At 42.7% G+C, this 72,089-nt stretch overlaps 1 pseudogene; it reads left to right on the top strand.

The window, feature by feature from the left end:
- The first annotated feature begins 30,243 nt into the window (after window positions 1-30,243).
- On the top strand, window positions 30,244-39,534 carry LOC142427491 (serine/threonine-protein kinase RIO3 pseudogene; annotated as a pseudogene).
- The last annotated feature ends 32,555 nt before the right edge of the window (window positions 39,535-72,089 follow it).

Genomic DNA, 72,089 nt, shown 5'->3' on the forward strand with positions numbered 1-72,089 from the left:
AACTATATTAAGTCTTCCAATCCAAGAGCGTGGGATATACTTCCATTTGTTGAGGTCGCTCTTGGTTTCTTGTAATAGTGTTCTATAGTTTTCCCTGTATAGATATTTTGTTTTTTCAGTCAGGTGTATCCCTAGATATTTCCATTTGTGTTTGGCTATTGTGAAGGGTACCATATTTTTTAATCTCTTCTTCTGGGGTCTTATCTGATGTGTATAAAAGTCCGATGGACTTCTGTTTGTTGATCTTGTATCCTGCCACTCTGCCAAACTCCTCTATTGCTTCCAGTATTTCCTTGTAGATCTTTTGGGATTTTCCATATATAAAATCATATCATCTGCAAATAACAATAATTCCAGCTCTTCCTTCCCCACACAAATAACTTTGACATCACATCTTTGCCTTATGCTATTAGCTAAAACGTCCAGCACGATATTAAATAGGAGTGGGGACAAAGGGCATCCTTGTCTGGTCCCCTTTTCAAATGGGATTGTGTTAGTCTTTTCTCCATTGACTACCACGTTGGCTGTTGCTTTTTCATATATAGCTTGTATTGTCTTGAGGAACTTTCCTTCCATTCCTATCTTCGCTAGTATGTTAAACAGGAATTGTTGTTGGATATTGTCGATTGCTTTTCCTGCGTCTATTGATATTATCATGTGGTTCTTAAAGTTTTCCATGTCAATGTGACGAATAATACTAATGGTCTTTCTTATGTTGAACCATCCCTGCATCCCTGGTATGAATCCCACTTGGTCATGGTGAATTATTTGTTTTATATACTTTTGTATTCTGTTGGCTAGTGATTTGTTAAGGATTTTTGCATTGATGTTCATTAGGGATATTGGTCTGTAGTTCTCTATTCTTGTGGGATCCTTTTCCGGTTTGGTTATCAGAGTTATACTAGCTTCATAGAAGGAGTTTGGGAGTTTGCCCTCATTTTCTATGTTCTGGAAAAGTTTGTGTATGATTGGTATTAGTTCTTCCCCAAATGCTTGATAGAATTCTCCAGTGTAGCCATCTGGTCCAGGGGATTTTTTTGTTGGTAATCCCTTGATAATGTTTCCATTTCGTCTATTGCTATGGGTCTGTTGAGATTCTTGCAGTCCACTGAGGATGGTCTAGGGAGGGATTGTTTTTCCAGGAATTTGTCCATGTCTTCCAAATTGTTGAATTCATTGGAGTACAATCCTTCATAGTACTGTGTAACTATCCTTTTGATTTCATTAGGCTCTGTTATAATGACCCCTCTTTCATCCCTTATTCTTGCTATTGAGATTTGTTCCCTCCTTTCTTTGGTTAGGTTTGCCAATGGTCTATTGATCCTGTTTATCCTCTCAAAGAACCAACTTTTAGCAATATTAATTTTTTTCCATAGTTTTCTTATTTTCCCTCTCCTGGATCTCAGTCTTGGTTCTTATAATTTCTTTTCTTTTGCTTAGTAGGATTGTCCTGCTGACTCTGCTCTAGTTTTTTAAATTTTTTGTCAGCGTATCAATCATGAGTCTCTCTTCCTTTCTCAGGTGTGCATGTATTGCTAAGAAACTTCCTCTGATGACTGCCTTTGCTGTATCCCATAAGTTTTAATATATCATGTGCTCATTTTCGTTGGTTTCTAGAATCTTCCCACTTCTCTGATCTGCACCAGTATGCACTCCTTTTGCAGTAGAGAGTTATTCATCCTATCCTCCAATTATTTGCTCTTATTTTCTTTGTCTTTCATTTGTTGCTTTCCAGTCTTATGGCACAGTGGTCAGAGAGAGGTCTATTATTTCAATGTGCTTAAATTTATGTACATTTGCTTTATGCACCAGCATGTGGTCTATCTTCGAATATGTGCCATGGGGACTTGAAAAACTGTGAAATTTTTATATTTGGATGAAATGCTCTGTAAATATCTATCGGGTCAAATTGTCAAATTGTGGAGTTTATCTCTCTAGTCTCCTTGTTGAGTTTCTTTCCCTGTGATCTATCTTTCTCAGTGAGTCGTGTGTTGAAGTCACCCACTGTAATTGTCAAGTCTGATTTCTTTCTTAATCTTTTGGAGTGTCTTGTTGACGTATTGAGCTGGTCTCTCATTCGGAGAATATATGTTTACAATGCTTAGTGGTTCTTTGTCTACCATTCCCTTGAGCATTATATAGTGTCCCTCCTTATCTCTTTTTATGGTTTGACCTTTGAGGTCAATTTTATCTGAGATTAGGATTGCAACCCCTGATTTTTTGTATTGCTGTTTGCTTTGTAGGTCCTTCTCCAGCCTGTGATTCTTGACCTATTTTCGTCTGTAGCCTTGAGATGTGTCTCCTCTAGGCAGCAGATTGATAGGTTGTGTTTTCTAAGCTATTCTGCTAGTCTCGGTCTTTTAATGCCTGAGTTCAGGCCATTGATATTCAGGAGCCATGGTGCGGAGGGCCTTAACATTTTGTTTAACTATGCCCAATTCATTAATATAACAATAGTCTTTATTTAGAAACATGCACGTTCCTCTTTTATCTGATGTGAATAAGTCAAGAACTTGTTGATTTTTTAGGTTGACTCATGCTAAGGATGTTAACTGCCTTTGGAGGGAGACGGGAGTTATCAGATCGGTGTTTTTTGCAATGGATGATGGCTTCTTTTGCTGGCAGCTGAAAAGCCTGTAAGAGATTAACTATTAAGTTGCCGCTTACTATGGGGGACCCTTTGGTAATCAGAAAATTCCTGCTCCTTCCAGATAGTGGCATGACAGTGAGATATAAGGAACGCATAATTAGAATCAGAATATATATTAGCCATTTCCCCCCTTGAGCTAGATGTAGAGCTCAAGTGAGAGCAACAATTTTCGCTTTTTGAGAAGTAGTTTTTATTGGGAGGCATGCAGCTTTCCTGAATTAGTTATGTGAGAGGGCAGCATACATAGCCTGACGTTGTCTCTGGGCATCAATGACAGAACTGCCATCAGCAAACAAAGTTAGATTTGGGTTAGGATACAGTTGATCAGAATCTGGGCAGTGTTAGTGCCTCAACTGCCAGGGGGCAGGAGTGACCACTAAGTTCCAGTGAGTCTAGGAGCTGAGGCAAGAGGGTTGCTGGGTTTAAAGAGGGAGCCTGGCGCAGAGTTATATTAAGGTTTTTGATAAACATGTGACAGATTTTCTACAAGTGGCTTGAAGACAGCAAAGACAGTGTCTGCTAAAAGTATGGACACCCTTCCCCTAGACTGTTTCCCAGAAATGGGCTAGTTCTGCAAGCAACTGTACCCTCCAAAATCACGGACCACCCATTTCATTGTTCCTAGAACCAGAACAGGCTGACCTGTTACAACAAGCAGTCATGTATGCCCCACTGAGCAAAACCGCACCTTATGTCAGTGGAAAGTGCCTAACTCTCCAGAAGCTTCAAAAGGGGGGAGGGGGGGTATAAAAAACCCCTCAAGAGCTCCCCAGGGTGCAGCTTCCACAGCTTCACTTTCCTGTAGGCTGTTGAACTGTCCACTTGTCTCCAATAAAGCCTGCTTTTTAAGCAGTCCTCAACGAGTATGGTCCATCTCTTCTCGTTTCATACCTCAGTTTACCTAACAGACAGGACTCAGTGTGAGAGAAGGTCCTGCAGCCTGTGGGGATAGGTTTTCCTTGGGTTAACTTAAGGGCTGTTTCGGTGACCCAGAGGCAGGTTTGCCAACCTCTGACTGTAATATTTAGATGCTTAGATAGACAAGTTATAGGGGATAGAGCGGGCCCCAGGGGTTGAGCCAGGACTGTTAAATCTTGGGTTTTTTTTTGCCTGTGTAGAGTAAAAAATGTTTGGCAGGGTTTGGTAGACGCAATGGTGGGGGTGAAGGTGGGTGCGTTGGAGTTTGTTGAACGCAGTTTTGACTAACTGGGGAAAGTTTAGGAGGCCAACAGAAGTGGCCTTGTTTTTCTGTCGCTTTTCCATGAGCTATCAGGTGAACTATCAGCTTGATGTCCTTTTACACTATAATCTTTCTTACCATGAACACATTCACTTCTTTTTTATTAACTTCTCTGCAAACAACTTTCTGTAACTTTTAAACTTCTTCACATTATGGCACAGCTAGACATTCTATCCAAACTCTTTTCCAATTATTTGTAACTTACTCTGACCTTATGAAATTTACTGTTTCCATCTAGATTTAAACATTCACTGAAATGAAAATTGTATTAACTAAGTGTCAGCAAAGGGTTAAGGGTCTGTTGGGAGTCGCTTCTGCTGCATTGCATAAAGGCTGCTGTGGCCACTCTGGGGGAGTTTGATGATTCAGTTATAAGGGAGAAATTGGGGACTTAATGTATAGTATTTGTTTACTTAAAGTCAGTGGTCTGAGGTTCTTTATGACTTAGTGTTTATTTAGAGTTAAACTCTGAGTGGTGGGGGTGGGGCACAGGCTTAAACAGATAGCAGCAGAAAGAGGTAAGTGTGTCTTGGGGGGAGAGAGAAGTTAAGGGAGTTGGGCTATGTCTGCTTTACAACTGTTTTAGGAGGGGGCTGCAGGTAAAGGCAAAAAATGTTGACAAGTTGGGTTAAGGGGGATGGGGAAATAGGTATAGTGGAAGGGGGAATGTGGGATAAAAGAGTATAGGGGTTGGAGCTACTGGTTTTTGGGGGATAACAGCTTGATTAATAAGGCGCAGTTCCTGGACCAAACAATAAGTACCATTTGGTTTTTTACTGGTAAGATTGGAGTGTTGTAGGGAGAGTAGGTAAGAGTAATGAAGTTGTGAGAAAGGAGGCACTGTATGATCATTTAACCCCAGGAAGCAATGAAGTCCGTAGGACCAGCCTTTCCAGGTTGGGTTAAAGAAGGGATCAGAGATGCTTTGGGTTAGGTAAACTGAGGCACGAAACGAGAAGAGACGGACCATACTCGCCAAGGACTGATTAAAAGGTGGTTAGGGTACATATTAGGTTGTGTTTTTTTTTGTTTTTTTTAGCTTAATTAGGATGGGCTCGTGGTGACTTGCCAGTGTGGGTGTACCAATATCCCAGACTTCAGGAGACACCTCGGGTAACAACTGTCTGATTGGGGGCAGGGATGAGGTTGTGGAGGTGGCCAGACTTACGAAAGTGACAAAGGGAGAGTGTTGCTGGAGAAGGAGATAGTAGCACGTAACTTGGTTAAAAATAACCTTTTCCAGCAATGGAACAGGGCAAGAGGGGATAACTAAAAAGGAGTGAGAAAATGGGAGTTGATTAAATTGACAAAAGAGAGGTTCTGTCTTCTGCGGAGTGGATGGGGAGGCCCATCTATTTCCATAACTGAGACCTGGGAAGGTGAAGTAGGGCCCGAGTGAGAGGGCAAAATGGAGAAGGTAGCCCCCGTAAGAAAGAGATGGATTTACCCACTACCTGGAGCATGACCCTGGGCTCGGCAAGGGTGACTGGAGTCGTGGAGCCAGAGCCACTTCAGTCGTCTATCAATCCCAGGAGCTCAAGTACCGGAAGGCCTGGACGATCCCAGGGCCCAGCTCCTCTGCATGAAGATGCTGAGGGCGGGGCCGAAGCCAGGCAATTTGATTTCCAGTGACCCGACTGCTTACATTGGGTGTAAGGTTGGGTTGGAAATCTTGGGTTAGGGCAGGAATTGGCCCAGTGGCCACTTTTTCCGCACTTGAAGTTGGCACCTGGTGGTGTTTGCTGACCCCTCTTAGGGGTCACTGTGATGGAGCCAAGCCACCTGTTAGCCTCAGGGCGGCCACCAAGGCTTGGGTCTGGAGGCTAGTCTTTTGCTGAAGTCTGACCTGGTGGGCAGCCTTAGCCATCTCCTCTCAAGCATTAAAAAATTTTAAAGCCATTTTTACCAGATCTTGGATGGGAATTTCAGGGCCGTCCTGGGCCCTTTTTTTACCTTTATTCTGATGTCAGGTGCTGATTGGTAAATGAAATGGGAAGCTATGACTGTGGCCCCATTTCAGGATCCTGGGTTTAGCCTGGTAAAACGAACCAGGGATTACTGTAACCTGTTCAGGAAGAGAGCAGGGTTTTCATCTGCCTTATTAGAAACTGCTTCCAATCCTCAGAGGAGATACCTGAGCATGAGGTTCCTGTGGGGAATCTTTGTGCCCTGCCCTATTTGATAGTTCCAGTTGAAGTCCTCCTTTGGGATGGCATGCTTTCCTAAGGAGACGGTATTATCTATAACAAGATCCCGGTTGGCCTGTTGCCTGCCTGCGTCCGTTACTCTGGCATGTTCATCCGGGGTTAATGTGGAAGCTAAAATGACCTGTACATCATGCCAGGTTAAATAAGGGTTAAGTATTGAAATTCTTTTATAAAGTGGGAGGATATAAGTGAGGGCTCTGGCAGAGGAGTTGGGGGAGGCTGTACGGGCACTGGGGAATGCAGGGGTGGCTTTACAGCAGGAAATGTAGCCAGAGGAGAATGATATGGGGGTGGAGGAGGCACAATGAAGAGTTCAGCTGGCTCTTGGAGAGCCAGGGTGGTTGGTACTGGTTTGGAGGTCAGTGCTAAGTGGATTTGGTGGGGGGAACAGTGGCTACAGAGCTCAGGGTGGGAATGCAAGTTCCAAAAAGCTTGCACATAGGGGATCACAGAATCCTTACCAGTACGCTGGCAAAATTGTCCAGGTCCTGAAGAACGGTGAAATTGAAAGTGCCAGTCGGGGGCCAATGTGACTGGTTCTTTAATTTGTACTGCGGCCAAGCAACTTGGGAGAGAAAAACAAGCTTTTTCTTTCGCAAGGTCTGAGTGTATTCCAGGCTAGAGAAATTTTTTAAGAGACAGCCCAGTGAAGTTAACGGGTCAATTTTAGACTGTCTTGTGCTCATGGTGAGGGTAGGAGGGAGGAGATGAGAAAGAGATTTAGTTTACAGACACTGTAGAAGTGTGAATAGGAAACACACAGCCAGGTAAAACAGACTTAGGCTGACCCTTTGTGGGCGAGTACAATCTGAGGGAGCAGCTGCCGCGAGGCCTATTGCCAACAGTCCCGTCAGCGGTAGGAACATCAGAAAAGGAATGCCAGCACAATAGGCAAAAGGTCACATGGAAAGAGGGAGAGGGAGTGAACAGAGACAAGGTTTCGGTTTCTGGATGAGCGGGACCAGGCAGGAGACACCCAGGCGTCCCCAAGTGAGTCCTGGCTTAGACGGCAGTGAAGGAGGGAAGTATTGGCAAGACGTCTCAAGAACAATCACTTCCCTAGAGCCCCTGGGGCCAATGGAAGTATTCCCAGTGCGACCACTTCTCAGGCACGAAGACTCCGGCAGAGCTCGAGAGACCGAAACCAAGCCCGGGGAGAGAGAGAGAGAGAGAGAGAGACTGACTCACCAGGGCAGCTGTAGATTGTTTTTTGAACAAGGCCGAGCACTGAAGGTAAGCGCCGTGTCAAAAGGTCCTGGAGATTTAGGGGAGAGAGGGGGCTCTCAGGGGACCCCCCAAAATAGGGGGGAGCCACATACACCCCTTCTGGGTTTCGGGACCAAATTGTTAGGTAAACTGAGGCACAAAACGAGAAGAGACGGACCATACTCGCCGAGGACTGATACAAAAACAGGCTTTATTGGGGAAATGCGGACGGGTTCAACAGCACACAGTAAAGTGAAGCTGTGGAAGCCACCACAGGGGAGCACTTGAGGGGGGTTTTATACCCCTCCCCCCGTTGAAGTTTCTGGAGAGTTGACGTAAGGTGCGGTTTTGCTCAGTGGGGTGTACATGACTGTTTGCTCATTGTACAAGGTCAGTCTGTTCTGGGTCTAGGAACAAAGATATGGTCGGTCAGTGCTTTTAGAGGGTACAGTTGTTCGCAGAACTAGCCCGTTTCTGGGAAACTCAGTTTGGGGGAAGGGTGTCCATGCTTTTACCAGACACTTTGAGACCAAAAGTAAGGAGGTCCATAACTCATTTAAAATGTTTCTTTCCAACAGAGGGACTGGGCACAAAGGGATTTTAAGGAGTAATGAGTAAACAGCTAGTACACCTTGGATAGGCGGGCTTGCCATCAATATTCATGACTGAGATTGAAAATGAGGGCAGGTCAGGCTTGGCGAGGGTGACAGGGGTTTAGTCGGGGTCTCCTCAGACTTCAGCCAATCCCAGCAGGGCCAACGGCAAGTCAGGAATTAGAAGGACAGTTCTCCCACGTGGAGACACAAAGGGTCTGTCACTTTTCCAAGGCCAGTCGGACTTCCAGTGTCTACTTTGATGCATGCTGGGCAGGGCTTGGTTGGAACTTTAGGCCTGGAGCACTTCAGTGACGAGTGCCCTTCTCTGTAACTGAAGCAGGCACCAGGTGGCGGTCATTATTCCCATACAACTTTGCCCCACCACTGCCCTTCTGGGGCCACGAGGGAATCGCCAGCCACAGGGCTGCTACTAAGGCTTGGGTTGAAAATTTACCTTCTGTTACAACCAGGCATGACGGACTGACTGCCTGTTCCTCACAGTTGTTAAAACCATAAATGCCATATTTGCTAAATCTCATACCAGGGTTTGAGGGCCTTCCGTTTTTTTTAAAAGTTTAACGTAAAGCATCAGTTAAGCAGCTTCAAAATGTGGCTGGATTCTCATCAGGCTTTTGAGTGATTTTAAGATGATCAAAATTGACTCCAATATGGGAAATGGCCTGAAGCCAAGTCAGGGCACACTGAAGCATTTTATTTCAGCAGGCATGTCTGTCCCCACCTGCGTGATTGTAAATTTGATCATTTTAACCAGGTTTTTGTCTGGAAACCACCTAGATCAGGGTTGATTAAGTGAACCTGGTTTGGGTGCTGCTGATCAGCGAGAAAAATGCATTCCCTCTTATCTGCAGTTAGGGTGGAGGAAAGGATGACAAAAATATCATGCCACAACAAATCATAAGCTTGGGTTAAATACTGAAACTCCTTAATATAGGTGGTGGGATCATTATAAAGGAGCCTAAACACTTTTCAACCCAAGATAAATCAGTGAAAGAAAAGGGAACATGAACTGGTCCGCACTCTCAGTCCTGGCCACTTCCCAGAGTGGACAAATGACAAGAGGGTTCTGTGAGCGCATGTGCTTGCTAACCAGGCAAAGCAAGTGCAGACTCAGGTTCCTCCAGCAAGACAGATAGATCAGAAGAAGAAGACGTGGGAGGCTCTGGGTGGCCAGAGTAGGGAGAAGGTACATAGGAGGGGAGACTAGGTGTTCAGGCAGGTCTGAAAAGGCAGACACCAGAGGGGGGTCCAGAAGCAGGAGAGGAGGAATTTTCTTTAGTCAAGAGGACTTGGGAAGGGGATCAGGAAATACAGAGAAAGGGACAGGAGCTCAGAGGAAAGGCGGCCTGGACGTACTGAATCTCGACTATTTTTTTGCTGCTGATCTCCGCCCTAAATGCCTGGTCTTTTTCTGTAACCAAGTTTGGCCTCAATGCCAATTGAAGAATAAGCTGTGCTAGCCAGAAAATAGTACTTTCAATTTTTAATGTTCCCCACAACTTCAACAATTTTTGTCAACAAACTCACAAATAATCAAAAGTTCCATATGTTCAGGTCTTTTTCTTTCTTCCCTCCCGTCCCTCTCTACTACCTGTTACCCTGCTCAAGATCTCTTAGCCAAACACTCTCTTAATCAGGCCCAGACAGTACTCCCCTTCCCTCTTTCTCCAACCCCACTGACTTCTTATCTGTGCCACCAGTAAGGCTTCCTCCATATTCTGGGTACCTCTCCCCATCATTCCTCCATTACCCCCTCAACTCCAAAAGGCTGAGGCACTGTGCCCACTACACCCGCCCCCACCCCTAGCCAGAACCCTCAGACTTCCTGGAGTCTCTCTCTCTCTCTTCCCTTCCCGGCTCCTTCCCCCGCTCAGCCTCCACTTAGCCAACACTTCAAGCCTCTGACAGACATTCCAGATAGGGAAGCAGAACACAAATCAATGGTTGCCACCCTGAAACTGGCAGGAGGGAGGGGTCAGAAAGCTCCGGGAAGTAACAACTTAAATCACTGCACTTTTGATTTCAATAGACTCTGAAATCTCGACAATTTCTGCCAGTAAACTCACAAATAGTCTCAGCAGCTATTTCTGTTTTTGCTCTCCCTTGTCCTCTCAGTTATGTCTGCTTCCTCCATGTCCTGGTCCTAGGTTCCGCTTTACAGTCACTATGAGGCAGAATTGACTCAACAGCAGTGAGTTTTGGTTCTGTACATTAATATATTTAAGTCACACATGTCCTTAAGGTCATCAATTTTTTGTTGTTTTATTTTATTTTCACAGTGACATAGAAATTTAATCAGTCATTTATCAGTTATCCTAGTACAGCAGCTCGCAACCTGTGGATTATGACCCTTTCAGGGGTCAAATGACCCTTTCAGAAGGTCACCTGAGACAATGGGAAACACATATTTTCGGTGGTCTTAGGAACTGAGACACTGCTCCTCTGCCCCCAGGTAGGTCCATCCACATGCAGATGCGTGCACATATGAGTACCCCAAGGTGAAGACTGTTACCATGATATATTTCACAATATATATTTCACAATATATAATTATATATTGTTTTGTGATTAATCACTATGCTTTAATTATGGTCAATTTGTACCAAGGAAAATACATACTGCATATTAGATAATTGCATTACAATTAACAGTATGATAATTATAATTATGACGTAGCAATGGAAATAATTTTATGGTTGGGGGTCACCACAACATGAGGAACTATATGAAAGTTCCATATATATATATATATATATATATATGGAACTTTCATATAAGAAACAGTTATATATATATATATATATATATAACTGTTTCTTTTTCAATTTGTTTGATTTTACTGTGTAGAACTATGTCTCAATGTTAGCCCCTCATTTTTAAATATTGTGTTTTAATTGTTCCTAGTACAAGGCAACATCCAGATGTATAGTTCTCAAACATAGTAAGATATCACTTATTTAAAAGAGGTGACCATTTTCTCTGCCCCACTGCATGGTAGTACTTACATTTTCTAACCTTTTATCGAGTCTTTTTGAGAGAAGGCTTGTTTTCTTCGCCATTTTATTATTCTTGGGTGCACTCCAGTGCATTCTGTTAGTGATGCCATGGGGCCTTAACCTTTCCTTATGATTTTTAGACTATAATCTATATGTGAACAGATTGTCACGTTATGGGACTCAACTGCTTTCATCTTACAGAGCTGCCAATCATTTAACCACCGGAGCAGTAGGGCTTCTTCACGGACTAATTGAGATTTGCCAAGCTGACATGTTTTGCATTATAGACATGCTGATTCTTTTTTTAAAAAAAATAATTATTATTATTTAAATCAGTTATTGGGGGCTCATACAACTCTTATTGTAATCCATATATACATCCATTGCATAAAGCACATTTTGTATATTTGGTGCCCTATCATTCTGACATGATGATTCTTAATGAGAATTATGTTTGTGTTTTTGTGCACAGAAATTTTTTGTTTTAGTTCATTCATTCATCAGTATATGAGGAGCTTCAATGCTATAGAAAACTATGGGACTCTAAATCCATGAATGTCCCCACAAAATGGGTGGAAACAAATTCCGTATTTTGGGGTCCTAATCTGAATAATTTTGCACTTTTGATCATGCTGTGTTTTCTTTAATCATGTTTAAAAGACCTGTTTTATTCATCAAGACAACTCTGTTGCTATTGTGTGCCCTTCTCTTCAGTTTGGCATTAGCGTTTTTCCGGATTATTCCACATTCATTGTCTTCCAGTCAGTACACACACATCTTCACTGTTTGAAAGGTGTTAACACCTGTTAAGGAACCTCCATAAAGCTGAAGATTATTTCTTGTGACATTGCTGTAGGACAGTAACATTTCCCCTATTACAAATGGTATATTCACAGCTAGGAGAGATAGGAACAGAATTATAAGACAAGTTCAGCACTTCTCTAAGGCAGCTGCTTTTCTAGGGTCTGTTTACAACCTAAGTGAGGTCACTCCCTTCAGACCTGCAGTTAACACCATCTTTTCTGGTCATCTATTTCTATACTTTCTCTTAAATGAAAACTGATTCTGACCAAAGTGAAGATTTTTGAAGGCAAATAGTTTACACATAAATTATTTTAACTTCTAAGTAGGCCTGATACTTGAATTCTTAAATCTCAGGGCTTTGGAACATAATAATACAAAGAGAGATGTTTTCTTGGGGCAAACTATGAAACTGAGAATTCCGAGACTACAACAGGAAAGCCACCCAGACAACACATCTCTACCTGCCTCAGAGCCTGGTTCTTTTGCTAACTTGATCATAAGCACCCCCTGTGCTTGAAGGCAAACAAGCAGCCATCTAGCTCAGAAGCAACAAAGCCCACATAGAAGAAGTACACAGCCTAAACTAATACAAGGTGTTGAATGGACCAGGTAGCAGACACCAAGGAACAAAAACAATCATTGTATAATCACCTACCTCACATAAACGCTTAAGACTAATGTGTGCATAAGCAAGTGTGGTGAAGAAGGTTGATGGTGCCCGGCTACTGAGAGCTATAGCGTCTGGGGACTTAAAGGCTTGAAAGCAAACGAGCGGCCATCTAGCCCAGAAGCAACAAAGCCCACACGGAAGCAGCACACCAACATGGGTGATCGTGAAGGGCAGAGGAGAACAGGTCTCAAACAACAAAGGCGGCAGGGGGAGGGGGGAATTCACATCACCGTGAATGAGGCGGAGTGCGTGACAGGGACCCAATGCCCATCTGTAGACAGCTGGACATCCCTTCCAGAGGGGTAGTGGGGAGGTGATGAGTCACTCAGGGTTCAGTGTAGCAACAATGAAATTCAAATCCTTCCTCTAGTTCTTGAATGCTTCCTCCCCTCCCAATTATCATGATCCCAATTCTACCTTGCGGATCTTGTTAGACCAGAGTATGTACAGCGGTGCAGTAGGGATCTGGAAACACAGGGAATCTAGGATGGATGAAACCTTCAGGACCAGCGGTGGGAGTGGGGACACCGGGAAGGAAGGGCGTGTAGAAAGGGAGAACCGATTTTGGAGATCTATATGTAACCTCCTTTCTGGGAGATGGGCAATGGGAAGGTGGGTGAGGGGAGACGCCTGGCAGTGTAAGATAAGATAAAAGAATCATTTATAAACTATTATGGGCGCAGGGGGAGGTGGGAGTGGGGAGGGAGGAGGAAGAGAAAAAAAGGAAACCGAGCTGATTCCAGGAAACCAAGTGGAAGGCGAATTTTGAGAATGACGGGGGCAATGAATGTATAAGGGTGCTTTGCTCAATTGATGTATGTATGGATTGTGTTAAGAGTTGTATGAGCCCCAATAAAAAGATGTATTAATAAAAAAACCACCGACTGTAGCCCATTCCTGAAGGTGGGGTTTATTCACACTGACTTCTCTCACTGTGTCTCCCATAGTAATAACTGGTCATGTCCCACATTCCAGCTATGGATTTACAGATATAGCTCATCCTTGTTACCTTCTCTGTAGATGACTAATCAGGTCTTCCATGAAGTCTGCATATTCTTAGCACAGCATCAGGTTATATTGGGCAATTCACTGCAAGCCCCAGGATGGCTGTACCAATAAGGATAAATTATATTGATGTATTGATCATGCTGAAGTAATTTTGGGTGATTACCACTTAATCTGTGTCTAGCCTCCTCTTTATTTCCCACTTTGAGCTCAGACCAAGGATACCCTAGAGGCAGATTATTCAAGGTGGTGAAATTGGGTCAGATGTGGATCTTAGATCAGGCTATGCTGTGTGGAACGATAGTGGATCATTCTTTGTTGGATCGTTCATGCTTCCTGGAAGGTAAGAGACCCTGGAACCTCACCCAGTAGGTATGTATGACAGGCTCAGGGAGGAACACTGCATTTTGCCTCTGGAAGCCCCTAAGGTGGAGCTCAAAGGTATTCATCCCTGTGCTATCATCCTGATGATGAAGCATTCACTAATGACTGCTGCTAATTTGTCCACCCCAAGGCCTCACTTTGATTCCAGAGTTTATTGAGATGTCCATGTGCCAAGGGTGTCCAGTCAGCATTTCACAGGTTAGGTCCGAGGGGTGTTGGCCCACAGTTGTTATCATGAGTGACTCTTTGAGGACTTTCTTCTTCATGAGTGGCGAACACCAGTGTGCTCTCACAGGGAGTTCCTGGCACTGGACACACAAGGTGTACATAGGATTGACATGTTTCCAGTTTTGAGGGAAGATACAGCCCCACCAAATATGTCTTGTGAGGTTAATTTGTTGGCTCATGCTGATCTAAAGGATGCCTGGAGCCAAATATTTTAGGGTTGTCAGCGCACACTTGTAGAAGGAGTATACAAAATCATTCTCTGAGCCCTTTCCCTAGGTCTGAGTAAAAGGCCATTGTTAGTTTTGAAAAATGGATACAATGGTACAAAGATACAAAATGGTATATACCTTTAATTTTCTGCCTCTTGCATCTTTTGTGATGTGTCTTCTGGGTTGAGGGCAGGGAAGGGTTTGTTGAAAGCCATTAAGACTCAACCTTGAAATGGCTGAGAATCTCATGACCTGTGTCAATATTTGCTGATTTCTTCTGCAGCTTTACGTTTTGAACAGACTATTAGGAACAGAAAGTATGCAAGGTCGGGGAAAACAGGTTGTTTAATTTTCTCAAGGACATCTGGCTTGGAGGAAGACAGAGTTGCTATGTGTATCAAATGTGCTGGCTTGAATATGAGATAATTTACCCCTGGTTGTTTCTGCATGGATAAAAGGATTATGTTGAATAAACTTGGGGCTTCAGTATTCACTGTTGCCTTCCCAATACTTTCTGTCTCTCTTTTTCCCCCCTTAATCCTAACTCCCTCTTTCAGGGCTGTTCAACTTGTTGGCTTGCTCCAACAAGGGGTCGATGACAAAATAAACAGTAATTAATATGACTTATTTAACATGGGTTTCGCTACATCTTTGAGGAAGAAGCCAGATGAAATTGGGGTTGACAAATTAGTAAATCAGTACAAGTGAGCCCTCAGGCACCTTGCTTATTGAATAACACATCACTGCATATGTCTAATAGCAGAAAAGATTCCTTGAGACCAGGACACAGGAGAAGGGAAACCCACAAAAGACCCGTGATATGGACATGATGTTGTTTATCATATATAAACATTTATAAACCACGTTATTCTGCCACTGCCATGTATTAGATGCAAATGATTTAAGAGTGTATTGGAAATGTGCCTGTGATTCCTGGTTTTGTCTGTCTACCTACCTTAGTTCCTTCATTTAGGTAAAGTCTGAGAGAAAAGACAGCACCACATACTTAATTAGCAATGGGAGTTTCTTGATGGGTTATATTTGGGTTCACTTTAGGGTTGTAGGGTGCTAGAGTCAGAGTCTGTACCTTAGATTGGAATGTAGGTCTTGGGATTAATGTTCCCTGTTCAAGAACAAGGGTTAATGAATAGAAACGGAACCTAAGTGTCAGAAATTAAGAGTCAGATGTTAGTGGGCAAATTAAAGGGCTTGATGTTTAGAATGTGTCCTTCCTAACAGCTTATGTTTACAGTTGCTTAGGGCTTATGTATTATGGTATAAAGATGTACAGTTATGATTTAAACAGTACCATTTTGGAAGTTGGTTTCTGAATTTGAGACTTCTAAGTTGTGCTCATGATTTTAAAAATTGGGATAAATGAATTAGGCTATTTTTTTAACAAATTGGTTATGGGTATCAGGCAATGCTCAGGGTGTTAATAGCCATTCTGGATGGTGAGGGGCTTTTCAGGTAGTTAGGGGTTCAGTGTTTGAGGAAATGATCAGTGTGTTGTATGGATGCCCAGTATGTTCAGTTGTAAGGGCTAATAGTTTGGGAGATGTTGTTTAGAAATTAATGGTTTGTGAATTAAGTATCAAAAGTTATTTTTGCATGTTGAAATGTAGCCTACACCATTTTTATATTTGTTAGCTATTTATGTCATATCTTGAATCTAGTATAGATATGATTATTAATTTATGATTAGAAGAATTTTAATTTCTCTTTGGAAGCCTCTGTTCTTTCTTAACCAATCTTATTCTGATTGCTGTAGTTTTTACTATCAGTTGTGAAAGTGGATATTCTCATACTTTTTCTGAGGTGGGGTGATGTTGTTTCTCATTCCTCTAATGACATTTCTCATTCCTCTAATGATATTTTGACTCCCCCCCCTTAGAAATGTTTATTAGCATACTAACATGTTGAACTATATCAGTTCTATTTTAAATTTTAGAGGGTTTTGTCCCCCTTAACATTAGAGACTTTGAATTTAGTATGTTTTCTGTGTCTATTTAGAGAATTATTTATTTTTTACATTAATTGCTATATTACAGTGTTTCTTTTTTCTTATATTAAATCAACTCAAGGACAGATTTCAATTAATCTTGGTATATAATTAATTTAATGTGTTGTCTGACTCAGTTCCCAATATTATAAACAACTTTTTCATATAGATCCATTATCAATACAAGGGTACACTTTACTTGCAATATCATTATCTGCCCTTGGTATCAGGTTATTACTGGTCTCATAGAAAATGTTACTAAGTGTACTCTCACAAACATTGTTATGTCTGCTCCCAATAACTTGAACTTGAAAACAAAACATAAGGTGTTTAATCAGACTGTGTGAATATTCTGATGTCAAACTGTCAGAATTTTCAACTTTAATCTGTCTTCCAGTTAGCCTTGAAGTTTTTCACGGAATTTAATTTTGATTATGTTGGTTATAGACCTCCTGAGCATCCTGAAATCCACTCAACTCTCACAGATATAGCTGTGCCTACATCCTCTGGTCTTGTAGCTGACCCCTCAGTGTAGAGGACTTTGTGATTTATGCTCCCCTTCACAGAAAAATGGTCACTCACACCTTGGTGACTGTGTGCTCACCTCACACTAGAGCCCAAGTTTGGGAAATAATCGGCCAGAAGACATGCTGGGTGGATCTTAGAGAATTTCCTTCAGCTCACCTCAAGGAGAATTGTCTAAATCCATGAGTGGCAGGAATTCCTGTTATGTTGTCATTGCTTTGTTACACACAGACACACAGAGGAAACTCATTCCTTCTTTTTAGTAAGAGAACTTATGTTCCACCAAATGTCACATGAAAGGTTTGTTGTCTGTTACCATGGAAATAACTTCTGTAAACATAACTAACACGCTGGTATTTTGTGCATGTCTGGGGTACTGATTAGTGGTTTCTGAGGTTGTTGTTGTTTCTGTTAGATGTCATTGAGTTGATTCCACATCATGGGGATCCAATACACAACAGAAGGTAACACTGCCTTCTCCTCTGCCAGACTCAAAATTTAGGATGAACCCATTGTTGCCATCATTGTGTCAGTCCATTTAGTTGGGGATTCCTATTTGTCCCTGCCCTTCTACTTTGCCACATACACTAGGGACTGCTCCCTTTTGACAACATTGTCCAAAGTACATAATATGAATCTCACTATCTTTACCTCTAACTAGCACTCTGAGCTTACTTCTTCAAAGACAGATTGGTTTGTGCCTTTGGAGATCAATGTTATTTCAGTACCCTTCACCGGAATTACAATTCAAACAAATTGATTCTTCTTCAGTCTTCCTTATTCAGTGTTCAACTTCCACATACATATGAAACAATTGAAAATGCTATAGTTTGGGTGAGGTGAACCTAGTGATCACAGTAAGATCCCTGGTCTCCAACACTCTAAACAAGCCTAATAAGGCATATCTATCCAATACAATGTGTCTATTGATCTCTTGGCTGTTACTATCACCATTCTGGGTTTTTTGCATATTTTTTCAAAAGCTAACAGTATTTCTGGAAGGAGTTAAAATTTAGTCAAACATAAATTAAGAATATTGCTCTAGGCGGGGTCTGGAAACCAACTTTACTCCGGAACCAACCAATGTAAGAGCCCTGAGTTTAAGCCTGTTTTTAAGACAGTGAGCCTTATATTCAAGGTATGCTTGATGACTGGTATACATGAGAGAGTCTAAAACAAATTGTGCTTCTCTCTGTAGCCTGACTTTCTGATTAGTTTTAGAGGAGCACTAGTCTACACCCCTTATCCTATAACTGCAACCTCACACAGCCCTGCCTTCAGAGACACCATGGGGGTTGCAAAAGGGCAGTGACAATGATATCCAACTAGCCACTCAGGCTAATGCAGCCCTACTTTATCACAGCACAGCCTCTTCCCAGCACATGAATTTTGTGTTCCTGCCAAACTAGCTTCCTGGTGGAACATGTTTCACAAGCTCAAGCCTAGGCACTAGTTTTTGCCCTTTCCCTAGAAGACCAAGACTATGGATGGCACATCCCAAAACCCAAGCTAATAAGCCCTCTCCTATGGTGTGTGTTGTCTGACATCTGTCAGCATTACCTATAGTTTGGAATCCAGAATCTAGGCCAAGATGACACAAGGCTTGATCAGTCATCTCTTTCCTGGATCCATCTTGTATTTTTAAGCTTCTGCCCTCACTTTGGCTCTTGTCATGACCCATTTACCTACCCCTTGATATTCCTTGACTATAGGCTGCAGTCTTTCACAAAGGCGTTAAAATTGAACGTCCATAAACATAAGAGCTTTAAAGAGTAGGAAATAAGTATTCCCCTGGCTTGTTTCCTTGTATAGAATATCTCTGTCTTGGCCAAGGTACCTCTAGGATGTCCTATTGGTGTCTCTCTGTCTCTTGTTGTCCACCTGTACAACTTTCTCTAGGTACCACACTATTGTGAATACATGGACTACCCAACGATAGGCATTTCTTCATGTACAATACATATTGTAATGAATACGCAGGATGCAAAAGGATTAAGGCAGGTTAAATTTGATGAAAAGCTCAGCCTGGGTTGGAGTGGCATATTTGAGCATGATTCAGCTTGATCACTTTCCCCAGATATGTTAAGGATTATGGTCTGAGGTGCTTTAAGGGCTTGTAATGAACGTTCTTCATAAAATATTCCTTTCTTCATTTAGATTGCTGGTGAAAAGATGATATTTACCTTCAATGGAGCTTGAAAATTTTGATGCCTTAAATCTACTTTATTCTAAAATAAATATTGTATAGATAGGATGTGGATCCAAAGTTGAAAATGATATGATAAATTAGTAAACTTGCTCTGTAAAGATAGAGTGGGCTCTTGTTTAATGCAAATACCCTCATATTGGAGCATGGTTTTGATCCCAAGGGGTGGGGTTGGTCACTACTTAGCACAAGAAGTGCAGGCCAAGAACCTGACATGCCTTTCTCAACATTGACTCCTCTTCTGGTTCAGAAAAAAGAAATATGGTCTAGTCTAGGGAGTTAGAAATATCTTACTACTGTCTTGCACAGTGAGGCATCATAAGGAAGGATTTCATCTTCCGACTGGTATATGACCCAAATCCATTCACCTGACTCCAAACAGGGTCAGCCCCTCTGGAGTTCCTGGGGACAGCCCCGGCTGAGGAGCTAGAGGGGAAACAGGAGGGATCTGTGTTTCCTGAAGTCTGACCCTAGGAGAGCTCCAGTGTACAAGGGCCCAGGCTGTCCTGATGGCCAGGTTCCGAGGTCTTTGCTCATGTCCCTGAATGATAGAATTCACTGGGTAAGTAACTGATATAATTGTATTTGAAGTTAAGTTCTGAGCACTCCAACTTACAAAAGGCTCATGGAGTAGTGGTTACAGATTGGGCTGTTAACTGCAAGGTCAGTGGAGCAGAAGTATGTCACACCTGTGGTGAAAGACAGGATGTCTACTCTTGTAAAGAGTTAGTCTTTGAGAACCACAAAGGGCAGTTCCATCCTCTCCTAAAGGATCACTATAATCAGAAGCCATTCGATGGCATTGAGTGCGGCTTTAGGTTTTGGTTGCTGATAACAGTGACAAACTCAGTGTCTATTTGCTGTGTCACAACTTTGATTAAGCTGCCATTAAATACTCTCTGATCATTAACCAACACGTACATCATCTTCCCCCTGGAGGAGAATGCCTTTGAAGTAGATTGCCTGCACTCCTTTCCAGCCAGCCCCTTTCCACTTGACTGCCTAGGTGTTATCCTTGATGGAGGTCAACTTTCTGAGGACAGGACAGGGGCCATTGCCATGAGTCTTGCCTCAACTGGCTTTGTGTGAACGCTCTGAACCTATCTTGTAAGTGCCTCTATCTAATAATGTGCATTTTCTAATCATGGTCCAATTCCTGCTGCTGCAGACCCATTTGTACCTGTCATGTATTAATCTGCCACCAATCCTGATCTGTGACATGCCTTTTGTTCTATGCCATTTACTCAGGATCCCAACTGAATTCTCAGTTGTTCTTTTGACCTCGTGCTAATGGCCTCCCTAAAATATATGATGTGTATGTGTGTGTGCCTGTTTCTTTTGCTATCTCTTAAGTTTAATAGATGTTCCCCTTAAATAATAATGGCATAAGGGTCACTTTTCTACCTTAATACACAATTTAGGATCATAAATGAATCAAGCTACTGTTCTTTCAGACATAATCTTGACAGACATAAATGCAGGTAAAGTAAAGCCCTGCAGCCTCCTGGTTTCTATCTTGAATGGGCAAATGTTACAAAGGTTTTTTACTCTGCAGATAAATGCTCATTCCACCCCCTAGCCTCAGACAAAATACACTCAACTCTGTATAGGTTGCCAAATCTAGTTCCCCAGATAAGTTCTCATATTTACACCACTTCTCCTACTAACCTTCTGCACAAAGGCACTGAGTTTTCTTGTTCTGTGGCCTGGCAATTCCACTGCTCTGTCTCAGTGTCGTGATACCACTGCCACCATGTCTGCTTCTGCTTCTTCCCAACGCTTTCTCTCTTGTGTCACAGTTCTCTGTCTTCTGAGTTGAAGAGTATCAATACAAGAATCTACTTTGCAAAGGCCCCTATTTTTAGCTATTCTTTCTAGATGGTAGTGAGATCCTAATTTGTTTCTGAAATGGCTCAATTAAGCCTAACGTGATGTCCAATGTGACTAATTGCCAGGTTGGGTTTTTAGACATAGTATTTGCATAGCTACAAGGGTACCAATCTATTGTTGGGCAAGCTGCCCACTCCTCTTAAACCAGAAAATCCAACCTCAATACTATCAAGTTAACACTGACTTATAGAGAACTTATAGGACAGGGTAGAACTGCCTCTGTAGGTTTCAAAGACTGTATCTCTTTAGCAGGGTAGAGAGCCGTGTCACTCTAGGGAGGAGAAAGTGCCATCTTTCTTTTTAGGAGAAATATGTGGGTTCCAACTGTTGACCTTGGGGTTAGCAGCCCAACAGTAACCACTGTGCCACCAGAACTCATTTCTTTCATACACTTTGGCGGATGCCAAACCCACGTAAATATTTGGAAGGATTTAAGGGGCCATAGCTAGAAAAACTGTATACTTACATAGGCCAAATAACAAATTACATTAAGTACTACAAATAATGCTACATTAAAAACATTGTTTACCTTGGGATTGAAAAATGCACTCATTATGGGCAAATGTATACTTCATTTAAAAAACAAACATATATATATATATATATATATATATATATATATATATACACGCACATAGGTTTCAATCTAATATGATACATAAGTGCTTATTTTGGAGCCCTGGCTTTGACATGTAGTAAGAGTTGTACTTCTAACCTCATGATCAGAGGCAAAAATCCCATTAGCTGCCTGTTGTGGCTCTAGAGGTGCAGAAACTCTGCACAGCAGTTTTATAGTGTCCTAAAGGGTGCTGACATGTCTAACTCTACTTGATACTGTGTTTTAAAGGGTTTCTAAAGTGATGTTGTAATTTATAGTTCCCCTAGAAAATAATTTTAAATTTATAACAGCTTTTTATATAGCTCATTTGAAATGCTTCCAGATGCTTTAATTAACAATCATCTTTAAAGTTCAATGACTTGTCATTCTCCTTGAGTCACACAGTAAGGAATTGATAATTGTGTATTCTGTGAGGTAGGGATCAAGCTCTTTTGTTTCTTCCTTTTGACATGTATATTTGATTGTCCAATCTCCATTTGTTATAAAGACATCTTATATTCACATGTCTGAAAATTGTGAATTTTAAATTTTATTGCTCAGGGTAAAAGCATATTTTCTGTCACTCAATAAAGAGACCATTACCAGTATTGGGGACTTTGTGTGTTAAGAAGTGCTAAGAACAGTAACAGCATCTGGACCTACGTGTTATGCATTACATTGTATTCTCCCATCAGTCTCCAGATTGTGCATCACCAGCATCTTAGAGGAAAGAGGAAGAAGTCCTTTGTTTGACTATTATTATTTCTGGGGTGGCATCATGAGAGATTCAAATTTGTGAACATCATTAGAGCTGATCCAGATAAGACAAAAATAAGAGCATCTCATTTGCTGGCAGTTCTAAGGACCAAAGAAAATGACCAATGCTCAGGTGATTCTGATGTATTTTATCCTTTTCTGTATGTCCTACTGGAATTGTAGGAGCCTGTGTATTATTGATTCAGTTCATTGGAAAAGTGGAAATCTGAAATAGAAGTTAGAGATGAACTTTTATTCTGATTTCAACATTGGGCTGGAGAAGATTACGAATATATTGATCATAGGGATAACACTAAACTATTTACATTGAGCATAATATGTCGCTAAGGATTTTTGGATGATGGTATCTTTCAATTCATTATTCTGTGGCCAACCCATGAGAATCATTCAAATTAAATGCTATTCCTTGTTTTTAGTGAGAAATAAGATCACGTCTTTTGGAGAGTTCAGTATTCCATGGGATTTTTGCCTGAGTTTCTTTCATGTTTCTTTCTGAAGGTGATGTGTTATGTGATTTCCCAAATATCAACATTCTCTTTAATGCATCTAAAATGGGCCTTGTAGCAATAGTGGTTTTAAAATGGCTGACAGTTTCTAACATCCTCTAACTATAGATGTAGGAGAGCGAATCAACCATCAGCATCAGCTTAAACATACCTATCCCCTCCAATGGCTTTCCAGTTCTGACAGCAGTTATCTCTACCTTAGTTTTCTCCTTCTAAGTTTCAGAATTCTTTCCAGTGGCCACATACCAATTATAGTATGGAGTCATAGGTTCAAGTTTTATTAAACAACAGAATGTAACTTGGTATCAGAATCAATGCGCTACACATTGGGATTCCTACTAATGAAACATGGAGGCAAAATTTGCTCTTGTTCAGGGCAGGCCAGTTTTCTCTTTCTGCTATCAGACATTTTCCCTTCTAAAGATAGGCTCATTCCTTACTTCCATCTGTATAGGCTCCTCTTAGCTCCTTGAGGATATCTTCCTCTTGATCTTGCCTGCCTGCCCCACTATCTTGGCTGAAAAGCCCTTTATGGACCTGTCACCATTAGCTCTGTTGCTGTGTCTTTTCTCCCATTGTCATTATCTCCATTGGTACAGCTCTTGACACATGAATAGTACAGTTCATTTTGCAGGAACATCAGACTAGTCCCTATGAGGTAGAGGTTTAAGCTGTTCTGTGATTTGCTCTGCAGTATCTCACAAAAGTAAATAGCTATCAAGTAAATAACTCTTCAGGTTGTGGAAACTGGTGAGTGCCAAATCCATAGTTCATGTATCAGTCTGGAGGGTTCTCCTCATTAATGTGTTTGTAAATGGTGATGAACCAGATCCTCAGGTAGACAATAGTCCACTGCCTCACAAGTTGAAGTTGTTGAATCTGGTCAGACAAGTTAGGGGATGGTGAGGAACCCAAATGGGAAGGTCACACAACATTGTTGGCTTATAGTGGTGGAAACTCTCAAATCAGGTCACACATGTGGACCCTCAATTGCAGGGATGTCAAGGAAATGGTTAATGTATTTCTGGAAGTTGGCAAATCCCCAAACCATGGGTTCATTCTGAACTATGTGCATAAAATTGCAGACGGCTTTGACAGCACCAAACAAAGTGGCACATAAGAACATGGCAATGACAGTAACAACACCAACAAGCTAACAAACAAGCCACTGACATACAAAATTTAAAAGGAGAAAAAGACAATAAATAAATAGACAGATAGATAAATAAATTAATTAATTAAATCCGGGGCGGGGGGGAAGCCTGTTAATAGTTTAAGATCTGTTTGTTTACCTCCAAGGGTGTTTTCCAGATGAGTCTGATGGGGTGCAATGTCCTGGCCCCAAAGTCCATCCTTTATACTCCCTCGGGACCTCCTTGCTCTGCTTCCCCCACTGCTACATTGCACGCCCCCAGTGTTTTGCCTCAGTGTGGTGGGGTCAGTTCAGTCATATATCCCACACTATGTCTCCAGTGTTGTCCTGTGTAGGGCCATGTGTCAGTGCAGGATGTCGCATCTCACAATGGGGCCAGGTATATGATCCTCTCTGTACATTGGACCCTCCGAGCCGGGCTATCTTCCTCTGAGCTTGGTGGGCCCAGGTCTGCTCCACCCCATTCTTTCTCCTTCCTTGGCTTCAGCTTCCTTATGGGTGTGGTCAGTTCCTTTCCCACACTAGATGATCTATTTTCATTTTCTGTGGCACTCCCTTCCAAGATGGGGGTCAGGCTGATTCTGGTTAGGGCCGGCATAGGGGTGTTTTTGTGGATTCCACTGTGCGTTACATTGCCCTCCTGGTCTGACGCGTCATGGTGGGGTCTGTATGCACTTTCTAGTTCTGTGGAGACACAACCAATACTCTCCCCCTGGGTGAGTTAGTGCCCTGTTTCCCCTGTGCCATGAACTCAGTTTCTCCCCACTCCAATTCTCCCTTCCCTTATTTATGTTGGATTCTAATGTACCTCCCTAGGTGTGGCCTGCTCTCCATCCAACTATCAATGCTTCCACCTGTTTATTGCAAGATAAGTGCTTATTCTTCTATTCCTGGCATTCTAATTGTACTTACCTCAGGGAACTCATGTTATACCTGGCCTTTTGAATTTGGTTTACCTCGCTTAATATGATTCCTTGCAGCTCTTCCCATGAAACGACATGTTTCACGTGATCATCCATACTTTTCAGTGCTGCATAGTACTCCATTGTGTGTATGTGCCAGAGTTTACTAATCCATTCATCTATTGATGGAAACTCAGGCTGTTTCCAAGTCTTTGAGATTGTGAATTGTGCCATAATAAACACTGAAGCACAGATGACTGGTCGTGTTTTATTTGTTGCTTCCACTGGGTATATGTCCAGTAGAGGGATGACTGGGTCTTAAGGTAGATCAATTTCCATTTTCTTTAAGTATCTCCAGATCGCTTTCCACAGTGGCTGTACAAATCTACACAACCACCAGCAGTGGAGGAGGGTTCCTACTTCACCACAGCCCCTCCAACACTTGTTGCTCTCTGATTTGGGCTAGCCTCAGGGGTGTTAGGTGGTATCTCATGGTTGTTTTGATATGCATTTCTCTTATGGCTAATGACCTGGAACACTTTCTCATATTCTTATTGGCCATATGGGTCTTCTCCCTAGTGAAAGTTCATTTCAGTTCTTTTGCCCATTTCCTTAGGGGGTTAACTGTTTTCCTCTTTTTGCAGGTCATGATGGTGTAGATTTTAGTAATGAGCCCTTTGTCCGATGTGTCATTACTAAAAATCCTCGCCTAGTCTGTGGGTTGTCTTGTCACCCTCTTGGTGAAGTCTTTCGAAGTGCACAGGTACTTTATTCTTATTAAATCCCATTTGTTGATTTCCAGTTCACCTGTGTGTGTACCCTTCTCTATTGCAGTGAGCCTATGAGTTCCCTGGGTCAGTGCTCTGAGGTTACTCCCAATTCCTTCCTTGATGGTCCTTATGGTTTGGAGTTTAACTTCTAGGTCTGTGATCCACCTTGAATTTATTCTTGGGCATGAGGTGAGGTAAACATCTTGCTTCATCTTTCTACATGTAGGAATCCATTGTTCCCAGCACCACTTGTTAAAAAGGGCATCGCTTCCCACTTGATGGTTTGGGGATCCTTATCGAAGATCAGTTGTCTATATGCTGATGGTTTTATTTTGGGGGTATCCTTTTCCACTGGTCTGAGTGTCTGTCATTGTGCCATTACCATGCTGTTTTGACCACTGTAGCTGTGTAATAGGCATTAAAATTGGGTAAGGCAAGTCCTCCAACTGTGTCCTTCTTGAGGAGTTCTCGGCTAATTCTGGGTTTCTTCCCTCTCCATATGAAAATGGTGGTCAGTTTGTCCATTTCTTTGAAGAAGGTTGATGGTATTTGCAATTGTATAGCATTGAACTTGTAAAGTGCTTTAGGTAGGACTGTCGTCTTTATTATGTTACGCCTTGCAGTCCAAGAGCAGGAGATGTTATTCCATTTGTGGAGGTCGATTTTGGTTTCCTGTACTAGGGTCTTATAGTTTTCTTTATTTAGGTCTTTAGCATTTTTTGTTATATTTCTAGGTATTTCAGTTTGTTCTTAACTACTGTAAAGGGTACTTCGTTCTTAATCCCCTCTGCCAAGGTTCTGTCTGATGTGTGTAGAAAACCTACCGACTTCTGTTCATTGATCTTCCCTATTCCTCTATCGCTGTAAGTACTCCAGCTGTCGAGCTTTTGGGGTTTTCAATGTACAGGATCATGTTGTCTGCAAATAGCAATAGCTACACCTCCTCCTCCCACATTTGGATACCTTAGATGTCCTTCCGCTGTCTTATGGTTTTAGCCAGAACCTCCAGAACAATATTGAATAGAAGTGGGGACAGGAGGTATCCTTGTCTTATACCCATTTTCAGTGGGATTGTTTTTGTCTTTTCTCCATTGACTATGATGTTGGCTGTTGGCCTTTCATAGAAAGCTTGTATCAGCTAGAGGAACATACCTTCCAATCCTATCTCAATGAGTGTCTTAATTAGAAATGGGTGTTGGATGTTTTCAAATCTTTGTCTATGTCTATGGATATTACCATATGGTTTTTATCCTTGTTCTTCTCGATGTGGCGTATAATATTGATGGATGTTCAACCATCCCTGCATCCCTCGGATGAATCCTCCCTGGTCATAGTGGATGATGTGTTTTATATACTTTTTATTCTATTGGCCAAAATTTTGTTAAGGATTTTTGCATCTATGTTCATTAAAGATAGATATTGGTCAGTAATTCTCTATACCTGTGGCATCTTTGACCTGTTTGGGTATCAAAGTAATGCTTGCTTCGTAAAATGAGTTTGGGAGTTTGCCATCCTCTTCTATGATATGGAATACTTTGTGGAGGAACGCTGTCAACTCTTCCCTGAATGCTTGGTCGAATTCTGCTGTGAAGCCATCTGGCCTTGGGGCTTTTTTTGTTGGTAGGTTCTTGATGACCCTATTTCTTCTTTCACTATGGGTTTGTTGAGGTTCTTGATCTCTGAAATAATCTAGGGACAGACTGTTTTTCCAAATATTTATCCATGTCTTCCATGTTTCTGAATACATTAGAGTACAAACCTTCATAGTACTTTGTGATTATCCTTTGAATCTCATTGGGATCTGTTGTTATTGCCCTTTCATCCCTCATCCTGGCTATTGATGTTTCCTCCTTTCTGTCCTTGGTAAGCTTTGCCATAGGACTGTCAATTTTGTTAATTATTTCATAGAACCAGCTCTTAGCTGCATTTATCTTTTGCATTGTTCTCTTGTCTTCCCACTGGTTTAACTCCTCCCTGATTTTCATTATTTCTTTTCTCTTGCTATTAGAGGGGTTGTTCTGCTGATTCTGTTCTAGTTGTTGGAGGTTTTGTGTTAATGTATCTGTCATGTGCATCTCGCTTTTTTCATATATGCATTTCATGATATCAAGCTACCTCTGATAACTGCCTTCGGAGAGTCCTATATGTTTTGATATGCTGTGTTCTTGTTCTCGTTAGTTTCTAGAAACTTCCTAATATCCTCTCTGATCTGGGCCTGTACCCATTCATGTCACAGGAGATCATTGTTCATTCTCCAATTGGTTGCCCTTGCTTTTCTGGACGTCCTCTTGTTAATCTCCAGTTTTATGGCACAGTGATATGAGAAGGATGTCTGAATATATCTGTGTTTGAATTTACTCAGGCTGGACTTGTGTCCCAGCATGTGGTCTATTCTTGTAAAAGATTCATGTGAAGTCTTTTGCATGTGCATGGAAAGCTTTATAAATGTCTATCAGGCACTGATGCCTAATTACATTGCTTAGCTCTATCGCCTCTTTACTGAGCTTTTTCCCAGTGATCTGTCTTGATCTGATACTGGAGTGTTATAGTCACCTACTATGATTGCTCAGTCTGCGATTTCTCTTTTCATCCTTTTACTAGTTTGACAAAATTTGCCACACCATTATTAGGAGCATAAATATTCAATATGCTAAGTGTTTCTTGGTTTACTTAACATTTGAGCATTAGGCAATGCCGCTCTTTGTTTCTTTTTATGGTTTGGATCTTGAAGTCCATTTTGTCAGAGATTAAAATAGCCACCCCTGCCTTTTTTTGAGTTACCATTGGATTGGTAAACTTTCTGCCAGCCCTCTATTCTTAGCATATTAATGGCTGTGCCTTAAGATGTGTCTCTTGCAGGCAGCAGACTGATGGATTATGTTTTGTGAATGAGTCCTTGAGTCTTTTTCTTTTAATGGACCAGTGGAGTCCATTTGAATTCAGAGTTATTATCACTATCTCTGGATTCATAGTTGTCATATCCTGTTTTGTGTTTTGGTTAACTTCATATCAGTGTACTGTGTTTGAGTGGAGAGTTTCTATCTTGTCTTCTTTTCCATCTGAGACCCTGTTGTCCAGGTAATTGTTGCTGGTATGTTGGCTTCTAGATGGAGATGGGCTATATGGTGGTCTCCTGTTAGTTCTTGGTGGAGATTGATCCTCTGATCATAGTGACTCAGCCAGTATCTTCTGCAGGGTCGGGTGTCTTGCACCATATCCTTTGAGTCTTTCCTTGTCCTGGAAGACCCTTATCTCACCATCTACCTTAATGGATATCTTGGTAGAGTACAGGATTCTGGGAGAGGTTTTTTTTTCAGCTTTTGGAAGATCTTGCTCTTTTCTCTCCTCCTCTTCATGAAATCTGCTGATAGGTCTAAGCATATTCTTACCTGCTCTCCTTTGTATGTGACTGTCTTCCTTTCTCTTGCTGCTCTTAAAATTTTCTTTTCCCTCTAAATTGGATACTTTTACTATTATATGTCTTGGTGTGTTCTTCTTGGGGTCTAATCTAGCTGGCATCCTTTCTGCTTCCCAGGAGTGCCTGTTTCTCCTTGTTAGGGTAGGAAAGTTTTCTTCCAGAAATTCCTTTACTATCTTGACTGTCGACTTGTGTGTTGTATTGTTCTCTAGTAGACCAATTATTTGAATATTATTCCTCTTCATCTGTAATTGATTCCAGGTTATCTTCTGCTTGTTTAATTTTCCTGTATTTCTCACTTGCTTAGGTCTGTTTGGGTGTCCTCAAGATCACTGATACGGTTCTCTGCCTCCTCAAGCCTAATCTTAATTCAATGACTTTGTGTGTGGCTTCTCCTACCTCCTTTGTTAGCTCCTGCGGTTCCCTTTGGTGGGTTGATTTCATCCCCTCTATTATGGACTTCAACTTCTCTATCATTGTATACTTATTCTGGGTTGCTTCCCTCAATTCCTGTAGTATTGCCAGCAGACGTCTGAAGATTTCCTTCTGGGGAAGATCTGTATCTGTTTATTCTATGAGAGACGTTAGCTCTGCTACTATGTTTTCTCTTTTTTTGTTGGGTTTGATGTGGTCTGTTGATTTTTCCTCGATCCTATCTTAGGCCCCCATGTTTCTGGGAGGCCAGGGGGCCCTTATCTGTGTTATTGTTAAGAATTCTTTCAGGCGATGCCTATGACCTATTCTAAAGATGGGTCAGACTGCTGTGTAGGCAGAATTCCCAGAAGGCTTAGTGAAAAGCAGTGGTGAGATGTTTCAGCGACTGGTGTGGAGGCTGAAGCCTCAGTGAGTGCCCCCGGGCTGCTTTGACCTTTTCTGTCAGGATACCCTTAGCACCCCCCCTTTTTTTAGTAATAAAAACGGGAAAAGTTCAAAATTAAAAAATAATTTTTTAAAAAATTGGGAGGAAAAATAGAGAAAGACAGAGAAGGAGAAGCTATAAAAGAGGAGATAAGAAGTGATAAGTGAAGTGGAAGGAGCAAAAAAAGATAGAAAACCTATAGAAAAGGGACAGAAGAGAAGTAATAGTAATAATGAAAAGGAGGAAGAAAAAGAGAGAAAACACAGAAAGTGAAAGAAAAAAAGAAGAAAACAAGCATGAAATTATATATATATATATATATATATATATATATATATATATATAAATTCCCCCATTCTTTTCCCTCCAAGTTAGAAATGCCTTATAGAAGGCGGAGGTGGGCCAGTCCTCACTACCACAGGACATGTTGCTGATCTGGGCTCTGGAGCCGGGCTATGTGAGTGAAAAATGCTCCTCCGATCAACCAGCACTCCCAGGTCCCTGCAGTCCTGTAGAGTTAAGCCTGTGGGCAGAGGCTACCAAGGCGGGAGAAGCCCCAGAGGGGTAAGCTTCCTGCACTGGCAGGAAAAGACTGGGGCCACAAGGGGTGCTGAGGGAGGCAAAGGCCGCAGGGCTCGCCTCCTGTACCAGCTGGAAAGGGTTGGGGTAGGCTTAGAAACTGGTGCTAGGGTTCCCGCAGTGCACTGCACTGGTGAAAGCCAGCTGGAGCATACAAACAGTACTGGTGGGGTCCGCAGAGCCACGACCTCGGCTCCTTGCAGGCAGGGAGCAGCGCAGGCTCCTTAGCGTCGTGTTCCGAGCTGGATCAGAGGGCGGTGAGTCTGCCCTCCACCCTGGGAGGAACGCGCCAGAACAGGCTCAGTACTCAGCCACAGGCTGCTGGAAACCGCGCAGCACACCGGGGAAGGCAAAGCTGCTCCAGCGGGGCCACAAAGCCCTTTTGCTCGCATTCCTAACTGGCAGGAGCACCCACTGTTATGCCCAGGGATGTCAACGCTGGAAGGAACGCCCCGAGTCAGGTGGCTTTAGCGCTCCCCGGGCTGCGGGCACTGGACTCTGCGGTGGTGCAAGTCAGCCTGCAGTAGCTCCTGCGTAAATGCAGCATCAGGGACAGAAGCGGTTTGGGCTCCGGGTGAAGGCCCTTGCTGGTGGGAAGTGAAGCGGGAGCTAGGCTGACGGAAGGTGGGGGGGGGGTTTGGGGGTCAGGCATACGAGGTGGCAGTGGAGAGGTCCCCTGCACCAATGGGGGTGGATGGTCCCCCGTGGGGGTTGCCCAGGCAGCCACTAGTAGCCTGTAGACCAATTACCCAGGCCTTGGTTGAATGGAGTGAGGGATGCGGCCCAAGGGCAGATCCGTGCCATCTGGGGAGAGGGGAACCACGGGAAAGGGAAGATTCTCTCCAAGTGGGGTCCCTCGAGTGGGCAGTTGCTGTAGGGGGTCCCACCACCACTGTGCCTGTTTCGGCAGAGCAGTCAAGCAACTCGGAGCACGGGGTCCCGGTCTGGGGATGGAGTGAGACTATAGATAGACGGAGCTGCGGTGGCGGGAGCTTAATGACACGATATGTCCCACAAATCGGATCCTGGATTACCGAGGCCCTGGCTCAGGACAAATGTGTGGGGTGGGGTGCTGTCCCGGTGGATATTTCACTCATCAGACTCCTTCCACTCGTCTACCTGGACAGTAAACCCGCCTTGTTTGAAAGTACTCTCAGAGTATGCTGGTCTCCTGATCCGCCATCTTCCCAGAAGTCCTTGGTTAAATTTTCAATACATATATAGTTTTAATTATTCTATTGTGAGTCTTACAGATATCATAACATTCCATAGTTCTATCACATGAAACACTATTAAACAATTGCTACCACAATGTTTCCAAACATTTTCTTTATTTTAGAACTCCTTGATATCAGCTCCCCTTTATTCCCTCTCTTCAATCTCTTTATTGTGGAAAACAGAACCTTCATAAAAGTGTAAGCAGCCTCTTCTCTATACTTCTTACCAGCAGGGCTTAGAAGACAAGGGCTAACGCTAGAGGAAATTGTCCAGAGTCCAGAGGATATAGATAAAGGTGATAACACACAATCCTCCAGGTACAAAGAGTTTTCTCTACACTGCTTTCCGTTAGATGAAAGTATAAAGCTGTCTCCTAAAGACATCCAACTTTTGCTACTCATCTAAAAGATGCCTAGCTTTAAGAGCAATAAGGTTCTCTTTGTTGCTATCAAGGAGTCAACTATTCCTTTGTCTCTTACATGCCTTCTGGATGGGTCCTAAGAGACAGTTGTGTAACTGAGGGGCAGAAATAAAAAGGGAGAGAAAAGTATTTCTGCGGTCACCTCATCCATGATGTCAGGTCTGAGCTGGATAGAGAGAATATATACACTCACCGATTTATATTAACTCCAGGCATGCAAACCCATCCCCACCCCACAACACACACACACACACACACACACACACACACAGACACCTACCTACATAATGAGGTGGGAAGTTTCTTTACGCTGGAGGTCCCTTAGTTCATTGGTTGAGTAACTTAACACCAGTGCTGAGGGCAGTTAGAGGGGAGTAACTTGTCCCCTGACTGGGAATATAATATGAGTGTGTCTGCTTCTATACATAAAGCTGGTGGCTGTTAGAGATTAGCCATGTGCTCCTATGAGGTATCATTAAGGAATCACTACAATGGGAGGATATTGTGGGGATGATGGGGATGAATTTTCATTAGGACCATATGACTGGGACTCTTCTCTAACATACAAATATGAAGGCCTCCCTCCACCCAGAATCCTGGCCTTGCAGGCTTCTTTAATGCAGACAATAGAGAATTTATCTGCAAATGTTCTCTTCCTGGTCATCAACTTCACAGCCTGATACTTACCATGAAGTGTTTTAAAACATTCAGGCTGTCCCAGATTCACACTTTGCCCATTCTGTTGTGTATTTGGCTGCTAGAGACTTGCATGTCTCACTCCTATATAAACACTGCTAAATGACGTCGATCACTCATCAGCATTACAGATCAGACTGCTATACCCTATTTTTTGCTGTCTGCTTTATCTTCCTTTATGTCACATGCTACTTCTACGGACCCATTTAACTGTGAGGCTGGATCCCACAGTTTATGTCTGCTTTAAGAGTTGGTACAAAACTTTAATAACACTTGTAGTTATTGTTTTTACTTGCAGGCATGTGAAAATTAACCCACCCATGGCAACATTGTAACTCAGGAGAGATCTTGCAATGCACTTGTTTTTGATGATGAGCATGACACCAATCTTCATGAATTTGTCAGTCTCAGCCTTATAAACCACTTAAATCTAAAAATAACTAGTGCTTAAAGTACAATAACATATACAATATCAGTTTTTAAACATATCATTTTGACAACTTGCCATTTTTCTTGATAGTGCTTCATATATTCTGTCTTCCAATTATTAGTACATGTTTGTAGGCAGCTATTTTTTCTCATGCCATGTCACCCAGTGAAGGTCCTCAAAGCATTACTCCATCCACATCATTACTGTTGACTGTACTTTGAGAACTTAGTACTTCTAAAGTGTTATTTAAGTGCCATTAAACCTGAGGGGCTAATGTTCTAGAAGTTAATCACCAGTTCTTCCTCCTAGTCTGTATTTCTGGAATTTCCACTTAGACCTGTGCACCATGTGTGATCCTGATGATATTTTAAATACTGGTGGCAGTGTTTTCGATGTCACAGCAATCTGCACACCCCCACAGGAAAACACTGGAAGATGAGTTTTGTAAGCTAGACTGTAGGCTTTCCATAAGTCTCATATATACCTGTAAAATTGTGTTCTCCGAAGTTGAACATTCTGCATTTTTCACATTTCGTTTGTCTAGTACTTAGTTGTCTTTCAGGAAAGATTGATGGAATGAATACATCTGATCTCAAGCACCTGAAATTAGCAGGCCTTACCACCCTTGTGGGTCTGTGTCTTGCTTGTATTTATATTCTTTTTATATTTTCACGGTCCTATTAAGCAACTACCAAATCTGTGTTCATTCATTATTTTCACACCCAAACTGATTTCTATAATAACTGTGTTTACCATTTGGATTGTTTACGCAATTCTAAAATAAAGAAGTCAGTAGTTTTCAATGAGACGAGAGAACATTTCTTGATATTGAACAGGAACAATTTTATACTGGAATGAAATTCCCTGATTGTGAAAAATCCAGTAGTATGAAGTCACAATGCATTCAGCATCAGGAATCTGACAAAACTGAGAAACCACGCATAGGTGATAAATGTGGGAGAATCTTCTTCAAGGAGTCTTTCCTCTGTGAGCACCACTTCAGTCAAATTCTTGATAAGACTTATGAATGCATTCAGGGTGGGCAAGGGTTCGACAAATCATTCAAACTCACTGTACATTATCAAACAGCACATAAAGGACAAAACCCATACACAGGGTTGGAATATGGCAAAGTTTACCACAGTAATACATATTGCGAGGAACATTAGAAAACTCATGTGGTAGGTACCCCCTGTGTATGCAGTGAATGTGGGGAAGGATTTAACAGGAACAGTGATCTCACTGCTCATCAGCAAACTCCTACTGGAGAGAAACCCTATGTATGTCATGATTGTGGCAAAGGTTTCATTCAGATAGCACATCTCAAAATTCATCTACGAAGTCATACTGTAGAAACTCCTTATGTATGCAGTGAGTGTGGCAAAGCTTTCAGTCAGAAGCAATGCCTAACATCACATCAGACATTTCACACAGGAAAGAAACTGCATATCTGTGGTGAGTGTGGAAACACCTTTATTAGGAAGACCAAACTTACTGTTCATCAGCGAACTCATACTGGAAAGAAACCCCATGTCTGTGGTGAATGTGAAAAAACCTTTATCTGGAAGAAGAACCTCACTGATCATCAGTGAACGCCTACTGGAGAAAAACCTAATATATGCGATGAGTGTGGTAAAGCTTTCAGTCAGAAATAATACCTTACAGCACATCAGACATTTCTTTTTTTTTTAAACAATTTATTAGGGGCTCATACAACTCTTCTCACAGTCCATACATATACATACACCAATTATATAAAGCACATCTGTACATTCTTTGCCCCAATCATTTTCTTTTTTTACATTTTGTTAGGGACTCATACAACTCTTATCACAATCCATACATATACATACATCAATTGTATAAAGCATATCCATACATTCCCTGCCCCAATCATTCTCAAAACATTTGCTCTCCACTTAAGCCCTTTTTCAGGTCGTCTTTTTTTTCCCTCACTCCCTGCTCCCCCCTTGCTCATGTGTCCTTGGTAATTTATACATCGTTATTTTGTCATATCTTACCCTATCCAGAGTCTCCCTTGCCCTCATTCTCTGGCGTCCCTCTCCCAGGGAGGAGGTCACATGTGGATCCTTGTAATCAGTTCCCCCTTTCCAACCCACTCACCCTCCACTCTCTCAGCATCGCCCCTCACACCCTTGGTCCTGAAGGTATCATCCACCCTGGATTCCCTGTGCCTCCAGCCCTCATATGTACCAGTGTACAACCTCTGCCCTATCCAGCCCTGCAAGGTAGAATTCGGATCATGGTAGTTGGGGGGAGGAAGCATCCAGGATCTGGGGGAAAGCTGTGTGCTTCATCGGTACTACCTCACACCCTAATTAACCCATCTCCTCTCCTAAGCCCCTCTATGAGGGGATCTCCATTGGCCGACACTTGGGCCTTGGGTCTCCACTCTGCACTTCCCCCTTCATTCAATATGGTATATATATATATATATACACACACACACACACACACACACACACACACATATCTTTTTTTTTGCATGATGCCTTATACCTGCTCCCTTTGGCACCTCGTGATCACACTGGCCGATGTTCTCCTTCCATGTGGGTTTTTTTTGCTTCTGAGCTAGATGGCTGCTTGTTCACCTTCAAGCCTTTAAGACCCCACACACTATCTCTTTTGATAGCCGGGCACCATCAGCTTTCCTCACCACATTTGTTTATGCACCCAGTTGTCTTCAGCGATCCTATCATGGAGGCGTGCAGTCAATGATATGGTTTTTTTGTTCTTTGATGCCTGATAACTGATCCCTTCGGGACCACTTCCATGTGGACTTTGTTGCTTCTGGCTAGATGGCCGCTTGTTTATCTTCAAGCCTTTAAGACCCCAGTCACTATCTCTTTTGATAGCCGGGCACCATAAGCTTTCTTCACCACATTTACTTGTTCACCCACTTTGGCTTCAGCAGTTGTGTCGGGAGAGTGAGCATCATAGAGTTCCAATTTAATAAAAGAAAGTATTCATGCATTGAGGGAGTGTTTGAGTAGAAGCCCAAGGTCCTTCCGCCACATTAATACTTAACCTATAAATATAGACACATAGATCTATTTCCCCATCCTCCTGTATATATTTGCATGTACATGTCTTTGTCTAGACCCCCATAAATGCCCTTTGACTCCTAGCTCTTTCCTCCATCTCCCTTGACTTTCCTCCTGCCCTACTACCATGCTTCGTCGCCACCTGGGCTAGAGTATACCTCTTCTCTAAGCAACCTTACCCTTGATCATTTCCCACCAGGCCTGCCACTCCCCCCTCTCTACGATTTTGGGTCCCATGTTGTTATCTTGTCCTTGTGTTTGTTAACACCACTTCCTTACCCCCCTACCCCGCCACTCCAAGTCCTCCCGGAACTGTCGGTCTCATTGTTTTTCCTCCAGATAGTTCATCCAGCCTGTCCTATTCAGACAGACCTGTGGAGACACTAACATGCATGAAAGCAAGACAGAGGAAAACAAAGCAACAGTATACAACCAGACAACAAGACAACAAAACAACAAAACAACAAAAACAAACCACTGACAAAGAACAAAACAAAACACTTCACAAGAGAAAAGCTTGTAGTTAGTTCAGGGATCGTTTGCTGTCCCTTTGGAGCATTTTCCAGTCCAGTCTGTTGGGGCACCATGCCCTGGCCCCAAAGTCCACTTTCAGCATTCCCTGGGACCTTGCCACTCCATTCCCTTGCTGTTCCGCTGCAGTCCCCTGTGATTTGCCTCGGTGTAGTGGGATCAGATCAGGTGAAATTCCCACACTGTGTCTCCGGTGCTGTCCCCTGTATCGCTCTTAGTCACTGATTGGCATCATTTCTCACAGTGGGGCCAGTCATGTTGTTCGGTCTGTGGACTGCCTGCTCTACTCAGGAACATCATCCTCACGGCCTGGTGGGCCAGGCTGTGCTCCATTCTCTCCTCCTGCCCCTTCATCTGCTCCCGTGTGCTCTGATCAGATATGTCCATCACCCGGAGCTGCAGAGTCAATGTCGTCCTTTGGAACAAATTCTTTTTGGGGGAGGGGCAGGAATCCACTTAATTTATGGTGCTGGGGCCAGCCTCCCAGACCTCTCCACTGGTTCCCTACTCCACGCCGGGATATTGCATTCACACCTTGCGGCACTGGGTTGAAGTCTGCTCCCACTTTTCCTGTGGAGATATAAACAATACCCTCCCCATGGGTGGATTAGTGCCCCATGCACCCACTACCCTTTTCTTCCTTATATTCATCCTTTGTTTTCCTTTACCCTTCTCCTCCACCATTGCATCAGACATTTCACACAGTAAAGAAACCCCATGTATGTGGTGAATGTGGAAAAACCTTTATCAGGAAGACAAACCTTACTGTTCATCAGTGAATTCATACTGGAGAGAAACCCTATGTATGTGATGAATGTGGAAAAGCCCTTGGCAGGAAGAATGTTTTTACTGATCATCAGTGAATTCATACTGGAGAGAAACTGTCTCTGATGAATGTGGAAAAACCTTTGTAAGGAAGAATGTTTTTACTGATCATCAGCAAACTCATACTGGAGAGAAACCCTATGTATGTGGTGAATGTGGAAAAACCTTTTCCTGGAACAGTAACATCACTGTTCATCAGCGAACTCATACTGGAAAGAAACCTCATGTATGTGGTGAATGTGGAAAAGCCTTCATCAGGAAGCATCATTTCGCTGTTCATCAGTGAATTCATGCTGTAGAAAAACACCTTATGTATGCTGTGAGTGTGGTAAAGCTTTTAGCCGAAAGCACTCCCTTACATCACATTATATAATTCACACAGGAAAGAAACTGTTTGCATGTAGTAAATGTGGAATATCTTATATTTCGAACTCAAGTGTCATTCAACACGAGAAAATTGTTAGCAAGAAAACCTTTCAATGAGGTTAATGTAACAAAGCTTTCAAAATAAAGGTACTAGGGTGTGGTCTGGGCTGATTGCAGGGCCAAATAATGGTAACTTACCATGTGGCTTTCCATACTCAGAACTGCTGTCAGTTTTCTGACATGGTCCACAGGGGTGGACAGAGGGACTTCCAGTCTTCCATATGGTGCATAGTTCCCTTCTTGCTCTTCAAGCTTTCAATTCCCCAAAGAACTGGACCTTGTGTTTCTGGAACATAGCTATGCCAAGCAATAGGGAGCCCACCCAGATGCTAGTAGTCCCTACCCCACCTCCATTCTCTTTGTTACCCGCCCCCCCCACATTCACCCCACTGAAGACAGCACAAAAGTACCATAAAATACGAGTGAAGATATTAGAAGACATATGGAAACAATTAGTCCAGAGGAAGAATGGACCACAGTCATCCTCAGCTTCCATGTATCTGAGACCAGAAGAATTATATCGTGCCCAGCTACCACTGCTAATTTACTCTGAAAGGTATCACAAAAGAAAGTCCAGAGTGAAGTGGGAGAACAAAGTGGAACAAAATCCAAAATCATAAAATAGACCAGGCTTCACATGAGAAAAAAGAGCATTCGCTGAAAAAGCAGTTGATTCTAAGACGTGTTTACTTGTGTATAAAATGATCCACTCTGGAGTATTGGAGACAATCACTGGCTGTATTAGTACAAGAAAATAATCTCTTGTCTTTCATGCATATGCAGGGAGCATGGAGAATGAAAAGGATAGTAAAGTTGTACCAACCCAATGTGCTATGAAGGTATTTAAAACAACCCTTATTGAGTTCCAGAATCATGAACATATATTAAAGATGATTAAAGGTATAAAGACTGCTTCAGTAAACAAAATCCACCTAAGATCATCCACATGAGCGCAGAAAAAAAAATGCACTGTTTCTCAAGAATGCAGAGCGTTGGAATTCCTTGTCCAACAGTTGTCATGCTCAAGAAACACATTTCAGTTATGTCTTTTATGGCCACAATGTTCCCACTCCTAAATTAAAAGAAGTAAAGCTCAGTAGTGAATTGAAAGATGCCCAGTATCAAAGTCTTGATATGATGCAGCGGTTACATAATGAATGTCCACTGATCCATCCTGACATCAGTGAGTATAACAAGCTGTGGCATGCTGGAAAGATCTGGTTGAGTGATGTCAGCCAGTCTGTAGAACCAACGTCATGGCCTGGAATTCCTCTTCCGGAACTGTAAGAATGTCTCCCAGACTTTCCAGAAAGGAGGAGTTATGGAGCTCTCAATGAATGAGAACTCCTTAATGCTGTTGCAGGCTTAAACATCTCAGCAGATAATGAAGCTGATTTCTCAGCTGACATAGAAGCTTTGGAGAAAATGAATGAAGATCATGTTCAGAAGAATGGAAGGAAAGCTGCTTCATTTGTGAAGGATGACAGAGGTCTACCAGAACTACATCATGAATCACACCCATGACCGCTGACTTTCAATATTAACAGTGACCGTGACCATAATTCTAGTGGAAAAATTATTCTCTATAGTACTATGAAAAATGCAAATTTTGTTTCACAAAAGCTGATGGAAACAGGCATAACCTTTCATTGGGGCATCATGAAATGGAATTGAATGGAACGTCTTCCACATTATGACACCCAAGAAGAGACATAAGTTTGTGGAGAAGATAAATGCATAAGAACTAAAGTATCATGGCCCAAAAGCGTCTTTAAATTTTCAAAATTTTTGCATGTAGTTAATATGGTTAAAACTGTAATTCATAGCCATCATGTAAAAGGATTATTTGAAAGCATGGGCTGTAAGATTTAAACCATGTTTGGCACATTCCATGTTCAGTTTACATTTTATTCAAACTAGTTATTAATTTTCAAGGGAAATATGGCAAATGAGAAATAGTAGACAATTCAATGGGGAAAAGTACCTTTAAAGCAGCTCAGGTACCAAACTAACCAGCTGATTTAAGTGATCTGATCTTTTAATAGTCTCTAGTACTGCAACTGGAAGGGCCTCTCTGCATGAAAAGCAAGCTCTCTACTTTCATTAGTTTGCTAGGGTGAGGTTTATGTAAAACTAAAACATGGTGAATCCTACTGTTGCTATTAAGTCAGATTAGATAAAGAAAAATCCAAAACGTGTTAGCACTTTTAAATGCCAAATATGTTCTTCTTAAACACATTTTTTATTTCTTTGATACAGTTTTTAACTGCATTTCAAAAAAGTCTGAGGGTATATTTTTCAATAATGTGATGTACGCTGAGTTTGAACTGCTGGGTTCTGTGTTAGATATGAAGCTGTGGATCATTAACCTCCACCCCATTCACGGCTCCTTAAGCTATGCTTTCACTTTTATGAAGATAATTGGATATATATGTTTTAATCCTAAAATGTCTCTGAAGATTGTATAACTTAGGAACTTGACTCAAATTATAAAATGATGCAGATTTTACAACTTCTGAATTGTTTTGTTTTACCCAATTTTTGTTGTTGTTGCTTTTACTTGTATCGCCCGGGGGGGGGGCAGGGGGCAGGATGAGAAAGCCGGAACTAGATAGGATTGCCTATGATGGTTAATACTGAATTTCAAATCTGCTGGTCATTATTTCTAAATACTATGTTCTTAAGATGAAATCATCCCCCTGGTAACACAATATTTGGGAGCTTTCACTACTTTAAGGTTTATGTCTAACACATAGGGTTACACAAACATCTTTCATAGCTAATGTTTTGTGTACTTCTACTGGCTTTTCCAAGGTTCAGCTTTTAGCGTTAATCAGGATGGAAGAGCTTGATGAATTCTCTGTTTTGTGTTGCTTAATTTTTTGTAACATAATTCATCCAGATTTAAGTTGACTGTTGAAGTCATTCTACATCAATTTTATTTTTCCTATTAAGTTCAGTGAAATCTTTACTTTTTCTGTCCTGTATTAGAGCCCTGGTGGAGCCCCATTGGCTGCCAATCCATCAGTTGCTTAACCAGGCCCTTCATGGAGAAGAAGGCTTTGCATGAGAAAAAAGAGCATGAGGGGGAAAAAAACAAAGCCTGAGGGGAACAAAAACAAAAGCATCTCATCATGTCCTACAGGGTCGAACTGATGTCAGGGAGTTTGTTTGGTTAGTTGTCTTGGTTCATATTTTACAATAAATGTTATTTTTGATATTAGCATTTTTGTGCTATTTTTTCTTTACCTGATTCTTTACTAGCATTTCAGGAAACATTCATTTATGTGGAATGTTTCTGAATTACTGTCTTTAGATTTACTTTTTAAAAATTCCTTGAGGCACAACTTGTTAGTGGAATTGGAAATTGCCCAGGATTGCAACAGGAGCTAAGTATCAACAGATAGAGATACCCTTCCAACTAAGTAAACTTCCAGAACAGCATACTGAGCCAAGAGCAATCTGAGAAAACCCACTCCATGTGGACAAATTCTGTTCTCTCTGGGGGAAACAATAGCTGTCCGCCTTAGTAGAATTCTCTTGGTGAACCAACATGCCTGGAGAGAGTGCATTTGCTCTCACAGAGAAATCAATTAACTGGAAGAGATTTTCAGAGAGATAAAGAAACAAAAGCACAGCATTCCAAGATACATGGAACATCCATGAGAACGGGGTTTTCTAACTCTATTTTGCAGCCATGAATTACCACGACTATCAAAGCCAGAACCCAAGTCTTAAAATCATTACTTTCCAACCTATCATGGAGGAATTTAAGGATTTCAACAAATACATTGTTTATATGGAATGCCAAGGTGCCCACCTGCAGGCCTGGCTAAAATAATCCCATCCGAGCAGTGGACAGCCAGACAGAACTATGACGATATGGATGATATCCTGATAGCCAGTCCTGTGCAGCAGGTAGCTATGGGGCAGACAGGTGTCTTTTTGCTAGATCATAAAACAAAGAAATCCATAACCGTAAAGGAGTATCACCACTTGGCCAACACCGACAGATATCACACACCGGGATGTTGAGGATTTGGAGCGAACATATTGGAAGAGCCGCTTGCACGATTCTCCCATTTATGGGGCTGGGGTATGTGGCTCCTTATTTGGTGAAAACACTGAGCTTTGGAAGCTCAGACACCTGGGAATGATCCAGGATCTTTTGGAGGAGTGTGGAATTGTCATCATAGGCATCCACACTTCCCTCCTGTACTGTGTCCTGTGGGAGACCACCTCCGCTTGGCTCACAGAGGACATGGACCTGTACAGCTTCAACTACCTGCATTTCAGGGAGCCAAAAATGTGGTATGTGGTGCCCCCTGAGCACGGAGCCTGCCTGCAGAGACTGGCCAGGGAGCTTTTCCCTGGCAGTTCCAGTGGTTGCATAAACTTTCTGTGGCACAAGGTGGCCCTCATCTCACCCAGGGAGAATGGCATTCCCTTTGTTCGGATCACCCAGGGAGCAGGCGAATTCACGGTCACATTCCTCTATGGCTAATATGCTGGCTTCAATCACGGTTTCAACTTTGTGGAATCCATCAATTTTGCCACATTTCCCATGGACGCCTTCGTGCGCATTCTGCAACCCGAGTGCTATGAGCTGTCGAAATAGGGCAGGAACTACACCTTCGTGGACCACGTGGAGCCCACAGCACTGACCAGCCCGGAGTGGACGGCCTGGAAGGAAGCCCGGGCACATGCAATGAACAGGCAGAGTCTGCGGTCCTTTAAGCCCCGCAAGGCCAGGCATCACTCTCAAACGCTGGCTACAGACAGTGGGCTTGGGGGGCTGTGTCCTAGTGTTTCCTCATCCCACACACCGCTCCTGAGCAGGCAGCTCTACTGTGCAGCCTGAGGTCCCTACCATCATGGGCAGCAGTCCTGCAGGATCCAGTGTCTCCTCACTTCCCACCTCAGTTCCATCTGCCCAGTATTTCCAGCCTTCATCAAAGGGGACTCGCACTAGGTGTCCTCGGGACTCAGATGCCCACCAGCAGTCTGTGAAGTTCAGGACCAAGAGGCACACAGCAAGCACACTTGTACACCTGCCCACTCAGTCACTGCATGATGATTGACAATCAACAGATGACCTTGCCCCTTTGAGTTTTGAGATCCAGCATCCTGCTAAAGCTTCGGGGTGCTGCTGTAACTCCGATCTTCAGACAATGGGACCCCCACTGAATCCTGATTCTCCAATGCACCCTGGCCCCTCCCTTCTGTCCCTAGACAACATCTCAGAGAAGTTCCCACACATGCTTGTGCTGAGTCCTCCCAATGAGTGTTTGCCTTCTAGAATATTCTCCAGCTGTGCACAGTAAGGCCCCTGGGAACCTCTTCAAAACTATTGCTATGGACCACTCTTATGATTCTAAAATTCTGCCCTCAGATGAGGTTCTCCAAATCTACTATGAACCCTGGGGACATATTCAATGGAGCTTCACTTCCTAAATCCTGAAAGGCTGTCACCCGCAAAGGTGTTCTTGCTGTGGATTCAGCTAAATTGAATTTCTTGTCAAATGTGATTGTTCCTTGGACTCTCCCAGCCTCAGGAAAAGCACCTAGCCAATCTTCAACGAGGGAATTGTAATCACCTGTGATGACCTGTTTACCTCCTCAGAAGTAGCATATTGATAGGCTGCTTGATATTTGCTTGGACTATTGGCTCCCAAACCCTATGACAATGATAGTGTGTTCTAAGAACTCTCAGACCACCTGGAAATATATGTGTGCCTTGTCTCTTCCTAGGCTTGGGATCTGTCCTTGAAAAGAACTACCCTGCCCAGATAGCTTTAAACCCATTGCTTTCTCGTCTATCTCACCGCGTGGTAACCTCAGTGATCAAGAACCACTGTTTCAAAGTTTGATTTGCTGGTAATAATTAAGGAGGCCCATTCCCAAGTCTTTCTTTGATAACGCAGAAGGTGGATTCAAACTGCCAAACTTTAGCCCTCACAAAAATGTAAGCCAACATTGGATGATTCTCAGAATCTGAGATTCTTAATCCATCTGCACTTCTGAAGTGCTGAGCCAGTCTTCTATCAGTGAACACACACCTTTTTTTATTAAACGTTTTATTAGGGGCTCATACAACTCCCATCACAGTCCAAACATATACATACATCAATTGTATAAAGCACATGTGCACACTCTTTGCCCTAATCATTTTCTTTTCTTTCTTTTTTTTTCCTTTTCTTTTTTTACATTTTATTAGGGACTCATACAACTCCCATCACAATCCATACATATACATACATCAATTGTATAAAGCATATCCATACACTCCCCGCCCCAATCATTCTCAGAGCATTTGCTGTCCACCCAAGCCCCCTGCATCAGCTCCTCCTTTTTTTCCCCTCCCTCTCCGCTCCCCCTCCCTCATGTGCCCTTCGCAATTTATACATCGATATTTTGTCATATCCTGCTCTATCCGGAGTCTCCCTCCCCCACTTCCCTGCCGTCCCTCTCCCAGGGAGGAGGTCACATGTGAATCCCTGTAATCAGTTTCCCCCTTTCCAACCCACTCACCCTCCACTCTCCCAGCATCGCCCCTCACACCCTTGGTCCTGAAGGTATCATCCACCCTGGATTCCCTGTGTCTCCAGCCCTCATATGTACCAGTGTACAACCTCTGCCCTATCCAGCCCTGCAAGGTAGAATTCGGATCATGGTAGTTGGGGGGAGGAAGCATCCAGGATCTGGGGGAAAGCTGTGTGCTTCATCGGTACTACCTCGCACCCTGACTGACCCATCTCCTCTCCTAAACCCCTCTATGAGAGGATCTCCAGTGACCGACACTTGGGCCTTGGGTCTCCACTCTGCACTTCATTCAATATGGTATGTATATATATCTATATATATATATATATATACATCTATATATATATATATATATATATATATATATATATATATATATATATATACACACATACACATATTCTTTTTTTTTGCATGCCTTATACCTGGTCCCTTGGGCACCTCGTGATCGCACTGGCTGGTGTGCTTCTTCCATGTGGGCTTTTTTGCTTCTGAGCTAGATGGCCGCTTGTTTATCTTCAAGCCTTTAAGACCCCAGACACTATCTCTTTTGATAGCCGGGCACCATCAGCTTTCTTCGCCACATTTGCTTATGCACCCATTTGTCTTCAGCGATCCTATCATGGAGGTGTGCAGCCAATGATATGATGATTTTTTGTTCTTTGATGCCTGATAACTGATCCCTTTGGGATCACTCGCTCACACAGGCTGGTGTGTTCTTCCATGTGGGCTTTGTTTCTTCTGAGCTAGATGGCCGCTTGTTTATCTTCAAGCCTTTAAGACCCCAGTCACTATCTCTTTTGATAGCCGGGCACCATCAGCTTTTTTCACCACATTTACTTGCTCACCCACTTTGGCTTCAGCAGTTGGCACACACACCTTCTAATGAAATCCAAGCCTTTTTAGCACACTCTGATAATTCTGATGTGGCCATCCTTCAAACGACCAACCAAACAATTGCTCATGGAAAAACTGGACCTTTGAACTAATGAAGTATGTTACTCTTTGGGAATCAGGGATATCTATTTATGTTTATTAATTTCATTGTTCTTAGTGTGTATCTGAAAGAAAATAAAGGACCTTAAAACACATTTTGAAAATGTAACTACTATAAGAGATATGTCAAAAACAAAGTGACTCATTACATAGCCAGAGCGTATAAGAAGTAAATAGGACCTGATGAGCCCACCAAACATTCTGTCCTTGTACACAGAGTAGAGAGTTCCTGAGGGAATGGAAGAAAATTGCAGAACAAAACAACACACAGAAAAACATAAAAAAGTCAAACAATGGGCAGAGCTACTGCCCAGAGTCCCCATATAATTGCTGAACTGAAACTACTCCTATAGTAACCTTTCAATTAAATCACATATCAGCATTAACTTGGGACTACATTTCCCAGAAACTCTAGCTACCCCTTTGGCATTTTCTCTTCAACACTAGTATTAAAAACGTGTTTTCAGGTGGGCAGCCAGAAAGATTAGCACCAGAGAGCCAGACATGGAACATAGTGTGACTCATTTTTCCTTACTTGGAGGATTCTTTAAAAAAAATCTACAGGTATCAGTCTCCTACCACCACCCCCTCCCCGATTGCTTAATCAAAAGCGTTAACAGAAAATTCACCTTTGAAAATCCCCATATTTCTTATTCATAAAATCAAAACATGACTGAGTGATTACAAAAGGAGAAAAAGTAAAACTTAAGCACATATGGGTGTTTTTAGGTATGTATTATTTAGTTTGTTTCAAACTAACAACCATCTTTAGGCACAAGGATTTATAATTCACCGTAGTCCAAGTTACATGGGACATAAAAAAACATTCAAATGTATTGAAAATGACATGCTGTGTGGGTCTTAGGTTAAGACCAACAACAGCAAATTAGAATAATAAATTCTATCTTGACAAATAGTTCAGATAATTTTCAGATACATGATCTCTGTATTAGCATTATCTGCATGGACTGCGTTTAGAAGAAACACATCATTAGAAAGATCTAGTATCTTTGTTTTTAAAGTTATATGTTTTATTCCTGAATTACTAAGTAACATTGGTCAAACACAAAATGTTCTTCATTCTCAGAGTCCTACTGCTGTTGTCATTGGAATCAGCTCTTTAAACGATTCTTACTAGATTTTAGATTGACCAATAAGCCCCAAAACTCTTTATTGTGCCCTCCACTTGCATTGCTGGTGGAACTTTCAGCAAACTATCCTAGTCAGGCTTCTTTCAAGGTGTTTGATGTGGTTTTCTGCCACTGTATCCCTGGGGAATAAATATCAGCCTATGAAATCAGTAAGGTTAATATAGAAAGGAAAGAAACACAGGATAAATAAAACACCATTTAAAAGTCAAACAAGACTTTAATAACGTGTTATATAGTCATGAAACTTAAAGCAACCTGGTACAACGGTATATATGAATAGCAGTGAATTAGAATTGATAACCTAGATATTCAACCAGGTACGTATAGACAACCTAATCTTTGATAAAGGACTAAAACACATTAAGTGGACAGGAGATATCCTTTTCAACAAATGATGTTGGAAAAACTGGATTTCCACCTGCAAAAGAATGGAATAAAGTCCATACCTCATGCCACATACAAAAATGAACGCATGATAAATCCAATACCTACATATAAACCCTAGACCATACATCCAGACAATAAAAATTTAGGGACAAATTTGACGGCAGTTGTACAAGATATAAACACACTATGGACATAATAAAAATATTCACATTATAGAAGACAAAATAAAGAACTGGGAGCTACTAAAAATACATTAATGCACATCAAAAGCCTTCATCTAAAAATCCCTGAGGACCAATAATGAGAGTAGCTATACCAGGAGGGGAAGGGGGAAGGTGGAGTAGAAAGGGGGACCGAACACAATGATCTACATATAATCCTCTCCCTGGGGGTCGGACAACAGAAAAGTGGGTGAAGGGAGACATCTGGCAGTTCAAGATATGACAAAACAAGAATAATCTATAAATTAACAAGGGTTCGTGAGGGAGGGAGAGTGAAAGAGGGGAAAACTGAGATGATAACAAGAGCTCAAGTAGAAAGAAATGTTTTGAGAATGATGATGGCAACAAATGTACAAATGTGCTTCACACAATGATGTATGGATTGTGATAAGAGTTGTACGAGCCCACAGTAACATGACTAAAAAAAAAAACAAAACAACTTCACAAAGAACACTAGGATACAGTTAATTCACACTTCCTAACTTGTGTATGTCTGCATGTGTGCCTGATTGCAAGTCTCACTCTATGATTTCATTCTAGTCCATTAGGCTAAATAAACGTTTCTTGACTTTTTATTAAAAAGCTTACATTTTAAATATATTTAAGAATGAAATATAAGAGAATCATAGAATAATTAATGCTTTTGGTATTGTTCTTTGACAGGTGTGGCTTTGACGGGTGGCCAGCTATTCCTCACCTCTCTTTACTTTCATTATAACTAAGAATTTCCCCTGTGTGACTGATTTTTAGTGGAATTTTCTGAAAGAACAGGTCCAGTCAATCCCGAAGGACCTAGGTTGCTGACTCCTACCTTTGAGTGACTCATGGTCTCAAGTCTAGCATTTCCACATAAAAGAGCTTGTTCCCCTTTAATACAGAAAAGAGAGACTTCTACTCACATTGGTAGAGTCATGGTGAACTACAACCCATAAAAGCAGGGAATATACTTCCAGCAAGATGGCGATGGTGTAACACATACCAGAGGGACTCCACAGGGAAATTAAACACTGCTGGAATGCAGGAGGAGTGTCATAAAGATAAGTAGGCACAGACCGATGGGGTTTTGAGGGGCTGGGGGCTTTTTGGCTTACCTCAGTGGAGGTCGCTGGGGCTTCACCTTGGTCCCGCCACTGTCACTGCTGGAGCCGGGACCATTTGGAGCCTGTAGGGAGGCTTGGTCTCAACACAGCCACAGTTTTTCTCCACCAACCTCAGGGCAGGGACTAAAACCATGGTGCTCCTCTCTGTCCCCCCCTAGATCTTGGAGGGCTGCCCAGGGAGGGGGCCTCTTCTCAACACAGCCACAGCTTGCCTCAGGCTGCCTCGGAGCAGGGACTAAACCCTTGCAGCTCCACACTGGCAGGGATTTAACTCAGCTACATTGTTGCTTTGTTTCCATCTCTTCAGTGTATCCCCTCCCCCTGCTCCCATGCACCCAGAGTTTGCTTTTTAACATTTTTTCCTCCTCTTTGCCTCTTTCTTGGTCACTCACAAGCTATTGCTAACCTCCAGACCACTCCCCTAAGCCTAGGGCATTTACACCTGTGCCACACCCAGCTAGGTGAGCTCCACCCTTTGTAGCTAGGGAGGCTGGGAAAAGGCCTGCTGACCCCCACAAGGGAATACTCTGCGCAACTTTTTTTTTTCTGCTCAACTTCTTCCTGGGGAATTCCTGCCTGTGTGCCTGGGGCCACAAATTAAAAGAGGGACCAGATTTCAAGCCGATGCTGCAAGATGTGAATCCAACATGCCCGCCTAGAGTGAGAAATCAGTGAAGAGGTCTGGGGGGCCGGCCCCAACCCCAACTACTAAGGGGACATTTTCCCCTCAGAAGAATGTATATCAAAGGATGGCACTGAATCTAAAGTTCTGGAAGAGGGACATATCTGATCGGAGCACATGGGAGTAGATGGAGGGGGAAGAGGAGAGAGTGGAGCACATCATGGCCCACCAGGCCAGGAGTTCGATGTTCCCAAATAGAACAGCCAGTTGACAGAGAGGACCACATGGCCATCCTCACTATGAGACATGAAGTCCCTCACTGACCCATAGCCCTACCGATGACAATACCAGAGATACAGCGAAGTAATGGCACCCAATTGGATCCCGCCACACCGAGGAAAAACATTAAGGGGTGTAATAGAACAGCAAGGGAATGGAGCAGCAAGGTCCCCAGGGAATGCTGAAGGTGGACTTTGGGCCCAGGGCATGGTGCCCCAAAATACTGGAATGTAAAACACTCCTAAAGGCTAACAAACAATCCTGGAACTAACTACAAGCTTTTCTTTCTTGCATTTTGTTTTTGTCATCGGTTTGTTGTTTTGTTGTATACTGTTGCTTGGTTGTGCTCTGTCTTGTTTTTGTGAAAGTTACTATCTCTGCAGGTCTGTCTAAATAAGATAGGCTGGATGAACAATTGCAGGAGAAAACAAAGGGACCGATAGTTACGAGGGGACATGGGAGAAGGGGAGGTGGGGGGAAAGGTAGTGGTATTAATATACCCATGTTCAAGGGAACAACAAGCTATCCAAATCAGTGGTGAGGAGGGTGTAGGAGATCTGGTAGGCTGGGACCAAGGGTAATGTAACTAAGAGGAATGGCTGAAATTCTGGGTGGGACAGCATGATAGTGGGACAGGAGGGAAGTCAAAGGAAACCGAGGAAAGCACTGGGAGGCAGAGGGCATTTATAGAGGTCTAGATAAAGGCATGTACATATGCAAAAATATTTATACATGAGGATAGGGAAATAGATCTATGTGCCTTATTTATAGGTTTAGTATTAAGGTAGCAGAAGGACATTGGGCCTCCACTCAAGCACACCCTCAATGCAAGAATACTTTCTTCTATTAAATTGGCATTCTATGATGTTCACGTTCCCGGCACAGCCGCTGAAGACAAAGTGGATAAACAACTAAATGTGGGGAAGAAAATTGATGGTGCCCAGCTGTCAAAAGAGATAGTGTCTGGTGTCTTAAAGACTTGAAGGTAAACAAGCGGCCATCTGGGTCAGAAGCAATAAAGCTCACATTGTAGAAGCACACCAGCCTGTGTGATCAGGAGGTGCTTAAGGCATCAGTTATCAGGCTTCAAAGAACAAAACATCATATTGTATTCTCACCGCCCTGACACAGCTGCTGAAGACAAATGGGTGTATAAGCAAATGTGGTAAAGAAAGCTGATGGTGCCCAGCTATCAAAAGATATAGCATCTGGGGTCTTAAAGCTTGGAGGTAAACAAGCGGCCACCTAGCTCAGAAGCAACAAAGCCGACATGAAGGAAGCACACCAGCCTGTGAAACCACAAGGTTTCAGAACAAAAATATCTCACCATAGTGAATGAGCGGGGTAGTGTGTAATGGAGACCCAAAGCACATTTGTAGGCCACTGGACATTCCCTTAAAGAAGGGTTTTGGGGAGGAGATGAACCAGTCAGGGTGCGATGTAGCAACGATGAAATATACAACTTTCCTCTAGTTCCTAAATGCTTCCTCCCCTCACCGCACGCCCACTGTCATGATCCGAATCCTACCTTGCAAGTCTGACAAGACCAGATGATGTACACTGGTACAGATGGGAACTGGAAACACAAGGAAGCCAGGTGGATGATGCTCTCAGGACCAGTGGTGTGAGTGGAGATACTTGTAGGGCAAAAGGAGGGTGGGTTGGAAAGGGGAAACATATTTCAAGGAGCTATATGTGACCTCCTCCCTGGGGGACATACAACATAAAAGTGGGTGAAGGGAGACATCAAACAGGCCAAGATATGACAAAATAATAATTTATAAATTATCAAGGGCTCATGAGGGAGGGGGCACTGGGGAGGGAGGCGGAGAAAAAGAGGACCTGATGCAAACGGCTAAAGTGGAGAGCAAATGCTTTGAAAATGATGAGGGCAAAGAATGTACAAATATGCTTTACACAATTGATGTATATATGGATTTTGATAGGAGTTGTATGAGCCCCTAATAAAATGATTTTTAAAACAATGAGCTGAGACCAAGGACTCAAGTAGAAAGCAAACGTTTTGAGAATGATGATGACAACGAGTGTACAAATGTGCTTGATACATGGATGTAGATAAAGAGTGTGATAAGAATTGTATGAGCCCCCAATTAAATGATTGCGGGGGGGGGGGAAGCAGGGAAGAGTTACATAAGGACAGACATTGACCTCTGGTACAATGGTCGTCCTGCACGATATAGATAGAATACCTGCTTTGATCTTCGTTGACAATATGTTGCTGACCTTGCTTGCTAGATTCTGTGAGAACACCTGTCTGATCTTCCATGAAAGATGTCGCCGAACAACCTTGCAAGCTCCTGAGAGAAGAGCTGCTCTGATCTGCCTTGCAAGATTTTGCTGATCTACCTTGTAAGATGCTGGGAGACCTGCCCAGATCTTCTTTGAAGGATGTCCTTGATGTGCCTGGTAAGATGGCGATAGAAGACCTACTAGGGTCTTCCTTATAAGATGTAGCTAATCTTCCTCACAAGATGCTGGGAAAATCTGCACTGATCTATCTTGCAAGCTGTCACTGATATTCTTTAAAAGGTGTTGACAGAAGACCTACTCTGATCTTCCCTGATGTGCCTTGCAAGATGCTGACAGAAGCCCTGCCACGATCTTCCATGCAAGTTACGAGAGAAGACCTGCTCTGATCTGCCTTGCAAAATTTTGCTGATCTTCCTCTCAAGATGCTTCTGATGTGCCTTGCAAGATGGTGACAGAAGACCTGCCCAGATCTTTCTTGCAAGTTGTCACTGATCTGCCATGCAAGATGCTGACAAAAGACCTGCTCTGATCTGCCTTTAAAGGTATCCCTGGTCTTCCTTAAAAGATGCTTAGAGACCTTATCTGATCTTCCTTTCAAGATGCTGCGAACTGCCTTGCAAGATGCTGATTGAAGACCTGCTCTGGCCTTCCTTGCAAGATGTCCCTGGTCTTCCTTAAAAGGTGCTGAGAGAAGAACTGCTCTAATCTTCTGGCAAGATGCTTCTGGTGACCCTTGAAATATGGTTATTGGCCCCTAATAAAATGTTTTTTTAAAAAAAAGATGGTGATTGAAGACCTGCTCTGGTCTTCCTTTGCCAAGATGTTGCTGATCTTCCTTGCAAGATGCTCTTAGAAGACCTCATCTTATCTTCCTTCCAAGACGTCACTGATATGCTTTGCAAGATAGAAAACCTGTGGTGATCTTCCATGAAAGATGCTGCTGATCTTCCTTGGAAGATGCTGATTAAAGAACTGCTCTGGTGTTCCTTGCCAAAAATACCGCTTTTTTTCCTTAGAAGATGCAGACAGAAGACCTCCTCTGATCTGCCTTGCAAGATACCCCTGATCTTCCTTCAAAGGAGCTGAGAGAAGACCTGCTCTGATTTTCTTGCAAGATGCTTCTGATGTGCTTTGCAAGGTGGTGAAAGAAGACCTGCTCTCTGATCTGCCTTCCAGGTATCCTTGGTCTTCCTTAAAAGGTGCTAAGACCTGTTCTGATCTTCTTACAAGATACTTCTAATCTGCCTTGCAAGATGGTGATTAGAAAATCTGTTCTGGTCTGACTTGAAATACGTGGATCTGCTTTGCAATATAGAAGACCTGCTCTGATCGTCCTTGCAAGATGTTGCCGATATTCTTTGGAAGATGCTGATGGAAGACATGCTGTGGTCTTCTTTGCTAAGATGTCGCTGATCTTCCTTGCAAGATGTTGTGAGAAGACCTGATCTAATCTTCCTTATAAGATGTTGCTGATATTCCTTGCAAGATGTTGCTGATCTGCTTTGCAAGAGAGAACACCTGCTCTGATACCCCTTGTAAGTGAAATGCTGATCATCCTTGCAAGATGCTGAGGACAGTCTGTTAGAAATGTTCCGCTGTGCACATGCACATCTACTTACAAGGTGTTTGAGCCCAGGTCTAGCCTCAGCAGGCCAATGGGTGGGTCAAATATTTCTCCCTCCTCCTCTCTGGTAACTTTTGGGAAGATATGGGTTGGGTTCACTTCTCTTTTCTCTATTCTTATGTTTCAAAAGGTTTGTAGGAAAAATAGGACTTTTATCTGTATTTCATAATTGTTGGGAGCCATCCCAGCCATGCTGTCTAGCAAAGGTACAGCCTGGTGGAAGAAGCTTCTGCAGAGCAGAGGTTCTCAGAGAGGGTTTCCAACATCCCTCAAATATTTGCTGTTGTTAAATCCATTCTTGAGAATTTTGTGCATTGTCATGTTTACCGCACCTAGAACCAATGCGAGGGCAGTCTTGAGAAGTATGAATGAAATTAGATCTAAAACTTGCTTCAATATGATGGTGCTTTCCTCACCTGAGGCATTGAGAGGCTTACACAACAAGACATCTTTGGGAATTCTGAGAAAGATATGTGGGAATTGAGTGAGGAAGAAACCCAAAAGTTGAGGTTAGAGGAGAAATAAAACCCATCAAAAAAACCCTGGATTCCATCCAGATTAAGTAGTGGTGGAGTCTTTGCCCTCCCAGATATAGAGGACCAATTGATGACCCTATATCTTGGACACCTTGGACAGGGGCTTAGATAGAAGGAGAAAGAATGGTTAACATTAATAGGAAACACATAAAAGGGAAATATTAAGTCTTTGGCAAAGAATCAGATGGGTTGGCTCTTTGGTGCCCCAGGAGTATAAAAAACAAAAGAAAACATAGGTAGACAATGAAACAGTTACCATGGGAAAGTTGATAAAGCAAAATATGTAACACTGAGAAGCATTTAACTATGTTTTTAGATATTAGGCTTTGAAGTAGCACATGAGGTAGTTTCATTGTTAGCCAACCAGGAAAGGAATACTGTGAGAAAAAAATAGGGCAGTGAGTAGGACATGAGCCTAACCAAATTTTCTGAACACCTCAATCAAAAATAGTATGTGACTTATAAGACAAGCAGTACAGAAAGAACCAGGTAGATGACAGAAAGTGATAGAAAAAAGTACAGACCTCATAATGGTCTTTTATCAGGTTTCAGTAGAAACAATAAGGGTGATATTGGAATTAATCATAAAGCATTGTTTTTATGTAGTGGTCTGCAACACTTTTTATGCTATAAGTACAGCTGTTTGGAAGAACTCAGCAGAGAATACTTCCACCAGAACATCTCTCATGTCTATCTTGTCTGTGTTCGCTGACTCCACACCTCCTTGAAGTATCCAGTTTAACCCTCCCGGAGCTGGACTCCATCACATATTTGTACATCAAGACCTTGGCATATGCAGCATGACTCACCTGTAGAGTCATAGTCGTTGAGGGTCCTGAATTTGTGTGTGTGTGTGTACATCATACACACCTGTTTGTGTAGGGTGGGTTTTACCAAACAACTCAGGGTTCAGTCGATCAGTGGTCTAGGTCAGGCAAACACTGGTATCTTCTCATGTGCCCATTTATGTATGTTTGTCAAACTCGCCTTGCTTGTAGGAGCTCTGCATGCTGTCGAACAGCTCTGGCTCCTCGCTGGCTAACAACTTCACCTCTTCCTACTGTGGAATAGTTCTCGATACTGGTTTTCATTTCTCAAATGTATAATTGTATTATGAATTTTAAAATTGGATATTTATAGTGAAGAATATAATTTAAAGATACTGGAAGATGATTTTGTCGGTCACACATAAATGGTGACATATGTGTGTCTATGTGTAAGTGTAAGTATGAAATTTAAAAAGACAGATGAGTCAGAACCAGGCAGGGCCTAACCCACAGGCAGGCACACAAACTCAGATGTTGCGACAAAACATAGCAAAACCTGATGGTGGGAACAACATGCTGATAATACAGACTTAGAAGCAACAGCTGCATGTGATGACATGCCAAGCGACTTAACATGGTACTCTCTCTAAAATATGTTCTCAGCATCACACCCTAACCCACAACTAATAGGCTCTTCCTTGTGAGATGGGATCAATCGGATCTGCCCTTCCTTGAAAATGTCACTGATGTTCTCTGCAAGATGTTGATAGAAGACCTGCTCTGATCTTCCTTGACAATATGTTGTTGACCTTGCTTGCAAGATTCTGTAAGACCATCTGCCCTGATCTTCCTCGAAAGATGTTGCTGATCATCTTTGCAAGCTGCTGAGAGAAGACCTGCTCTGATCTGCCTTGCAAGATTTTGCTGATCTATCTTGAAAGATGCTGAAAGAAGAACTGCCCAGAAATTTCTTGAAAGATGTCCTTGATCTGCCTGGCAAGCTTGTGATAGAAGACCTGCTAGGGTCTTCCTTGTAAGATGTCGCTAATCTTCCTTGCAAGATGCTGGGAAAACCTGCTCTGATCTGTCTCGCAAGCTGTCGCTGATATTCTTTAAAGGGTGTTGACAAAATTTCTACTCTGATCTTCCCTGATGTGCCTTGCAAGATGCTGACAGAAGACCTGCCATGACCTTCCTTGCAAGATGATGCAGATCTCCCTTGCAAGATATCCCTGGTTTCCTTTAAAAATGCTAAGAAAAGACTTGCTCTGATCTTCCGTTCAAGATGCTTCTGATTTGCCTTGCAAGATGCTGACAGAAGACAGGCTCTGATCTTCCTTGCAAGATGCTGCTGATCTTACTTGGAAGATGCAGACAGGAGACCTGGTCTGACCTTCCTTGCAAGATGTTGCTGATCTTCCTTTGAAGATGCTGATTGAAGACCTGCTCTGGTCTTCCTTGCCAAGATGTCGCTGATCTTCCTTGAAAGATCCTGTGAGAAGACCTGGTCTTTTTTTTCCTTCCAAGACGTTGCTGATCTTACTTTGAAGATGCTGATAGTAGTCCTGCTCTAATCATCCTTGCAAGAATGTCGCTGACGTGCCTGGCAAAATAGAACACCTGCTCTGATCTCCCTAGTAAGTGAACTGCTGGTCATCCTTGCAAGATGCTGAGGGCAACCTGGTGGAGATGTTCCAATGTGCGCATGCACCTCCACTCACAGCAGGTATGAGCCCAGGTCTCGCCTCAGCAGGTCCACAGGTAGGTTGAATGTGTGTGTTTGCCCATCATACACGCCTGTTTCTGTAGGGTGGGTTTTACCAAACACCTTAAGGTCAGTCGACCAGTGGTCTAGATCAGGCAAGCACTGGTGTTTTCTCATGTGACTATTTATGTATATTTGTCAAACTCACCCTGCTTGTAGCTCTGTATGCTGTCAGTCAGCAGTGCCTCCTCTCTGGCTAACAACTTTACCTCCTCCTACTGTGGAATAGTTCTGGGTGATGGTTTAATTTCTCAAATGTGTCATTTTTAAACATATGAACTTTAAAATCGAATTTATGTATTGAACAATGTAATTTTAAAATACTGACAGATGATCTTGCTGGGCTTACATAAATGGTAACTGTGTGAGTGTGTGTGTTTGTGTGTGAGTGTATGGTGTGAACAAGGAAAAGACAGATGAGTCACGACCAGGCAGGGCCTAACCCACAGGCAGACACACAAACTCAGGTAGTGCGACAAAACAGTAAAATCTGATGGTAGGCAAAACATGCTGATAATACAGACCTGGAAACAGCGGCTGCATGAGATGACATGCAAAGCAACTTAACACAGTACTCTCTGAAAAATGTTGCCAGCACCACTTCCTAAGCAATGAGTGATAGGATCTTCCTTGTGAGATGGGATCAATCGGATCTGCCCTTCCTTGAAAATGCCACTGATCTTCCCTGCAAGATGCTGAGAGAAGACCTGCCCTGATCTTCCTTGCAAGATGCTTCCTTTTTTGCCTTGCAACATGCTTATAGAAGACCTGCTCTGATTTTCCATGCAAGAGTTTGCTGATCTTCCTTGCTAGATGCTAATACAAGACCTGTTTTGATCTTCCGTGCAAGAGATCCCTGGTCTTCCTTAAAAGGTGCTGAGAGAAGACCTGGTCTGATCTTCTTTGCAAGATGCTTCTATTCTGTCTTGCAAGATGCTGACAGAAGACCTGCTCTGATCTTCCTTGCAAGATATCCCAGATCTTCCTTAAAGGGTGCTGGAAGAAGACCTGCTCTTATCTGCCTTGAAAAATGTCGGTGATATTCTTTGGAAGATGCAGCCAGAAGACCTGCTCTGATCTTCCTTGCAAGATATCCCTGGTTTCATTAAAAGGGGTTGAGAGAAGATTTTCTTGCAAGATGCTTCCAGTGTGCCTTGCAAGATGGTGATTGAAGACCTACTCTTCTCTCCCTTGCCAAGAAGTCGCTGATCTTCCTTACAAGATGCTGTGAGAAGACCTGGTCTTCTCTTCCTTCCAAGATGTTGCTGATTTTCCTTGGAAGATGCTGATAGAAGACCTGCCCTGATCATCCTCGCAAGATGTTGCTGATCTGCTTGGCAAGATAGAACACCTGCTCTGATCTACCTTTTAAGTGACTGCTGATCATCCTTGCCAGATACTGAGGACAACCTGTTGGAGTTGTTCCGATAAGCACATGCACCTCTGCTCACAGTGGGTTTGAGCCCAGGACTGGCCTCAGCAGGCCCACAGATGGGTCAAATAACTTTCCCTCCTCCTCTCTGGCAAACTTTTGGATAGATATTGGTTAGGTTCACTTCTATTTTTTTTTCTATTCTTATGACTGTTTCAAAAGGTTTGCAGGAAAAATAGGACTTTTATCTGTATTTCATAAATGTACATCAAGACCCTGGCATATGCAGCCCGCTGTGCCTGTACAGAAGCATAGTTGTTGAGGGCCCCTGAGTTTTGTGTGTGTGTGTGTATGTGTGTGTGTGTGTGTGTGTGTGTGTTTGCACATCATACATGCCTGTTTGTGAAGGGTGGATTTTACTAAACACTTCGGGGGTCAGTCGAACCGTGGTCTAGATCAAGCAAACCCTGTGGTACCTTCTTATGTGCCTATTTATGTATGTTTGTTGAACTCTCCCTGTTCACAGGAGCTCTACATGCTGTCAACTAGCTCTGGCTCCTCTCTGGCTAACAACTTTACCTCCTCCTACTGTGGTATAGTTCTGTGTGCTGGTTTCATTTCTTAAATGTGTAGTTTTTTATTATGAATTTAAAAATCAGAAAATTATATTGAAGAATGTATTTTAAAGATACTGGAAAATAATCTTGTTGGGCTTGCATAAATGATGATGTGTGTGTGTCTGTGAGTGTGAGTGTAAGGTATGAAATTGAAAAAGACAGATGATTCACAACCAGGGAGTTCCTAATCCACAGGCAGACACACAAACTCAGGTGGTGCGGCAAAACATAGCAAAATCGAATGGTAGGCACAACATGTTGGTAATACAGACTTAGAAACAGCAGCTGCGTGTGATGACATGCAAAGCGAATTAACACGGTCTCTCTGAAAAACATTCCCAGCACCACTCCCTCACCCACAAGTGATGGGATATTTCTTGTGAGATAGGATCAATTGGACCTGCCCTTCCTTCAAAACACAAATGATCTTCCCTGCAAGGTGCTGATAGAAGACCTGCTCTGATTATCCATGCTAGATGTTGCTGATGTTCCTTGCAAGATTCTGTGAGAACACCTGCTCTGATCTTCCTCAAAAGATGTTGCTGATCATCCTTACAAGCTGCTTAGAGAAGACCTGCTGAGGGATGAAATAGGGAAATCACAACAGACCCCAATGAGATTAAAAGGATAATCACAAAGTATTATGAAAGACTGTATCTTAACGAATTAAAAAATGTGAATGACATGGACAAATAGGTGGAAAAACCATCCTTCCCTAGATTATCCCAAATAGAGTTCAAGAACCTCAAGAAACTTTCCCATAAGAAAAGAAATAGATCTGGTTATCAAGAATCTACCAACAAAAGAGGCCCCCGCCCAGAGAGCTTCACAAGGGAATTCTATCAAGCATTCATTGAAGGGCTCTCACCTATCATCAACAAATTATTCCAGAGGATAGAAAAGGATGGCAAACTTGAAAACTTCCAAACTCATTCTACGAAGGCAGTCTAACTTTGTTATCCAAATAGGGTAATGATCCCACAGGACTAGGGAAACTGACACTGAGGGAAATATGACTAGGACTATAATCCCTAACTTATAACAGAGGGAATTTGGAAAGCTAGTATTCCACGATAGGAAAGATACCACTTTGGTACATTAGAGATAAAGTCCTGGTACATTATCCTACTTTCAATATCATTCCCACAGATTCTCCCCTAACAGCTATGCTGCCTTAAAGTGAGCACATGGTTGATCCTATCTCCCTATAGAAATGGACATTCTTTTGTTACTCCTCCCATCAAGTAACCCATAACCCTCATACCTTCCTCCAATGCAGGAATTGTCTCCTCACCTGTGAGTTCAGGTACCTTAATGTGGTTACTACCCACCTTGTGAATTATGTAACTACTGAATGTGCATGTTTTAAGGATACCTATAAATATCCCAAAACTATAAAGACTCACTCTCTCTTCTCCTACCTCCACATAAACCACCAAGAGGGGATGAGGTGAGCATGCTACTATAAAATGTGTCTGACCCCTTTATTTTACTCTCTCTCCTATCTTCTATAACTTTACTACAACCTTTACATATTATCACTGTACAATTGTGCCAATGGACCCTTTGGTTGTTAGAGGCTGGTTTCTTCTGACCAGTGACGCCTAACATGGGGATGTAGGAAAATAATTCTTTTGAGTTATACCCTGTGTAACAATTGTACAACCTCTTCAGACAGAGAGGTTAAATCAGAGAAATTTCAGTATTTTTAGAATGACTGAGATATGGGTCAGGTGAAGAGCAAAGATACAGAGTACCATATCACTCTTAGCCACCCCTTAAATAAACAAAATGTAGTGCCAACAAATTTTTTTAAAAAGGCATTTCTTCAAGTAAAGAAGATGTAAAGAAATGTAAACCTTGTTTTCCAGAGTCAGGAGCCTTTGATATGGAGATCTGGGACATGGTAGCTAATAACCTAAGAAACGTTCACAGGGAAGGACAGAGCATACCCATGTATGGCTTTTCCTTTTTGCATCATTAACACACAGCCTGACTCACAACACCCACAGAGAGTTCAAGAACATCATCATAATTCCTTCTCCTTTAAGCTACTAAAAGATTTCAAGAAAGTGGTTTCTAGTTGTGGCCCAGCTCCTCTTCTGTAGTTAGCATGATTAAAGTCTTTGTCAGTCTGAACACAGGATCCCTGTTGACTGGAGAGCTTTGACAAAAAGTGTGCCTCTCTCCTTCATAATTCCTTCGAGATCAGATATTGTGGAATGAAGCAGTGCATGCACAAGATCTCAAAATTACTGAGGATGGAATAGATACTGGAATTCATCAGTTGCTAGGGGATAAGAATTGTATCACAGTAGAGTCACAACTAGTTTTCTGGACAGTCATTCTCACAGGTACACTAGGTTCGCCCAAGGGACAGGGAGAAAACAGCACTATTAGGAGGCAGATGGCCCAATTACACTGCAGTGAATCAAAAAAATGATGAGCCTTATCTAGACTTTATCTCCAGATTGCAGGATGCGGTTTGCAAAAATGTGGCTGACTCAGGGGCTGCTGATAATCTCATTCTTATATTAGATTTTAAAAATTTGAACCCATCATGTCAATCTGTGATCCACCCATTCAAGGAACAGAGCTCACTCTGATTATTTCAGAATATGCAGGAATGTAGGAACAGATGAATACAGAAGTAATCTATGGCAGCTCCCTTGGCAAACTACACCAGGTATAAGGGGAAGTGCTTTATAGGTGGGGAAGAGGTAAATTTTAAAAGATAATGCCTGCAATTTTCATGAAGAAACAGGGCAACTCACAGCAGACAGGTACCGGGGAAAGAGGTGGGTTACAGAGAACCTGGACCATCCCCCATTGCAAAAGGGGAGATCATTGAATAAATCAATGTCACTCAAGAGCCAACAGTGAAGGAATCCAGTTGGTAAGCACTTCCCAGTCTGGAACCCTCTAAGGGGGCATGCTCCAAGCCCCACCCAAGAGAGCCTGAGGGAATCTGTTGCTAATAAGCCAAGCAAGAAATGCACCAGAGTCCAGCCAGCTTTATCAGACAATCACAATGCTGGGTGAAGATTTTCGATAGATTTAAACAGCCAAGAGGAATTCCAGCTTGTTCAAGACATCCCGCCAGAAATTATTAAAACCACAATGTTGGGACTGCTAACTAAAGAAACCATAGGACTTTTATTTGGAAATAAAATAAGTATAATATATTACTACTTAGTAATATCTCGAGACAGTAAACAATTGCTCTGTCTTCTCTCACCTCCACATGGGCAACCACGAGAGGCTAAGGTGAGCATGCTATCAGGAAATGTATCTGACTCCTTTATTTTACTCACACTCCTATTTCTCCTATCTTCTACGACGTTACTATATGTTTATATATTATCACCGTGCAACTGCACCTATGGACCCTTCAGTTGTTAGAGAGAGGCTGGTTTCCTCTGACGTGATATCTGTAATGAACACAGATGCAAAAATCCTTAACAAGATATTTATAGGCCAAGAGAATACACAAGTATATAAAACATCATTCACCATTATCAGGTAGGAATCATCCCAGGGATGCAGGAATGATTTATCATTCAAAGATCCATCTATATTATACCCCATGTTGATAAGAAAAAGTATAAGAGCCACATAATAATATTGATACATGCAGAAAAAGCATTTGACAACATCCAACACCCCTTCCTAATTAAGACACTCATGAAGATATAGGAACAGAAGGAAGATTCCTCAAGTTAATACAAACTACCTATGAAAAGCCAACAGCCACATTATAGCCTATGAATGAGAGAGGAAAATGATCCCAATGAAAAAGGAGACAGACAAGGATGCCCTTTCTCCCTAATTGTATTCAATATCGTACATGAGGCTTTAGCAAACAACGTAAGACAGTGGAAGAACATTAAAGGTGTCCAAGTGAGACAGAAAGAGGTAAAACTCTCTCTTTTTGCAGACAACCCGATTGTGTATATTTTAAATCCCAAAATAACTGACAGCAATAGCAGAATATGGAAGAGTGACAGGATACGAGGTCAACAAACAGAAGTCTATTGGTTTGCTATATACATTCGACAGGACCATGGAAGAGAAGATCAAGAAGGCAGTACCCTTCACAATAGTCAAGAGCACATTGAAATATCTAGGAATATGTTTAACCAAAAATAATCTGAAGTCATACAAGGAAAACTACAAGACCCTACTACAAGAAACCAAGAATGACCTCCACAAATGGAAGAACATTCCATGTTTGTGGACTGGAAAACTCAACACATGGAAGATGTCAATCTTACCCAAAGCACTTTATAAGTTTAATGCTATCCTGATTAAAATACCAACAACCTTATTCAAAGAACTGGCCACAAATTTTATATGGAGAGGGCAGAAGCCCAACATTAGCAGAGAAGTCCTCAAGAAGAAAGACAGAGGGTTTGGTGAGCAAACAACTCCACAGATAGGGGAACAACTATAGAATTAAAACCAACAACAACATAGAGATTCTATGGATGTTGGAGCAACAGCAATCTGAGAGGAAGTACTAAGAGTTGGAAGAAGGGGGAATGTGATGGTGGGGCAGGAGGAAGACAAAAGGAAACAGAGGAAGACTCTGGAAAGCAAAGCTATCAATAGAGGTATAGGCAGAGTTATATACTTAGGTAAATACATTAATCCATAACAATAGAGGGATTGGCCTATGCACACATATTTATAAGGCAATACACTGTGGACAGACCTTGGAGCTCAGCTCACACACACCCTAACACAAAAATACTTTGTTCTAACAAACTAGCATTTGCTGATGCTCACCCCACAAACACAAACACACACACACACAAACACAAACACCCACAAAATTGTTGAAGGCTAAATGGGTGCACAAGCAAATGTGGTGCAGAAAGATGGTTCCCAGCTATTAAAAGATACAGCGTCTGGGGGTCTCTTAAAGACTTGAAGTTAAGCAAGCAATCATGCAACAGTGAAGAAACAAACCCACATGGGAGAAGTACCCCAGCCGGGGTTATCATGAGGTGTCATCAGGACTGTAACAGGTATCAGAAGATTCATAACAAACAAACAAAAACACATTGTTGAGAATGAGAGAGGTTGGAGCAGAGACCCATAGGTATCTGTAAACAATGAAGCATCCCAGCCCCAGAGGGGTCACAGGGAAGGCATGAGTCAACCAGGGTGCAGTAGAGCACCAATGGATCACATAATATTCTTCTGGTTCCTTAAGTCTTCCTCAAGGCTTCCTCACTCCCCACTGTCATGACCCTACTGCTGTTTCTCACTCTGCACTGGACTGGGGCATGTACACAGGTGTTGATAAGAGATAAAGTTCATGACACATGGGATGAGAATAGCAATACCAAAAGGGTAGGGGGAAGGTGGGGAGAGGAGGGAAGGATGGAAGGACCAATCGTGATGACTGGCACATAGCACACATACCCCTCCAGGAAGAATAACAGCAGAAACCATTGGGGAAGGAAGACAACGATGGGTGTGAGATATGAAAATAATAAAAATTTATAATCTATCAAGGGGCCACAAGGTTGGCGAGAGGGATGTAAAACAAGAGGAGCTTATACCAAGGGCTCAATAGGAAGTAAATGTTTAAAAAAGAATGAAGTCAACATATGTACAAATATGCCTAATCCAATTGATGTATGGATTGTAATAAAAGTTGTAAGAGCCCCCAATAGAATTCTTTCAATTAAAAAAAAAGTTAAGATGAAAGAGTTGTAGAGGATAGCGTGTCAGGGCTGATATAGCACGGTGGGAGAGCAGGTCCCATAAATGATGAGGGGATTTAATATGCATGTTCTGGCCAAAAGTAATTTTTGAGCTTTCTTGGGCTAGGAGAGCAGCTTCTGCCATGGCCCATAAGCTTGGAGGCCACCCCTGTACTTCTGGATCTAACTGTTTACATATATAGGCTGCTGGAGCAAACGTAGGTCCTATTTCCTGGCCTTGGACTCCCACAGCCACCAGTTTCATGAACATGTAGAATGAAGGGGTTAAACCAGGAGGGAAAAGTGCAGGAGCTGATAACTAGGCACATTTAAGTGCTTTGTATGGTTTATCAATGAATGTTGTTGTTTCTAAAGGTTCAGGGCTTGTCCCTTAGCTGCTTCATAGAGGTTTGGCTAACCCACTAAAACTGGGAATCCACAGCCTTGGCTGTGAATCAATCAAGCCTAGAAAGGAGAGCATTTCAGTAGAGGGAGTCGGGAGATGAGGAAGAAGCTGTTTTCTATCAACTGTATTATCTATGGAATTCTTTCTGAGTCGGACTTCCAGATACATTGCAGAGGTGAGAGAAAGCTGTACCTTGGTGGGAGACACTAGGTACTCCTTATCTGCCAGGAAGTTTAAAAGACCGTTGGTGTGATTTGGGGAATCTGAAAGGGAAGGACATCAACAATGTGTTGTTTGTTATGACTCTTTTTATTCATGTTATTGGGGGCTCGTACAACTCCTATCACAATCCATCCATCCATTGTGTCAAGCTTATTTCTACATTTGTTGCCATCATTTTCAAAACATTTTTCTACATGAGCCCTTGGTATCAGTTTCTCCCGTTTCCCCTCCCTCATGAACCTTTGATAATATATAAATTATTATTATTTCATAGCTTACACTAACTGATATCTTCCTTCACCCACTTTTCTGTTGTCCATCACCTTGGGAGTAAATTATAGGTAGATCATTGTGATCAGTTCCCGTATCTCCCGTCACCTTCCCCTTCCCTTCCCCCTCCTGGTATGACTATTCTCAATAGTGTTTCCTGCTCTTGTCTGTACCTGTATACAGATGCTCTGGCTAGATTTGTAAGGTAGAATTGGGGTCATTGATAGGGGGGTGCATTAAAGAATTAGAGGAAAGTTGTATGTTATGAATCTTCTGATGCCTGTCACCTACATAGTGGAGGATGAAGCTGAGGAAAAGGTCTAGGGACAGGAAGTAAATCGTCAGGGTTTGACTAAATAAGTGGCTCCTATTTAAATAACCCTGGAGCAAAACACCCCAACAGAGTTGTTGAGAATGTAAGAATTAACTGCCCAGGTAAAGGTGAAGAGGTCTTGGGACCTTTCATCAGAGGGATAATAAAGGAGGCAACCGTGTATGTTTAGTATTACACGGAATGGTAGAGAACAGAGTGTTATGGGTTGGGCATGAGTGAATGAATAAGCAGGGCAGCAGGATTAATGGCCCTAAGGTCTTGGATAAATCTGTAACTTCCATTGGGTTTAATAACTGGCAGGATAGGCATGTGGTAAAGAGAGTGGGTTGGCCTTAACAGGCCTGCTGTAAGTAGTTTTGAGATTATAGTTTTGAGGCCTTGTAAGTGTCGGAGGATACTAGATAATGGGGCACATTAGGAAATTTTGAAGGGTCTTTTAACTTGATGTAAACAGGCTGATGATGCCTAGCAACTGAAGGATGAGTGACATCCAATACTTGTGAGTAAACTAGATCAGGTGGTAAAGGGAAAGACCCGGCAGGGGGTGTGGTGACACTAGAGTCACTTAGGGAGGAAGTGAAGGCAGACAAGTGTCTGGCACTGCTTGTAAGAGAAGCAATAGGTCTGGGGCTGGTGGGGCCTCTGGTAAAAGCAAACTTACTACTGCTCTTAATTTTAGCAAGAATATCTTTTCCCAGTAAAGAAATAGGACAATTTTGGAGGACTAGAAATTGATGTGTAAATTGCACATTATACAGACTACATAAAAGTGGTTGTGTGATAAGTGGTTGTGGAGTTGTACCAAAGACTCCCACAATAGTGGTGCATGCTAATTATATTTACCTGCTTGTTCGGGTAAGAGTAAGTGACCCCTAAGTCTAAAAGGAAAGAAAGGCTCTCTTGAGATGGGTGATCTTCAGTGGGGCCTTACACCCTGGGTATCGATTCTCCAAGGCCAAGCGAAGCAGCCCTAACACGGAGGCATCTTGAGCAAGTTGCTCTGGAGGTCTAATGGGATAAACTATCCCTCCCACTCTGTGAGTGGGACAGTCATTTCCCCAGGGACCTTTCTGTTCATAGTATGGCTTTCTTGGAGGTCACAGATTAGGGCATACATTTATTTGCGCACTGCCCCAATTGGGAGCATTTGAAGCAGGGTCATCATGGCACACTCATATGTGGCCCAATACCTAGTTTAGACACACCCACTCTGACCTGGAGGGCACTGACTAACATTTGACATTCAACCTTATCTCTTTGTAACTTATATAACTTGTCCTGATCCTCCCTATTGTTGAAAACTTTGAATGCTGCACTGAGAAGATCTTGCTGTGAAGTCTGGGGTCCATAGTCTAACCTTTTAAATGGTCTTTTAATATCTGGAGCTGATAGTGAGATGAAATTTGAGTGAAATACAATCATCCCTTCTGGTGTAGTAGGATGTACTTTGGTACATTTAAACCTCCTGAAAGATGTGAGAGAAATGTGGCAGAATTTTCTTTTGGTTCCTGAAAGATTTCCTTAACTTTGTCATAACTGACTGCCTTAGTTGAGGCTTTTGGCAAGCCCTCAATGAGATACAAATAAAATAACCTTGAAGAATACAGTCCTCATGACCGTCTGATAATTCCAATTAGGTTTCTTCTGGGGACTGCCTTGAAGTCCATGGGCTTATCCCAGTTCTGGGCATGCCCTTCATCACCTCTCTTTATGCAGCTCTCCAGATTATCTCCCTTTCTTCAGAGGTCAAGGTAGTTGTTAACATCCTATGGCCGACATGACAGGTAACATATGTCTGAGTGAGTTATTTAAATTCTTTAATATAAGTGTCTGGCTCTGATGTATAACATCCAAGACATTTCCCTAAGACTGATATATAATTTAACAAGAAAGGGATATGAACCTTTACTAGCCTTTCTGCTCCTGCAACTTCAAAGAGGGGGATGAGGGTGGCAGGATTTAGGAATGGATCCTTTGGGTTTCATGGAGCTGTCTTTGTGGTGGAGAGAGCTGAACACAAGAGGCTGGGAGGAGAAGATGGTGCTGGCAGAAGGGGACAGGTATAAGATGTCTTAGAACATGGCAACTGTGGGAGGGAACTGGTGACAGAGGAGAGGTGGGAGGAATAGACAATCATGGTATGGGCAAGGGAGAATATTGGGTAGAAATTATATGATGTAATAGGGTGGGGTAGTAATAGGGTAGTGGTAGTAGACCATCATGGTATGGGCAAGGGAGAAGTTTGGGTAGAAATTATATGATATAATAGGGGAGGGGTAGGCTTGGAGGTGGTGGGACCAGGTTGAGACAAGGCAGGAGTGGGAGTGGTGGTGAAGAGGTAGGCTGAAGAAGAATGGGACACTATAGTAGGAGATATAGGTTTACACTCTGGCAACTGGGAGAATGCAGCAGTGTCCACGGGTGGTTGGAGGGACATGAAGGGGTTTGCCAGGGGTGGGGGAGAAAGAAGGCACAGAAGCAGTTTTCTCAGAGACAATAGGCACTGAAATTGGCAGCAAAGCGAGATCAGATGGATCAATGACTGATTCTTAGTCTGAGAGAGGAACAATTTCCTGAACCAGAAGGATTTTCATAATGGAACAATTCTGACATAAATGAGGTTAAGCATGGAGAGAGAAAACTTGGATATATGGAAAATGAGAATATATTTTGTAGATTAAAAAGAAATTATTGAGAACTTGAGTAATTTTAAATCAAATATACTACCTGGTGGCCATCCTGAGTTATTGTCCAATTTGTGCTCTGGCCACACATTACTATAGAGGAAAATAAGATTTCCCCTTTGAATAACTGATTTAAGACCCAGAATATTGAGGCTTGCTAGTAAACAAACTAGAGGTGTGTTATGCCCATTGCTTACTGTGGTAGTTATATAATCAGTTGTCAATTTGTCAAGTAAAAGTGAAGAGGTGGAGTCCAGTTGGTCAATCATGATAGAACCAATGGCCTTTGTGTATGCATGGCCTTCTCCTGACAATTCCAGGAATTCCTGAATTCCCTCTTTGGAGGCAGGAGACAGACTCTCTCTCTCTCTCTCTCTCTCTCTCTCTCTCTCTCTCTCTCTCTCTCTCTCTCTCTCTATTTCAACTCACTCCCTTGGAGACGCTCTACTGACCAGAAACTTGGCACTACGCTGATAGACCCCATGCCCTGGGAACTGGAAAAGCCACATGTAAACCCCTGCCAATGCTGAGATGCTTACCCCACCACTGGATCCAATTACTCTCTATGCACTGGCCTGTGATCATCCTGCATTCAGTGTCACTGCATGTGTATTGGACATATGGGCTAATATCAGATTTAGGGGATTGGATTGGATTTGGTGGGATGCTTTCTTAATGTACAATTACCCTTTATATAAATCTCTCTCTTATACACATATGAATTTCTATGGATTTGTTTCTCGAGCCTACCTGGACTAACATACTTAGAATTCTTACAACCCATTTTAAAAGGCTGAGAGAAAATTTGAGCTCTCTTAAATGAGGTAGTAAAACAGGAGAGCATCCTTCCACTGAATAATTACCACCTAAGCCCCTGGGGTGAAAAGGCCATCTGACTTAGCAAGACTACTTGTATGTGGACATTTTCAGACGGCCATGGGAAAATGAACAGATGACCATGGAGTAGGGAGCTTTGGATTTAACATTCACCCTCACCGATGCATTGTCAGAGGGTCTTTAGCCAAAGAAGTGGAGATCTCTTTGCTAGGCTCGCTCGAAGAGGTCCAGAAAGGCTGCTGGGGACTTTAGTGGCTAAGGAAAGGAAAGTGCCACTCCAGTCTAACATAGAAAGACTCTTTGTACCGGCCATCATGTATTAGGTCTTAGGGAGACAAGAGACAAAGACCTTTAATTTTAGATTTATTGAGGGAGTTTAGGTTTGTAGGGAACAGGATATCAAAGGAAAATAGGTGAAAGGGGTTAAGGATAGTAAGATTAAGAAAGGTTAGAGCTGGCCCTTCATCTAAAGCAGAGAATTAGCCACACGAGTATATACTCATATATAAGCCGAGTTTCTCAGCACATTTTTTATGCTGACAAAGCCTCCCCCTCCCCCCCGGCTTATACTGAAGTGAGGGTCCCACTTACCTATTCTCCGGTGCAACCTGATTTCTCCCACTCATCTGAGAGTGCCTACAGCCTCTGTGGGTGGTCCATGACTGTGAATATCACAGTTCTTTTCTCCTGCATGCCAGAAGCCTGTGTTTTCTGTGCCATACTGGGCATGAACCTGCCCACTTCTGTGTGCTGGTACCAGAGGCGCACTGCATCCTTGTCATATGAATGCTGGATATGGCCACTCTTCTTCTCCCACTCTTCTCCAGGGCTTGACCAATGATGTAGCCTTTACAGTCTTACCCGTGCTTTGTCACGCCCCTTTGCTCCACCTAAGCATTGCTGACTACAAATACTGGAAGCTCTCTGGTCTTGGGTATACACTATGTTTATTTACAGTACTTATTTTATTTTTTACTTTCTTATTAACCCCTATCTGGACCCAGGGTTGACTATGCTCGCATAGAGCAGCCGGTGGTGGGGCTCATAATATACACGCTGCATTGTGTACGCACTGTGTTACTGCATGTGGTGCATTAGCACTTCCCATGCCTAGGGGGCGACGCTGTGTAGTATCACAGCACATGCCGTAACACAGGGCATACACAATGGTGTTTATTATGAACCCTAACACAGGCTGCTGTATGAAAACAGTCATGTCATCTTATTCTGGAAGATCATCTGTCTGCCTTAGGCCTTAAGCCTTACAAGCTGCCTTATGTACATGCAGTACTGCAGCGCATGCAGTAACTCAGCGTGTACAGTTATTACTCATAACATATGGTTTTTATTCACCCTCTTTTCCACTTAGAGCTGGTTTACTATTTTTCTTTGAAATATTCAAAAATATTTAACCTGCTGATGCCTCAATTGATTTTATTGGCATGTATTTTTATTTTGGAATTTATCAGTAACTGTTGCATTTCCTAGCCTAGGGTTATACTGGAGTCAAGAAGTTTTCCCAGTTTTTGTGGAAAAATTACGTGCCTAAGTTTATATTCAGGTCGGCTGATACTCAAGTATATAGGGTAAATTAAAAGGTGTAAAGTCCATTAGACCTGCTATTTCATAAAGGAAGGGAACATCAGGTTTAATAAAGACCCACGAACTAAAGCAGAATTTGTCGAGGAAGGGGTTACACAGCTCTAATGTCTGCTGCAGAACCAGCATTAAGAGTGTAAGTGGGAGGGAGAGCCAGACTTAGGGGTAGAGAGGGGTGGGGGTGGTGAGAGGCAAGATAAGTCAGAGTAGCCAGAGGGTAGAAGGTGCCCAGTCCAAGCGAGCAAAGTATCAATTCAGGTATTTAACTCTGTGGGATGTCTCTAATGCTTAGACAGGAGGGTTCCCCCACATCTTTCTGGTTGATGTGGATAACTCCAATGGGCTGGATGCTGGCTTCTGTGGGCTCACATCTCTTAATTGGACAGGAAGATGGGCAGAGTTAGCTTTGTAAAGAAGAAACATCTATGATATCCTTAGTAAATGCTTCCAACAGACCCTAGAAGGGGGTCTCGCTCTTCCACAGAGACCTGTAAGCTTTCCCAAAGAAAGACTGGACATCCCTTTGGCTGAGTTCAAGGTTGAACCTCATCTTTCTAAAGCTGGGCCTGTCTCTTCTTTGACTTTCCAGCTGTCAGGCCACACACCAGCTGACACGAAGAGCCAGGGAGGTTCTAGACCTTGACCTGGGGTTCTCACCCTCCCTGGCTCCCAGCACACAGCTGACAAGACTTAGCAAATCTCCGGAGGAAGCCCTAACATTTGTGCACCAGCTGCAGCCACTCTTCTTCGTAGTGAGAGAAACAACAGACTCGGGGCTCACCTTTGAGCTGACGAGGTACAAGGTGTCTCCGGGAGAAGGCACCGCTGGGTGGAAATGAAACAATGGAGGGGTTAGCAGAAACCCTCAAAAAAACTAACCTGGGAACCCCGAAGACAAGAACACCCAGCCTGGGTTTACCCCTTCTCCAACAGGGATTCCTACCATGAGCCCAAATCAATCCAAAAGCTGGGGGATGGGATCAGCCTCCTGGAGCACCCACAAACCTTTCACCACGAGTAGGGTGCTGCATGGGAGAAGGGGAGGAGGAGAGAAAGGGGGCATGCACCCCAGCAGGGGTGCTGGGTGCACCAGGGTGCTCCAAAGTGGCCGCTGGCCACAAACAAGTCCCTGGAGAAGAGCGCCCTTCACCTGGGAGCACTGGCTACATGGTGCTCAGGTTGCGGCCGCTTCTCTGCACCCACTTGCAATGCACAGTAAGTAGGACTCGCCCAATGAGCCGCAGTTCCGGCTAAGACACCAACACTTCTGCCCCCTTTCAAAGCGGCCCGGGGTGGGAGGAGCCGGCGGGGTTAGGGTGTCTGTCTTCTTTTCATCTTTGAGGTGGCATCTATGAGGTGGCGGTGCTGTTTGGGCCGGGGGCGGAGCCTGGGGCAGCGCGGGAAGGAGGAAGGGAGAGGGAGGTCAGGCAACAATGGGCCCTCAGCCCTGGATAAGGCTGCAGCTGCGAAGGCTCAGGTAATGATGGCTGAGGCACGTGCGGGCAGAAACGGTACTTTCCCCAGCGCCGAGAGCGTTCGTGGGGGACATAAAATGACGTACAATGTACTTGTGTGAGCTTGTGATCAGACTCCCCTGGTGGGGCATCCTCTTAACTAACGGGAACCATCCAGCCATCCAACCCTGCCACAGTGTTAATGGGGCTGACGCAAGAACCGAAACTAATGACCTTTGAGGCGAAGGACCACTCTGCGGCTCAAAGTACTGACATATATGACTGCCTTTAGGAAAAGAGAAGTAACT

The sequence above is a fragment of the Tenrec ecaudatus genome, chromosome 15, assembly GCF_050624435.1.
Source record: "Tenrec ecaudatus isolate mTenEca1 chromosome 15, mTenEca1.hap1, whole genome shotgun sequence".
NCBI lineage: Eukaryota > Metazoa > Chordata > Mammalia > Afrosoricida > Tenrecidae > Tenrec > Tenrec ecaudatus.